The sequence below is a fragment of the Arachis hypogaea genome, chromosome 3 (genome assembly GCF_003086295.3).
Source record: "Arachis hypogaea cultivar Tifrunner chromosome 3, arahy.Tifrunner.gnm2.J5K5, whole genome shotgun sequence".
Taxonomy (NCBI): domain Eukaryota; kingdom Viridiplantae; phylum Streptophyta; class Magnoliopsida; order Fabales; family Fabaceae; genus Arachis; species Arachis hypogaea.
The window spans coordinates 122,818,178-122,887,110 of NC_092038.1; the positions used below are offsets into that span (position 1 = coordinate 122,818,178).

The window sequence follows — 68,933 nt, forward strand, 5'->3', positions numbered from 1 at the left end:
ATCGATGAATGAATTCATCTCTTGATCAACCTCTTCGTATTCTTCAATTTCGATATACACCATACCATTTTTGTTTTCCGTGGGGGGTTGTACACACTCTCCTATAGCTCCAACTTCATGTCCAATGGGGGAGGATTCGATTGTAGATAGGAATTCATCCATGATTGAATCCATCTCTCGATAAGCTTCTTTCAAGTCTTCAATGATGGTATGCCTTGGAGGTTGCGCACCCTCCTCAACATCGATTTCAAGCTTCTTGGGAGAGTGCTCCATGATGCTACATTCCCATGGGCTTTCAACATCCCCTAGATCTTCAACCACTTCTTCCCTTTCTTCAATGATCATTGGCTCCTCCAATTGTTCCAACACAAAATGGTATCCTCCATCCCCCACCGAATCTTCCAATGTCTCCTTCATGCTTTGTTCTTCTTTTGCCTTTTCACATGGGATCATGGGAGTACCTTGAGCATTCAAACATCGGTAGGCTAAGGTGGGCATTACCTTGGTCAAGTTGGTCACAAATTCAAGTGTATCCCGCTTCATGGTTTCTTGTCCTTGAAGTAACAAAGTGAGAGAATCGTTTATTGATGCTTGTGGTGGGTAAGAAGGATCATCATTTTGGAGAGAGGGTTCATAATAGGAAGGTGGTTCTTCTTGGTAAGGTTGTGGAGATGGTGTGCATTGAGGTGGTTCTTTGTGGTGATCTTGATATGCTTGTGGTGGTTCTAAAGGTTCGTGCTCATAACGGTCATAAAAATATGATGTGGATGATCGGTCATATGATGGATATGGATCATAGGAAGGTGCTTGGTATGGAGGGGCTTGTGAGAATGGTTGCGGCTCATGTTGAGGATATGGTTCATAGGCATATGTTGGTGGTTCTTGAAAATCACAAGGTGGTTCACCTTAGCCATTGGGTTGGTATGCATCATAGGATGGCTCTTCTTCATAGTGTATTGGTGGAGGTTGTTGCCATGAAGATTGATCATATGCGTATGGCTCCTCCCACCTTTGATTGTTCCATCCTTGATACACCTCCTCAGTGAAGCTCTCATTACCTATAACACAATTGGAACCATACTCATAGCCAAAGTGAGAATTCATGGTGGAAAGGGAAAATAAAATTCTACACTAGCAAATGAAGCAAAAAAAAAGCAAGATATTTACACTATTCACATATATACAACAACCAATAACATAACACCATTGCACATCCCCGGCAACGGCGCCATTTTGACGATTGAATTTTTGACGGTTTAGAATTTTACTAATGAAATCTCGTTGTAAAGTATAGTTTCTAAACCAAACAATAATCCTTTCATACAAAAATTTGTTTGTCACAAGTACAAACCCCTAAAATCTATAAACCGAAGTATTTAAACCTCGGGTCGTCTCTCAAAGGACTTGCAGGGTAGTGTTCTTGTTATTGGTTATGGATTTATTTATTTTGGGGTTTTAGATGAGAAAAATGAATAGTAAATGGTAAGAAAACTTTATTAACAAAACGGTCTTGGCAAGATTTGGTTGTCAAGGGTCTTCATCATTATCACTAGCCACAAGTATGGTAGTTGCAAGGATTAATCCCACTTAGTCATCCTTAAATCAATTAACAAAGGAAAGTCAAGTGAGTTATATCAATCCTAGTCCATAAGTCCTAGCTTTCCACTAATTGGATTAATGAAGGCTAGAGTTAATGGCTATCAACTAGCAATCAATTGGACACTAGTGACTCAAGGAATCCTAAGTTACCTTCTCAAGCCAAGAACATAAAATCCTACTCTAACATCCTCTCAAGCATTTCATCAAACACTTGGAAGGTAATGAAAGAAAGAATTTTTTATTTGTAAGAATAAAAGGAATCAACAACCAACAATTACAAAGAATTAACAAAACAACAATCAACAACATCACAATCTCATGAATCATCTCAAATTGCATTATTAAAAGAAAACAAAAGAACAAGAATATCTCAATTACAAAACCTAGAAACAAAATAAGAGAAATTACAACAAGAGGATAGGGATAGAAAGAAGAACCAAAGTGTAGCAATCACCACTTGAAGGTAGAAGTAGAAGGAGACTTGAATTAAACCTAGAACTATGAGATCCTAATCTAACCCTAATTCCTAATCCTAGAGAGAAGTGAGAGCTTCTCTCTCTAAAACTAACTCTAACTCCTAAAACTAAGCTAATGATCAAAAGTATCTAAAGTCTCTTGATTCCCCTTCAATACTTGACTTAAATAGCATCAGAAATGAGTTGGATTGGGCCCACATGGCTCCTAAAACCGCTGGGGACGATTTCATAATAGTGGGCCACGGACAGAATCGGCGCGCGCGCGCAAAGTGCGCGTGCGCGCCCCTGAACGCGAAGCAACATATGGCAAAATTTATATCATTTCGAAGCCCCGGATGTTAGCTTTCTAACCCAACTAGAACCGCATCATTTGGACCTCTGTAGCTCAAGTTATGGTCGTTTAAGTGCGAAGAGGTCGGCTTGACAGCTTTCCGGTTCTTTCATTTCTTCATGAGTTCTCCAACTTTTCATGCTTCTTTCTTCATTCCCTTGATCCAATCTTTGCCTCCTAAACCTTAAATCACTTAACAAACATATCAAGGCATCTAATGGAATCAAGAAGAATTAGATTTAGCTACTTTAAGTCCTAAAAAGCATGTTTTCACTCTTAAGCACAATTAAAGGAGAATATACAAAACCATGCTATTTCATTGAATAAATGTGGGTAGAAGGTTATAAAATCCCCTAAAATCAATACAAGATAAACCGTCACATTGGGGTTTGTCACTGGCCCACTTGTGCCTCTAGATTTCTGATGGAGGATCTTGTTTCACTCATGAAACTGAAAGTGGCTTTTGACAGATCAGAGACTAAATTTGCTAAATTAGAGGAGCTTTGTTCAGAATTCTCTATCTGTTGCTGAGAAGATGATGAAAAAGACTTGTTATTACTGAGCCTATTTCTTCCACCATTATTAAAGCCTTGTTGAGGCTTTTATTGATCCTTCCATGAAAAATTTGGGTGATTTCTCCATGATGAGTTATAGGTGTTTCCATAAGGTTCACCCATGTAATTAACCTCTGTCATTGCAGGGTTCTCAGGATCATAAGCTTCTTCAGAAGCTGCGTCTTTAGTACTGTTGGATGCATTTTGCCATTCATTCAGACTTTGAGAAATCATGTTAACTTGCTGAGTCAACACTTTATTCTGAGCCAATATGGTATTCCCTTCCTCTGAGGTGTCCCATTATTCACGGAATTCCTCTCAGAAGTGTACATGAATTGGTTATTTGCAACCATGTCAATGAGTTCTTGAGCTTCTGCAGGTGTTTTCTTTAGGTGGATGGATCCACCTGCAGAATGGTCCAGTGACATTTTCGAAAATTCAGATAGACCATAATAGAATATATATAATATGGTCCATTCTGAAAATATGTCAGATGGACACCTTTTGGTCAACTGATTGTATCTTTCCCAAGCTTCATAGAGGGATTCACCATCTTTTTGTTTGAAGGTTTGAACATCCACTCTAAGCTTGCTCAGCTTTTGAGGAGGAAAGAATTTATCCAAGAAGGCCGTGACCAGCTTCTCCTAGGAGTCCAGGCTGTCTTTAGGTTGTGAATCCAACCATATTCTAGCTCTGTCTCTTACAGTAAAAGGGAAAAGCATGAGTCTGTAGACTTCAGGATCAACTCCATTCGTCTTAACAGTCTCACAAATCTGCAAGAACTCAGTTAAAAACTGGTAAGGATCTTCAGATGGAAGTCCATAAAACTTGCAGTTCTGTTGCATTAAAGCAACTAGTTGAGGTTTAAGCTCAAAATTATTGGCTCCAATGGCAGGAATGGAGATGCTTCTTCCATCAAATTTGGACGTTGGCTTTGTGAAGTCACCAAGCATTCTCCTTGCATTATTGTTGTTGGGTTCAGCTGCCATCTCCTTCTCTTGTTCTAATGTTTCTGAAAGGTTACCTTTAGATTGTTGTAATTTAGCTTCTCTTAGTTTCCTCTTCAGAGTCCTTTCAGGTTCAGGATCAATTTCAACAAGAGTGCCTTTTTCCTTGTTCCTGCTCATATGAAAGAGAAGAAAACAAGAAAAGAAGAGGAATCCTCTATGTCACAGTATAGAGATTCCTTTATGTTAGTAGAAAAAGAAAGGGGAAAAGAGTGAAGAAGAATAGGTTCGGAGTTTTAGATGAAGAGAGGTGAAGAGAAGTGTTAGTAAATAAATAATTAAATAGAATAAGAAAAGAGTGGGAGAATTTCGAAAATAATTTTGAAAAAGGGGTTAGTAATTTCGAAAATTAAAGATAAGATATAATTAAAATTAAAATTTAAAACAATTAAAGAGAATTTTTAAAAAAGAGAGAGGTATTTTCGAAAATTAGAGAGGGAAAAGTAGTTAGATGGTTTTGAAAAAGATAATAAACAAACACAAAGTCAAATAGTTAGTTGAAAAAGATATTAAAATCAAATTTGAAAAGATAAGAAGATAAGTTAGATAAGATATTTTGAAATCAGATTTTGAAAAAGATAAGATAAAAAGATAAGAAGATAAGATAAAAAGATAATATTTTTAAGAAAAAGATATTTTGAAAAAGATTTAATTTTTAAAATTAAAATTAATTACTTAACTAACAAGAAACTAAAAGATAAGATTCTAGAATGTAAAGATTGAACCTTTCTTAACAAGAAAGTAACAAACTTCAAATTTTTGAATCAATCACATTAATTGTTAGCATAATTTCGAAAATATGATATAAAGATAAGAAAAAGATTTTGAAAACAAATTGAAAAAGAATTTTTTTTGAATTTTTCGAAAAAGAGGAAAAATTGGAAAAGATATGATTTTTGAAAAAGATTTTGAAAAGATAAGATTTTTAAATTTTTGAAAATTTGACTTGACTTGTAAGAAACAACTAATTTTGAAAATTTTTGACTAAGTCAACTCAAATTTTCGAAAATTATGAGAAAAACAAGGAAAAGATATTTTTTGATTTTTGAAATTTTAATTATGAGAGAGAAAAATAATTAAAATTAAAACGTCATAATTGTGTTTTTCTCTTTTCTTTTTGGATCAAAACAAGGAATGCATGCAAGAACACTATGAATGTCAAGATGAACACCAAGAACACTTTGAAGATCATGATGAACATCAAGAATATATTTTTGAAAAATTTTTGATGCAAAGAAGACATGCAAAACACCAAACTTAGAAATCTTTAATGCATGGACTCTAACAAACAAAAAATGCATATGAAAAACAACAAACAACAAAAAACAAGAAAACATCAAGATCAAACAAGAAGACTTGTCAAGAACAACTTGAAGATCATGAAGAACACTATGAATGCATGGAATTTTCGAAAATAATGCATAAATTTTAAAAACATGCAATTGACACCAAACTTAAAAATTGACTCAAGACTCAAACAAGAAACACAAAATATTTTTGATTTTTATGATTTTATGATTTTTTTGTATTTTTATTATATTTTTCGAAAATAAAGTTTGGAAAAACGAAAAAGAAAAGAAAAATTTTGAAAAAGATTTTTGAAAAATTTTTGAAAAGAAAATTACCTAATCTGAGCAACTAGATGAACCGTCAGTTGTCCATACTCGAACAATCCCCGGCAACGGCGCCAAAAATTTGGTGGACGAAATTGTGATTCATATGTTATTGCATTTTGTAAAATTCATTGCTTTTTCTTTCCTTGGCAATGGCGCCAAAAACATGATGCCAATACCATGGTTTACAACTATGTGTGGTCACAACTCCGTTCAACTTAACCAGCAAGTGTACTGGGTCATCCAAGTAATACCTTACGTGAGTAAGGGTCGATCCCACAGAAATTGTTGGTATGAAGCAAGCTATGGTCACCTTGTAAATCTCAGTCAGGCGGATAATAATTGATTATGGATAAGTTCGAAAATTAATATTAAACAGAAAATAAAATAGGATAGAAATACTTATGTAGATCAATAGTGGGAATTTCAGATAGGCGTATGGAGATGCTGTGCTCCTCTTGAATCTCTACTTTCATATTACATTCATCCAATTCTTCTTACTCATTTCCATGGCAAGCTGTATGTAGGGCATCACCGTTGTCAATGGCTACATCCCATCCTCTCAGTGAAAATGGTCCTATGCTCTGTCACAGCACGACTAATCATCTGTCGATTCTCAATCAGGTTGGAATAGAATCCCTTGATTCTTTTGCGTCTGTCACTAACGCCCAGCCTTCAGGAGTTTGAAGCTCGTCGCAGTCATTCAATACCGGAATCCTACTCGGAATACCACAGAAAAGGTTAGACTTTCCGGATTTCCATGAATGCCGCCATCTATCTAGCTTATACCATGAAGATTCTGTTGGGGAATGTAAGAGATATGCGCCCGGCCTAAGGTAGAACGGAAGTGGTTGTCAGTCACGCGCGTTCATAGGTGAGAATGATTATGAGTGTCACGGATCATCACATTCATCAAGTTGAAGTGCAACGAATATCTTAGAATAGGAATAAAGATAATTAAATAGAAAGTAATAGTAATTGTATTGAAACTTGAGGTACAGCAGAGCTCCACACCCTTAATCTATGGTGTGTAGAAACTCCACCGTTGAAAATACATAAATGAAAGGTCCAGGCATGGCAAAATGGCCAGCCCCCATGATCTGAGAACTAATCGTCCCAAGATGATCCTAAGATCTAAAGTGATCAAAAGATGTCCAATACAATAGTAAATTATCCTATTTATACTAGACTAGCTACTAGGGTTTACATGAGTAAGTAATTGATGCATAAATCCACTTCCGGGGCCCACTTGGCGTGTGTTTGGGCTGAGCTTGATCTATCCACGAGCTGAGGCTTCTCTTGGAGTTGAACGCCAAGTTGTAACGTGTTTTGAGCGTTCAACTCCGGGTCGTGACGTGTTTCTGGCGTTTTACTCCAGACAGCAACATGGAACTAGCGTTGAGCGCCAGTTTACGTCGTCAATTCCCGAATAAAGTATGGACTATTATATATTTCTGGAAAGCTCTGGATGTCTACTTTCCAACGCCGTTAAGAGCGAGCCATTTGGAGTTCTGTAGCTCCAGAAAACTCATTTTGAGTGCAGGGAGGTCAGATTCCAACAGCATCAGCAGTCCTTTTGTCAGCCTTTTTCAGAGTTTTGCTCAAGTCCCTCAATTTCAGCCAAAAATTACCTGAAATTACAGAAAAACACACAAACTCATAGTAAAGTCCAGAAATGTTAATTTAACATAAAAACTAATGAAAACATCCCTAAAAGTAGCTTGAACTTACTAAAAACTACCTAAAAACAATGCCAAAAAGCGTATAAATTATCCGCTCATCACAACACCAAACTTAAATTGTTGCTTGTCCCCAAGCAACTGAAAACCAAATAGGATAAAAAGAAGAGAATATACTATAAATTCCAAAATATCAATGAATATTAATTCTAATTAGATGAGCGGGACTTGTAGCTTTTTGCTTCTAAACAGTTTTGGCATATCACTTTTTCCTTTGAAGTTTAGAATGATTGGCATCTCTAGGAACTTAGAATTTCAGATAGTGTTATTGATTCTCCTAGTTAAGTATGTTGACTCTTGAACACAGCTACTTTTATGAGTCTTGGCCGTGGCTCTAAGCACTTTGTTTTCCAGTATTACCACCGGATACATAAATGCCACAGACACATGACTGGGTGAACCTTTTCAGATTGTGACTCAGCTTTGCTAGAGTCCCCAGTTAGAGGTGTCCAGAGCTCTTAAGCACACTCTTTTGCTTTGGATCACGACTTTAACCACTTAGTCTCAAGCTTTTCACTTGGACCTGCATGACACAAGCACATGGTTAGGGACAGCTTGATTTAGCCGCTTAGGCCTGGATTTTATTTCCTTGGGCCCTCCTATCCATTGATGCTCAAAGCCTTGGATCCTTTTTACCCATGCCTTTTGGTTTTAAGGGCTATTGGCTTTTTCTGCTTGCTTTTTCTTTTTCTTTCTATTTTTTTCTGCCATTTTTTTTCGCAAGCTTTTTACTTTTCACTGCTTTTTCTTGCTTCAAGAATCAATTTTCATGATTTTTCAGATTGTCAATAACATTTCTCTTTGTTCATTATTCTTTCAAGAGCCAATAGTTTTAACATTCATAAACAACAAGATAAAAAATATGCACTGTTCAAGCATTCATTCAGAAAACAAAAAGTATTGTCACCACATTAATATAATTGAACTAAATTCAAGGATAAATTTGAAATTCATGTACTTCTTGTTCTTTTGATTAAAAACATTTTTCATTTAAGAGAGGTGAAGGATTAATGGAATTATTCATAACTTGAAGACATAGTTACTAAACACTAATGATCATGAAGTAGAGACACAAAACATAAATGAACACAACATAAAAAACGAAAAGCAGAAAGAAATAAGAACAAGGAATGAGTCCACCTTAGTGGTGTCTTCTTCTTGAAGGACCAACAATGTCCTTAAGCTCTTCTATATCCCTTCCTTGCCTTTGTTGCTCCTCCCTCATTGCTCTTTGATCTTCTCTTATTTCATTGAGAATGATGGAGTGCTCATGATGTTCCACCCTTAATTGTTCCACATTGTAGCTCAAATCTTCTAAGGAAGTGTTGAGTTGTTCCCAATAGTTGTTGGGAGAAAAGTGCGTCCCTTGAGGCATCTCAGGGATTTCTTGATGATGAGCTTCCTCATGCATCTCTTGAGATCCGTGGAGGGTCTCTCTTGCTTGCTCTATCCTCTTCTTGGTGATGGGCTTATCCTCCTCAATGGAGATGTCTCCTTCTATGATAACTCCAGCTGAGTAACATAGATGGCAAATAAGGTGAGGAAAAGCTAGCCTTGCCATGGTGGAGGGCTTTTCGGCTATTTTGTAGATTTCATTGGAGATGACTTCATGAACTTCTACTTCTTCTCCAATCATGATGCTATGAATCATGATGGCCCGATCCACAGTAACTTCAAATCGGTTGCTAGTGGGAATGATGGAGCGTTGAATGAACTCCAACCATCCTCTAGCCACAGGCTTGAGGTCCAGTCTTCTTAGTTGAACTGGCTTGCCTTTGGATTCTCTTTTCCATTGAGCTCCTTCCACACATATGTCTATTAGGACTTGGTCCAACCTTTGATTAAAGTTGACCCTTCTAGTGTAGGGGCGTACATCTCCTTGCATCATGGGCAAGTGGAACGCCAACCTCACATTCTCCGGACTAAAATCTAAGTATTTCCCCCGAAACATTGTGAGATAATTCTTTTGGACTCGAGTTCATACTTTGAACATGGTTCCTAATGATCCATGCATTGGCATAGAACTCTTGAACCATTAAGATTCCGACTTGTTGCATGGGGTTGGTTAGGACTTCCCAACCTCTCCTTCGGATCTCATGTCAGATCTCCGGATACTCATTTTTCTTGAGCTTGAAAGGGACCTCAGGGATCACCTTCTTCTTTGCCACAACATCATAGAAGTGGTCTTGATGGCTTTTGGAGATGAATCTTTCCATCTCCCATGACTCGGAGGTGGAAGCTTTTGTCTTCCCTTTTCCTTTTCTAGAGGATTCTCCGGCCTTATGTGCCATTGATGGTAATGGAAAAACAAAAAGCTTATGCTTTTACCACACCAAACTTAAAATATTGCTCGCCCTCGAGCAAGAGAAGAAAGAAGAGAAGAAGAAGAAGAAGAAGAAAAAAAAATATGGATGAGAGTGAGGGATGGTGTTTCGGCCAAGGTGTAGAAGAGGGGGTTTGTGTTGTGTGAAAATGAAGTAGAATGGAAGGGTATATATAGGGAAAGGGGAGAGGGTAGGTTTGGCCATGTAGGGTGGGTTTGGGTGGGAAAGTGTTTTTGAATTTTGAAGGTAGGTGGGGTTTATAGGGAAGAGTGGATGGATGTGAGTGGTGAAGGGGGTAATTGGGAAGAGAGATTGAAGTTGTTGGGAAGTGTGACATGGGGAAGAGTGTTATAGGATTAGGAGGTAAGGTGGGAATATGTTAGGTGGGGATCCTGTGGGGTCCACAGATCCTGAGATGATCCTGTGGGGTCCACAGATCCTGAGGTGATCCTGTGGGGTCCACAGATCCTGAGGTGTCAAGGATTTACATCCCTGCACCAATTAGGCATGTAGAATGCCTTTGCACACCATTCTGGCATTTAAACGCCGAGATGATGCACACTCTGGGCGTTCAACGCCCATGTGTAGCATGTTTCTGGCGTTGAACGCCAGTTCCATACTTGTTACTGGCGTTCAACGCCAGCTTTCCTCAAGGCACATTCCTGGCATTCAAACGCCAGAATGTTGCTTGTTTCTGGCGTTCAGCACCAAATTCATGCTCTGTTCTGGCGTTGAACGCCAGCCAGATGCTTCTTACTGGCGTTGAACGCCAGTATGTCCTCCCTCTAGGGTGTGATTTTTCTTCTGCTGTTTTTGATTCTGTTTTTAATTTTTATATTTTTTCATGACTCCACATGATCATGTACCTAATAAAACACAAAATAACAATAAAATAAAATAAAAATTAGATAAATAAAAATTGGGTTGCCTCCCAACAAGCACTCTTTTAATGTCATTAGCTTGACAGTGGGCTCTCATGGAGCCTCACAGGTGATCAGGTCAATGTTGTATAGTCCCAACACCAAACTTAGAGTTTGGATATGGGGTCTTAACACCAAACTTAGAGTTTGGTTGTGGCCTCCCAACACCAAACTTAGAGTTTGACTGTGGGGGCTCTTCTTGACTCTGAACTGAGAGAAGCTCTTCATGCTTACTCTCTTGTGTCACAGAGGGACGGCCATGTGCCTTAAACACAAGGTAATCCCCATTCAATTGAAGGACTAATTCACCTCTGTTGACATCTATCACAGCTCCTGCTATGGCTAGGAAAGGTCTTCCAAGGATGATGCACTCATCCTCTTCCTTCCTAGTGTCTAAGATTATAAAATCAGTAGGGATGTAAAGGCCTTCAACCTTTACTAACACGTCCTCTACTACTCCATAAGCTTGTCTTAATGACTTGTCTGCCAATTGTAATGAGAACAAGGCAGGTTGTACCTTAATGATCCCCAGCTTCTCCATTACAGAGAGTGGCATAAGATTTATCCCTGACCCCAGATCACATAGAGCATTTTCAAAGGTCATGGTGCCTATGGTACAAGGTATTAAGAACTTGCCAGGATCTTGTCTCTTTTGAGGTAAAATTTGCTGAATCCAGGTGTCTAGTTCACCAATGAGCAAGGGAGGTTCATTTTCCCAAGTCTCATTACCAAACAACTTGGCATTCAGCTTCATGATAGCTCCTAAATATTGAGCAACTTGCTCTCCAGTCACATCTTCATCCTCTTCAGAGGAGGAATAGTCTTCAGAGCTCATGAATGGCAGAAGGAGATTTAATGGAATCTCTATGGTCTCTATATGAGCCTCAGATTCCTTTGGATCCTTAATAGGAAACTCCCTCTTGCTTGAGAGACGTCCCAGGAGGTCTTCCTCACTAGGATTTTTGTCCTTCTCCTCCCTTGTGCATTCGGCCATATTGATCACATCAATGGCCTTGCACTCTCCTTTTGGATTCTCTTCTGAATTGCTTGGGAGAATACTGGGAGGAGTTTCAATGACTTTCTTACTCAGCTGGCCCACTTGTGCCTCTAGATTTCTGATGGAGGATCTTGTTTCACTCATGAAACTGAAAGTGGCTTTTGACAGATCAGAGACTAAATTTGCTAAATTAGAGGAGCTTTGTTCAGAATTCTCTATCTGTTGCTGAGAAGATGATGAAAAAGGCTTGTTATTATTGAGCCTATTTCTTCCACCATTATTAAAGCCTTGTTGAGGCTTTTATTGATCCTTCCATGAAAAATTTGGGTGATTTCTCCATGATGAGTTATAGGTGTTTCCATAAGGTTCACCCATATAATTAACCTCTGTCATTGCAGGGTTCTCAGAATCATAAGCTTCTTCAGAAGCTGCCTCTTTAGTACTGTTGGATGCATTTTGCCATTCATTCAGACTTTGAGAAATCATGTTAACTTGCTGAGTCAACACTTTATTCTGAGCCAATATGGTATTCCCTTCCTCTGAGGTGTCCCATTATTCACGGAATTCCTCTCAGAAGTGTACATGAATTGGTTATTTGCAACCATGTCAATGAGTTCTTGAGCTTCTGCAGGTGTTTTCTTTAGGTGGATGGATCCACCTGCAGAATGGTCCAGTGACATTTTCGAAAATTCAGATAGACCATAATAGAATATATCTAATATGGTCCATTCTGAAAATATGTCAGATGGACACCTTTTGGTCAACTGATTGTATCTTTCCCAAGCTTCATAGAGGGATTCACCATCTTTTTGTTTGAAGGTTTGAACATCCACTCTAAGCTTGCTCAGCTTTTGAGGAGGAAAGAATTTATCCAAGAAGGCCGTGACCAGCTTCTCCTAGGAGTCCAGGCTGTCTTTAGGTTGTGAATCCAACCATATTCTAGCTCTGTCTCTTACAGTAAAAGGGAAAAGCATGAGTCTGTAGACTTCAGGATCAACTCCATTCGTCTTAACAGTCTCACAAATCTGCAAGAACTCAGTTAAAAACTGGTAAGGATCTTCAGATGGAAGTCCATAAAACTTGCAGTTCTGTTGCATTAAAGCAACTAGTTGAGGCTTAAGCTCAAAATTATTGGCTCCAATGGCAGGAATGGAGATGCTTCTTCCATCAAATTTGGACGTTGGCTTTGTGAAGTCACCAAGCATTCTCCTTGCATTATTGTTGTTGGGTTCAGCTGCCATCTCCTTCTCTTGTTCTAATGTTTCTGAAAGGTTACCTTTAGATTGTTGTAATTTAGCTTCTCTTAGTTTCCTCTTCAGAGTCCTTTCAGGTTCAGGATCAATTTCAACAAGAGTGCCTTTTTCCTTGTTCCTGCTCATATGAAAGAGAAGAAAACAAGAAAAGAAGAGGAATCCTCTATGTCACAGTATAGAGATTCCTTTATGTTAGTAGAAAAAGAAAGGGGAAAAGAGTGAAGAAGAATAGGTTCGGAGTTTTAGATGAAGAGAGGTGAAGAGAAGTGTTAGTAAATAAATAATTAAATAGAATAAGAAAAGAGTGGGAGAATTTCGAAAATAATTTTGAAAAAGGGGTTAGTAATTTCGAAAATTAAAGATAAGATATGATTAAAATTAAAATTTAAAACAATTAAAGAGAATTTTTGAAAAAGAGAGAGGTATTTTCGAAAATTAGAGAGGGAAAAGTAGTTAGATGGTTTTGAAAAAGATAATAAACAAACACAAAGTCAAATAGTTAGTTGAAAAAGATATTAAAATCAAATTTGAAAAGATAAGAAGATAAGTTAGATAAGATATTTTGAAATCAGATTTTGAAAAAGATAAGATAAAAAGATAAGAAGATAAGATAAAAAGATAATATTTTTAAGAAAAAGATATTTTGAAAAAGATTTAATTTTTAAAATTAAAATTAATTACTTAACTAACAAGAAACTAAAAGATAAGATTCTAGAATGTAAAGATTGAACCTTTCTTAACAAGAAAGTAACAAACTTCAAATTTTTGAATCAATCACATTAATTGTTAGCATAATTTCGAAAATATGATATAAAGATAAGAAAAAGATTTTGAAAACAAATTGAAAAAGAATTTTTTTTGAATTTTTCGAAAAAGAGGAAAAATTGGAAAAGATATGATTTTTGAAAAAGATTTTGAAAAGATAAGATTTTTAAATTTTTGAAAATTTGACTTGACTTGTAAGAAACAACTAATTTTGAAAATTTTTGACTAAGTCAACTCAAATTTTCGAAAATTATGAGAAAAACAAGGAAAAGATATTTTTTTGATTTTTGAAATTTTAATTATGAGAGAGAAAAATAATTAAAATTAAAACGTCATAATTGTGTTTTTCTCTTTTCTTTTTGGATCAAAACAAGGAATGCATGCAAGAACACTATGAATGTCAAGATGAACACCAAGAACACTTTGAAGATCATGATGAACATCAAGAATATATTTTTGAAAAATTTTTGATGCAAAGAAGACATGCAAAACACCAAACTTAGAAATCTTTAATGCATGGACTCTAACAAACAAAAAATGCATATGAAAAACAACAAACAACAAAAAACAAGAAAACATCAAGATCAAACAAGAAGACTTGTCAAGAACAACTTGAAGATCATGAAGAACACTATGAATGCATGGAATTTTCGAAAATAATGCATAAATTTTAAAAACATGCAATTGACACCAAACTTAAAAATTGACTCAAGACTCAAACAAGAAACACAAAATATTTTTGATTTTTATGATTTTATGATTTTTTTGTATTTTTATTATATTTTTCGAAAATAAAGTTTGGAAAAACGAAAAAGAAAAGAAAAATTTTGAAAAAGATTTTTGAAAAATTTTTGAAAAGAAAATTACCTAATCTGAGCAACAAGATGAACCGTCAGTTGTCCATACTCGAACAATCCCCGGCAACGGCGCCAAAAATTTGGTGGACGAAATTGTGATTCATATGTTATTGCATTTTGTAAAATTCATTGCTTTTTCTTTCCTTGGCAATGGCGCCAAAAACATGATGCCAATACCATGGTTTACAACTATGTGTGGTCACAACTCCGTTCAACTTAACCAGCAAGTGTACTGGGTCATCCAAGTAATACCTTACGTGAGTAAGGGTCGATCCCACAGAGATTGTTGGTATGAAGCAAGCTATGGTCACCTTGTAAATCTCGGTCAGGCAGATAATAATTGATTATGGATAAGTTCGAAAATTAATAATAAACAGAAAATAAAATAGGATAGAAATACTTATGTAGACCAATAGTGGGAATTTCAGATAGGCGTATGGAGATGCTGTGCTCCTCTTGAATCTCTACTTTCATATTACATTCATCCAATTCTTCTTACTCCTTTCCATGGCAAGCTGTATGTAGGGCATCACCGTTGTCAATAGCTACATCCCATCCTCTCAGTGAAAATGGTCCTATGCTCTGTCACAGCACGGCTAATCATCTGTCGGTTCTCAATCAGGTTGGAATAGAATCCCTTGATTCTTTTGCGTCTGTCACTAACGCCCAGCCTTTAGGAGTTTGAAGCTCGTCACAGTCATTCAATACCGGAATCCTACTCGGAATACCACAGACAAGGTTAGACTTTCCAGATTCCCGAAATCCTACTCGGAATACCACATACAAGGTTAGACTTTCCGGATTCCCATGAATTTTGCCATCTATCTAGCTTATACCACGAAGATTCTGTTGGGGAATCTAAGAGATATGCGCCCGGCCTAAGGTAGAACGGAAGTGGTTGTCAGTCACGCGCGTTCATAGGTGAGAATGATGATGAGTGTCACGGATCATCACATTCATCAAGTTGAAGTGCAATGAATATCTTAGAATAGGAATAAAGAGAATTGAATAGAAAGTAATAGTAATTGTATTGAAACTTGAGGTACAGCAGAGCTCCACACCCTTAATCTATGGTGTGTAGAAACTCCACCGTTGAAAATACATAAATGAAAGGTCCAGGCATGGCCGAATGGCCAGCCCCCATGATCTGAGAACTAATCGTCCCAAGATGATCCTAAGATCTAAAGTGATCAAAAGATGTCCAATACAATAGTAAATTATCCTATTTATACTAGACTAGCTACTAGGATTTACATGAGTAAGTAATTGATGCATAAATCCACTTCCGGGGCCCACTTGGCGTGTGTTTGGGCTGAGCTTGATCTATCCACGAGCTGAGGCTTCTCTTGAAGTTGAATGCCAAGTTGTAACGTGTTTTGGGCGTTCAACTCCGGGTCGTGACGTGTTTCTGGCGTTTTACTCCAGACAGCAACATGGAACTGGTGTTGAGCGCCAGTTTACGTCATCAATTCCCGAATAAAGTATGGATTATTATATATTTCTGGAAAGCTCTAGATGTCTACTTTCCAACGCCGTTGAGAGCGCGCCATTTGGAGTTCTGTAGCTCCAGAAAATCTATTTTGAGTGCAGGGAGGTCAGATTCCAACAGCATCAGCATTCCTTTTGTCAGCCTTTTTCAGAGTTTTGCTCAAGTCCCTCAATTTCAGCCAGAAATTACCTGAAATTATAGAAAAACACACAAACTCATAGTAAAGTACAGAAATGTGAATTTAACATAAAAACTAATGAAAACATCCCTAAAAGTAGCTTGAACTTACTAAAAACTACCTAAAAATAATGCCAAAAAGCGTATAAATTATCCGCTCATCACCTTATAACATACACACCAAGAAAAATGCTGATTTATCGTCAGTTTAATTAAATAAATTTGTCGCTAAAAAGATTACCGTTATCCTTGGATTAATGGTACAAATGTCGTCAGAAACTATTTACCGGCAGATTTATTATGTCCGACACTAATTACTGACTAATTTTTCATCAATCTTTTCAATGAATTTGGCGAGATTGTATTGATGGTTATTGACAGATACATCCGACGGTAATTTTGGTGCCGTATCATGTGTTTAGGTGCCAAGTTAAATCCGACGATAAATCCTATGGTAATATTAATTTTATTTTTTAATTTTTTGGTATAGTTAAGCCACAATTAATAGACTCTTGTTAACAAAATTGTTAGCAAAATATTAGAGTTGCGAGAAATCAACAAATTATTTTATTAAACAATAAAGGCTCTGAATAAAATAAAATGTCACAAATGTAGAATATAATAAAGTAGACAAACAAAATGCATAAAACCCTAAATCCTACAGACCCCGGTAGTCTTCGTCGTCGGCGACGGCGACGTCGTGGTCCCCCTACTGAGGTGGAGGAGTAGGTGTTGCTGTTCGTGCCCCACCAACAGCTTTGCTACTGGAACCAACAGCCCTGCTACCTCCAACGTGCATCTGTTGGTTATACTTCTCCATTTGCTGTTGCAATCGATTGAGCTGCTCCAGCTTCTCTGTCAGGTCTGAGCTGACAGCAACGCGTGCAAGAATCTCTTGATACCTCTGCTCAGACTGCTCTGCCTACTGGTGAAGCTCTTATGTTAGCTTCTGCACCACCTCCCTCAAGTAGACAACTTCTTGGGATCAACTGGTGACAGTGGTAGAGGCAAAAAAATTTCTCAACGCGAGGAGTGAAGGCCATTGGCAAAGAACGACCCCAACCTGAAGCGGCGATTCTTGTGGGGTTCGAAGGCGGTCCACGCCAAATCCTATCAGGATCCACCACTGAGGTCTCGAAGCTGACTTCGTCGACCCCACTAGGCAGCTGAGATTGCTGGGTCGCAGCTTCCAATGCAATCTCTGAGTGCACTCCTCCTGCGTCACACACGTTAGTTATAATTAGGATAATAGTTAAATAATTAACTTAAATCAAATAAAATTGAAAATTACACTACAAGAAATTACCAGAATAACGACTGATTTTGGTGGTTGCTAAAACCTTGGTCGCTAATTAAAAAATAGCGACCAATTTTTTAACAAGGACACCAAACCTTCATCATAGAGTATCGATCGCTAAATGGTGACCAAATTTTTCTATCGCTAAATTGATTGCTGAGTATATTGGTCGCTAAATAGCGACCAATTTTTTGGTCGCTAAATCAGTCGCTAGTTTGCAATCAGTATTTCAGTCTCTAATTTGTTTACCAATGTTTCAGTTTCTAATTCAGTTACTAAATGGAGACCTGTATTTTAGTAACCAATATTTCAATCACTAAATCGATTGCTAATTAGGCAATCAAGCATTATTAGTAACAAAAAATATTTTTGTTATCCCAAATAAAATGAGCTATCTTACTTTGCATTGAATTGAAACAAAAGACTTGACAGCATAAATATTTCCAAATAACCATATTAATTGAAAAGCTTATTTTATGCATGGTATACCATATCCTGGATAGTAAGAGCTTTTTTATTCTTATTCAATTCTAATAAAATTTTATTTATTTTAGAAACATTAACACCTAACATGAAAATCGAGCAATTGACTAAAAATCTTCATAAATATTCTTTTTTAGTCAAGTTCACCCTTTCTATCCAGGCATAATGAATAAACAAAATATATTCTAGATTTCAAATGTCATTAAACGAGTGAGTAATATAGGAGCAGAAACAGAAAATTATTACACAATTTAGTCATAAAAAGATTACAATCCAAGAAACATATAAGTGAATAGAAAAACAAGTGTTATTAATTGTTCACGCAATTGACACTTGTTATCACCAACAAGCTTGGTGTAGTCTTTTTTACTGAGATGTAAATTGAAATTGGCAGTTGCTGTTAATTCTTCTTGTTGTAAATGTTGGCACTAACTTTTTTAACCCCTGGGTAAGAATAAAAGAAAGGAAGGGGTAAGAATCGCCTTTATCCTTGTCTCGATTTATGAAAGTTGATGCTATGAATGTCACCATATTACATAATTGATGATCCCTCCCCTCTATTAACATTTCATTAATGATTAATCATTCAGTCTTCAATTCTATTGATGATTAATTATTTTCACTTTTCATAGAGTTGGTTTGATTTGATAAATTGTGATCCATTCATAGTTTGAGTTTTCAAAAATACCCGTCAACATCAGACATGTATTTTTCATAGTGCTTCCACCCAATAATCAGTCATGCAGTAAATAAAAAATAAATAAAACAAAATCAACTAGATATTATGAAAATGATTTTGGACAAGTACTTTTACCTGAATTTCAGTATCCATACAGCTTAAGTGTGAGTTTGTGGTTGTATTCCGGAAACGAATACATTTATCTGCAGTTCCTCCTCCAAATGCAAGGAGTCCACGCTATTGCGTTACTTCAGGACCGGCTGAGTTGAGTGTTGATTCTAAACAAGTAACTGCAAACATATAAAGGAAATTACTAGTGTACCAATGCATGAAAATCAAAGGAGTAACACAGTATAAAGGGGAGCTAGAAAGTTGATGAAGTTTGCAAATACATACTCTGTTATCATTTCCTCCAGATGCTAACTTACGGTTATCTAAGACCACTTCAGTCCACAAACCTTTGAAACCCCAAAAAAAAAAAGGGAAAGAACAAAAAAAAGTCTCCTGGAATCAAATAATAAATCATTACCAAAGTCATATATAAGTTCTAAAAACAAAAATCAAACCTATACAACAATTGAAGTCTCTTGTAAGACAAGACATGGAGAACATGTCAGAAAGATGTGAGGAATAGGAATTGTGCCTGTACCTGGAAAACAAGGGGCTTATTCAAATCAACTATATACAAAGAAAAGGTAAGGAAGAGAATTTGTCAATTAGGTTTGAAAAAAAAAGTTGTCAGGTCATAAATTACAAGTTCCAAATTTTGCATATAAAAAACAAGGTGGAAATGCAACAAAATAATTAAAAATCAATGGACTTGAAATAAGATTATTAAAAGATGATGGAAATACCAGATACTCCCAAAATAGACTTGAAATTCATGGCAGAAGAAGCATGGACAATAGTTGTTTGAATATGTGCCTCAGAAGAAGAAGATGATGCTTGAGAAGTTGTTGCTTCTGATTTTTTCTTGCTCTTTCTCTTTGATGGTGTTGAAATGGTTGATCCGATGTCCCTGGACTTAACTTCCATCTCTTCTTTAGGTTCAACACCCTCAGTGTTGATTGGAGATTTGCAGTAGGAGAAATTGGTTTCGCAAGAGAGAAATTAGGTTTCTCGTTTTTACGCAGAGCAGAAATTTTGGAACGGCAGTTTCTCATTCTTTCACCGTTGGATCGACGTGAAATTTGAACTGTAGATTCTTCACATCTTGTTCTTCATTCTGAACGGTGGAGATTTTAATTGGAGATCTGTAGATGGAGAAATTGGCTTCGATATCAGCTCTATTTTTTGGGTATATTTCATCTTCTTACCTATTATTTGTGAGCTTTGGTGCATTGATGTTTTGGCTGGACGACCCGTGGTTTTTACCTCTCACATTGAGGGGGTTTTTCACGTTAAAATCTTGGTGTGTTCTTGTTATTGCTTTACTTGCTATATTTGCTTGTTATAGTTGTTGCCATATTGTGTTGTGAGTGCTTCTATATTGTTCTTGTGTTGGATATTGTTGTCGTTTCCACTGCTAGGCTCTTTCACTCAGCACCCTATAACATAATAGCAAACATTACATTTTCGAAATTTTTATAGCACATTTGAATAACAAATTCATTCATTTTTTGTATATTTCTACAGACATTCAATTATATATTCTTCTGCCAATATGAGACACATAAAACTATTCATTCTAATCATACTATAAACATTAATCTCTTGTACTTAAATACTATGTTACAATGGCATTACTTTGACTAGTTACAATAGTCAACACACGAGCTCAAAATGGCTAAATCTTTCCAAAACATCAACTCAGAAAATCATACTTTGGCCTTATGAGGAGTTTGAATTATGATATTATTCATTTTATGCGACTTGCGAAGTTGAAATGGATGCAAATATTGTTATTTCAGTTTTTTGTCTTCCTTTAAAATTGGTTGGAAATAAAGGTAAGATTAGGAGGATAATTACTTTGGCTGATAATTTATCAGTAGCCACTTGCAATTTCTGTTCTAAATCTGTCACTTGGTTCTGTAGAAGAAATACTTCCTTTTCTTACTTTCAAGTTCTTCATAAGAACTCTTCAGGGTTACCTAATTCCAACCTTTGAGATTCTACTCCTTTCTGCTTGAAATTTCAAGAAAAAAAATAATACAAGAAAAATACTCAATAGTTTGAAATATTTTAAAGGAATAGCTCAAAGAAAATGATATTTTTAATGATTAAATGTCATCAAATAGATTGATGCTTAAATAAATAATATAAAATTTAGCGTGGATCGCGAAAAGTATATCGCAAGTAAAAAAATGCATGGTCATACTCACCTGGTTAGCAATGAAATACAAATTTGCAATGGTGGAGCAATACTCGAAGCTTAGATCTATAGAATTTAAAGTGAATCTCAGAGGAACAAACCTAATAGAAGACAACGCAATGTAGTTACGATTGAAGTGAAGTGAGAGGCGTAAGGAGTCTCCCCTGAGCGAAGAAGAGCCACGCCATGAAGAAACTCACGTTTCACTTGAGCGTAGCTTCTACTTCCAAATTCAACTTATTATTGAGCTATTTTGTATTTTGTGTTAATTTAACAAAAATAATTAATATCCTAATAGATAAAACCAAATCAAAATAAAAATACAGAGACATTCTCTAGAATTATAGTGAGAAATTAAAATCAGAGATACAAAGTTGAACTACTTTGACAGGAGAAAATCAGCATAACTGGAAGATTGTTATTATGGACTTGTTTGGGTGAGCTTCTAAAAAAAGATCTTTTTTGAGTTATATTTTTTAAAAGATTTTATGAAAAAACAAAAGTAATTTTATGTTTGGATATTTCATCTAAAAAGATCTTTTTATCTATCAATTATGTTTGGATATAACAATATAAAAGTATTTTTTATTTATTTATTACATGAAAAATATCTTTTTTTTTTAAGAAAAAAAGATCTTTTAAAAAAAGATGTAAATTACAGTTTCTCAAAAAAGATATTTTTTTATTTTTCTAGTGCTTTTATTTTTACTACTAAAAATTTATCAAACACACAAAAAATAAAAAAAGATCTTTTTTCATTAAAAAAAATCTTTTTTTATTAAAATAATGATGCCCAAACAAACACTAAGACCTATAAATTTTAGAAGATCTTATTAAGAGCTAATTTAGATTTATTTAACATTAAGTATTTTAATCCCTGAAATTATTTTATTAAAAATAATTAAAATAAATTTTGATTAATTGAGTTTAAAATAATTTAAGATTTTATCTGATTTTATAATTATTGAATTATTTTCTATATTCAAATTATAAAGTTTAGCAAATGTAAAATAATAAGAATTTTATATGATTTGGTTTAAATAATTTAAATTTTGGGATTTAATACTTTAATTTTTATAAACAAAGAAAATTAATTAGATTATCTTATATTTTAAATTAGAATACTTAATTAAAAGTCAATTATTGAATTGATAAATAAATAATATTTTTAATATAATTTTAAGGGATTAAATTAAATTTTTAATTAATACCCTATACCCCTAATTTTATTAAAATCATCTAAACCACCTTATCGTGACCCTAATTCACCGACGCTGGTGGGACTCGTTGCCGCCGTCGCCATGCTTGCCAAGTCACCATCGCGTAGCAGCCGCCGCAACTGCTACTGTTCGCGCCGCCGTCGTCGCCGAAGGGAGCCAACGTCGCCGTCGTCCATGGGTGAGGCAGAGGAGAGAGTCCGCAAGGAGAGAGAGAGGTTGTTCATTTTCTACCACCGCTGTTGGAAGGATGGCCACCCTCGTCGATCTGTCCGCCGCCGTTTATGCTTGCTGCTGCGTCGCCGGAGCTCCATGCCGCCGCCGCTGCCACCATAAACCGCCACTGAAGCTTAGGTTTGCTTGGTAAGCTCTAATTTTGTCTCAGATCTTCTTTTCTGTTAAGTTGGTTCTACCGTGAGTTGTTGCTAAGGTTTTATGCGTCAGGTTATACAATCACCGCGAGTTTCTCTGTTGTACGCTGTCGTCGGAGCCACTATCCCGCTACCGCCGCCTTTGCTCTTAGCCGTTGTTACAGCGAGTATTGTTGTCGTTGCGGCTACTCGGTTTAGTCGTTCCTCTTTAGTACGGTAAGCTATTCCTTGTTTCAAATTCGAACTCTTTTAGTTGCTGTTCTGTTGTATGTTGTTAAGATTCTTGCGACGTTAATGTTTTAGGATTTAATCTTCGGGGCCACATGTTGCGATTAAGGTTGCTTCTATTGTGGTGGAAGTGAGTGGAGCTGAGGTCGCGGTTGTCGTTGTTTTTCAGGTCGAGAAAAAAGGTTTATGTGTTTCGACTTATCGAGGTATGGGTTTTCTTAAAACTTATTTTATCTTACAGAGTTGTTATAAATAGATATTAATGTGAGAAACATATGTCTGTGATTATGATTGTCTTATGAATGTGGTTGTTACTGGACTGAATGACTGATTGCTTGATTGCTTGAGTGGTGTGTGATTGTTGAAAAGAAATTAGTTTGAAAAGTTATTTAGTTGATTATTATGAAAAGTGGTTTTTCTTGGTTTTGAAGTTAATTTGATAATGTAAATGAATCGGCTTTGGAAATGATTTGAGGTATAAAAATGAATTAATTATGGAAGCGGTTTAATTTTGAATTAGTTTGATTTTATAAATGATTTATATTTGAGCTGGTTTAGTTTTGAAAAAGATTTATTATTGGAAATGGTTGGATTTGAAAATAATTTGATATCAGAACTGGTTGAATTTTGGAAAATGATTAAGATTTGGAAATGGTTGAAAAAGGGTTTGAGGAATGTTTGGATGGGATCCGAAAAGGGTGGAAGAGTCCGAGTTTTAGAAGAGATGTTGTCGAAATTTTGTAAAATTGGAAGTTTCATTTGAAGTAATTATTTAAAAAGATTTGGTTTTAAAAATTATATGTTTTAAGATTGATTTATTAGAAAAGAAAGAATTATGTTTTGAATTGGGATTGTTGATGAACAGAATGGAAAGGAGGATGATGAAGATTGACTTTGAAATATGATTTTTAAATGAATTTGAAAATGAGATATGGATTGACGAATGATGATGATATTGAGAATGACTTAGATATTGATGAATGTTGAACAAATTATTCATATGGCTTATGAATTTGAATTAAATGAGACATGAGTTTCCTTGGGTAGACGCAGTGGCTTGCCACCGCTTGCTCCAGGTTGAAACTCAATACTCTTTTGACCCTACGACATAAGGGTGACCAGGCACTTATAAAATTCCCGAGAATGGTAACCCCACTGAGCGATTTCATATATATATATATATATATATATATATATATATATATATATATATATATATATATATATGAAAAAAAGCTATGCATAGACTCTTCAGGATGCGCGTCGGGGGACAGTCCAAAGGTTTAGCAAACCGGACTTGTTGGGTTGGCTATATAACCGACAGATGAGCTCATTAGCCATAGGACAAGCATGCATCATATGCATTTGTATGCTTTGCTTGGGTTTGAATTTGTTTTGATTTGCCTAATTGTTAAATTGTTATTAATTGCTACCTAAACTATTTGTTGTAACTGCTACCTAAACATGTGCTTTCCTTGTCTGTTTTGCCTGTGTTTGTCCTGGTGTGCTACTTTTGAGAATGAGTTTTGGTACTGAATTGATGATTGTGTTGATTGTTTCTTATAAGAAAATAAAGATTTTGGATTTCTTGATATTTAAATATTGATTTTTGGAAAAAAAAAAGTATTTTGGATTGGTTTTTAAAAGATTCAAAGGACGAACAATAATCACTGAGCTTAAAAAATAGATTTCTCTTTAAATATCTTGTTATGACAATTCTGAAACTCTGTGGTGAGACCGTGTGGTTAGGCTTTCTCCCTCTACAGCTTTATCTTTTCAGGAAACGAATGAAAAAGCTCATGAAGGGTTGTATTGCGTTTCACTTAGTTGATAATGTTGTTTAGCTTTTATTTATTTACCCCTCGCCATCAATATTATATTATGTAAAAGGGATAGGAGTTTGTATGATTTGCATGTATATAATATGTATAAGTTACTTGAGTAAGAAGTTTTGTGCATGTATATGCTTGTTTTGTTTTATTTAAAAAGTATTCTTTTTCCGCTTTTAAAAAAGAACAGTGATACGATTTTGAGTCAAAGGCTCCTATTTTATTATTAAGTATATGAAGTCGTCGTAATACTTCTTGCTATCAGAGTAGCGTAGCTAGAAGCGTGACATTCTGATAGTGAGGGTGTTACAGTTGTTGTTGTTATCGGAGAAGAATTTACCATAGGAGGCGACGTTGAGAAAAGAACGACGCGATGCAAGCAACGATAGATTTGGACAAGGATTCGACGATCTGCGATAATGGCGGAACGAATAGAGAAAGTATGCGGTGAGGGGAAGACAGTAATAAAGACTCAAGGAGGAGAGATGGCACCGACGAGAATGGCTCCAATGAGAACGCCACCGACTAGGACTCAATGGAAAGTGACTTCTCTCTCCACTCCACCGGAGAGCGAGGGAGGCGACGAGAGGGACGCTGTATGGGAAGAGAGCTTTGGGTTAGGGTTGAAAAGTGATGGATTTTTTTAATTTATTTTGAAATCCAGTTTGTTCCTATTATTTAAAAAAGTGACCGATCTAGCAACTAATTAATTTGTATTTTTTATTTTTTAGTTGGTCGCAAATTCGGTCTCTATTTAAGAACCAATTGCTCTAATGCTAAGATTTTATAGTTGGTCGCAAAATTCTGTCGCTATATTAATCCTTAGCAACCGATTTAGTGCCCGCTACCTTAGCGACCGGATTAGCGACCAACTATTTATTAACATATTTTTAAGTCGGTTGCTATTTTGGTCGCTAAATTATAAAATAGCAACCAATTTAGCGATTGCTTCAAAACTAGTATTTTATAGTTGGTCACTAAATCGGTCGCTATCTTAACATTTAGCAACCGATTTAGTGACCAACTTCTTAGCGACCGATTTAGCGACCAACCACTATTAAGCTTGTTTTATATGAGTCGCAAAATCGGTCGCTAATAGTGGTTGGTCGCTAACATACCCTAAAAGCTTGTTTTTTGTTTTGGTTGCTAATTTGATCGCTAGGTTAAAAAATAGCGACCGATTTTAGCAACCAACTAGATTGGCTTTGTCATCGATAGCTAAATCGGTCACTAATTTTTATTTTACCGACCAATTTAGCAACTAAGAGTGGGTGGTCACTAAATTGGTCGCTAATTGAAATTTAGCGACCAATTTAGCAACTGATTTTTTTTAAATCCTAGAAAAGTTTGATTGGTCGCAAAATCGGTCGCTAATAGGGACCGATTTTGTTGGTCGCTATTATGAAAATTTCTTGTAGTGTTAGGATTAATTTAAACTCGTATAATGGGCCACAGACCGCTCGTCAACAAATCTCTCATTGTTTATCTTCAAAGTATGGGTATACTTGAAGGTTTCTGCCTGTGTCGCCTCACGATCCAACGACTTAGACTACAAATTAATATATATATCAACCAAGTAATAAAATAAACGAACAAATTAAACAATGACATGCAAATATATATGAACCAAAATACAAGAAATATTGATTCTAACTTTGAAAACATAATTTTAATTTTTTCAATTTCACTGAAAATCTTATAAAAATTTCAATAGAGTCTCCCCTAAAATTCGGATTTAGCCACTCTTGAAGGGTTCCATCCAAACTAAATATCCATCAATCCTTCTCAACTTATTAATTTTGTCAATCATTGTTAAGGTAATATACAAACAACTCAATTATTATTAATACAGTCAAGCATTTTTCAAATAATTTCAGTAGCAAGAATCAGCAAACAGCTCAATAATCCAACATTTTCAACAATCTCAGAGCCTAATTTAACCTATTCTAACATATCCTAACCACCTAAATTTACTAAAACAAAAAATTAAACTAACTAAACTCTATTAACTAATTAATTAACTTGATAATCAAAAAGGAAATTAAACCAACGAAGCATTTCTATATCAACTCAGCTCAGTTCAGTTCATACACTATATAATTATATATCAACAGAATAAGGCTAACAACAAATATCATATTCAAAACAAGAATGCTTATAAATCAATTACATTCTTATAAAGTAGATGAAAAAATTAAAAAACTAATTCAAGTAACTACTAAAATATTAAACAATGCCGACATTCTTACCATTCTGGTCTACATATTGATGAAGGTCGCCGAACCACCCACATACCTCGACAACCTGGGTGAAACTCTGCTAGTGACGTTCGTCAGGCAATGACGCTTGAACCCGTCGTTATCTCTAAAATAGGCCTATAGTTCACGCTTGATGTTTGGATGGATTCACGATGTCAGGTGGTCTTTTCCTTGACGAACGTCGCTCATCATTTGCTGATGTCGTTTGGCTGCCCAGTAGTCATAGATCTTCCTAATCATGACATTATATGTTCTGCATCCCATATGAATTTCAATTGCACAAAGTGATTCATCAAGATTAGTAAGTCGGAATAAAATACAGTTCAAATACAGTTAATTAATTCAAACCAAATTAGGTTCTTATCGCCCACTTCTGAAACCAACAATATCTGGTCTCAGCCGGGATCTGTGTGTAGGTCGACCACGGATGGTCGTAAATGGACTTAATGACCTGAGATATCTCCTATATGCAAGCATTGAGATTTGGTGCAAACCTGTCAGAAAAAAACCTCACATTAACAAACATATAAGATAAACTAACTTAATATTAAAAAATTAAACTCACGACTGCATGCCATTGGTTCAAACCCTTAGCCAGATGACAAACGATGGTGGAGGGGCATCCTGCTCAGGGGAATTAGACGAATCACCCACCGCGGGCTTTGTCGATATCGTCGTTGCATCTGCAGGGGACGTAGTAGAAGGAGGCACCCAGTTCGAGTTTGGGACCATGGTGAATTGCTGGTCCGATGGACCCGTCTTTGACGTTACATGGGTCGACGGGGTAGCCGGCGTAGAGGGCGACCTACCTGGACGACAGAGGAGAGACATAACTCTGGCGACAGAGAAAGTGGCAGCGACAGCTCTTTCAACGGTGGTAGAGACAGAGAAAGCAATTTCGTTTGATACAAAAAAACACGATACAGGCGATTTCACGCACACTTTGGAGGAGAACGGAGGTGGGCAACGCTGGTGGAAGGTGGCCAAAGGGGCTGCCGAAGGTAGTTGCAAGGGAGAAAGAAGAGAGATGAGAATGGGGAAAAGAGAAGAGTGTTCCTGAATGTGAGGGGAGAGGGCTGCACATTTTGAATTTAGATCAAATTTATCGTCGGATTTACTGGTGAATAAATCTGACGGTAATGCATTGCGTATGACCAAAATGTAGCGTTCAATTAATTATGAATTTTACCGGCGAAAAATCTAATCTAACAATAACTTTTTTACGCGACAAATTTATTGCCATATCCACCGATAAATCCACGAGTAAATCTGTGCTAACGTTTGACACTAATTTCGAGTATTATACTTACAATGAAGCCTAACTTAATTTGTACGAGTTTAATCTTTTCGTTATCCTAAAATCAAGTAGGTCTTAATCCCCAAAATTAACTTAGGAATCGATAGTTGTCAAGCACAATTATAACCAAAGTATTGCGACTATATTCTCACAAAATAATATGCGATTTCAGATGATTATTTTACCTATTTTAAAGTATTTACTTTTATTTTTTATAAATAAATATTGAATAACAAATATTTATTTTGATAAATAGTTATTTTTAAATTTTATTTTGTTTCTACGATTAAGAAAAATACAATAACATTAATATACTTTTTAATTTAAAAAATAAGAAAATAAGGCAGCAAATTACACTCAATTTCGTTTATATCAGTTTATCTTAAAATAATATATATGAAAAATCAATATATGCATGTAAATAATGAATTGTCTAAATAACATTAGATTTGGAATAATAATAATAATAAGGTTTAATTATTCTGCAGGTCTTTATAGTTTCACCGAATTTTCAATTAGGTCCCTATACTTTTTTTCCAATTAGGTCCCTATACGTAAAGTTTTTTCAATTAAATCCCTACCGTGTGTATAATGTTAAAGTTAGCAGAATATTCTTGGTAAAAAACGAATATTCTTATCATTTGATTAGAGTGGCTAGCTAAACAAACATGTATTATTCCAAAATACCCAAATCACCCCTTGCAGTTTATCCCAAGGAAAAAAAGAAACCCTAAGGTTCTCTGTGGAGAACGCGTAAGTCGTCTCCTGCTTCCCCTCTTTCGGGTCGTCGTCATCATCCGTCGTTGGGGTCTTCTGCAAGGAACGCTTGGTGGTTTGCCGTCCGTCGCCACCTTTTCTGTGCGCCGGTCTGCTCTACTCTGTTCCGTTCAGAGGTGGTCAGCACATTTTCCCGTCGCCGTCCGTCGCGGTGAAGCCCATCACGATTGCTGCGCCATACCGATGGGAGCCTCGTAGCTCCTGGCCTCCCATCCCCACATTGTGCGTCTGCTCCATCTCCCTGCACTCGAACAAAAACAGGTGAGGAAAAAAGGCTTTTTTTTCAGTTTTAAAAGTTGATGTGTATGCTAATTTTATTTTTTTATAAAAATTACATTGGTTGAATATCTATTTTTGGAATTGATTTCTGGATTGTTTTGATAATGGTTGATTTAGGGTTTATAATATGGATATCTCTGTGCATGGATTTTGTTAAAGAGTAAATTAAAATATACATTAATTTTGCTAATGATAAATTTTGTTTATTGTTGATTGTTAGTTGTTGTTGCTGTGATGATGTTGTTTTATTAGGATTCTATTTCTCTTTTTTTAATGTAGTGATAGGGATTCAGATTTTACCATAGACATATATCATGGTCGCAAGTTTCATGATATAGGGCATGGGCTATATTATTTGGGGAAGGGAAGTGGAAGAATATTCTCAAAGATCCCCAATTCTCACCCTTTCTCACTTCACATTACAAAATTCTCTTAAGTAGCCTTTTCAATTTCGTGTCTTTAGAGTTTTAAATTTCACTGCAATGTGCCTAATTCTCCTTCGTGTATTCCATTTTCTGGATAAATGGTGAAATTTGAGCGTGAGAAAACTGAATCAAGGGTTTAAGATTTTTAATTTTTGTTCTTTTGTGGTAATTCTCCTGCTGGTGCTACCCCAGTTGTTGTTGGTAATGCCATGGTTATTTTTGGGGAAGATGCTACTCTTGTCACCACTATGATTCATCAACCTGATTTTTCTGTTGCTGTTGGTGATTCCTCTCAAAATGATGAAGATGTCAAGAATTCTCGTGGGTATGCAAATTAATGTCACTAATTTTATATAGATTATTACAATTAAATAATGTGGATTAGGATGCGAATTAATGTCACTAATTTTATATAGATTATTACAATTAAATAATGTGGATTAGGATTATAGTTGTGGTTAAAATTGTTGTATGCCTCAATAAGATAAAAAAGATATTTTATTACTTTTGAATTGTTCTAAGACTTAGTTGCTTTTGTTTATCTTCTCCTCAGGTTCAATGTAATGGTTTTAGAGGCGCTATCAGCTTTGGGATCTAACTTGAATGTCATTGTTAATTTCATTGAGGTAAGATTATTCATTGTTTTTTATCATAATGGTTTCAATACATCCATGGTTGATTGAAATGTTGTATATCTAAGATTATATGTTATATAGGTGTTGCATATAAAAGCTGCGAATAGAAATGTGTTAAATATAATTATGTATTTCTTATTTTTAGTGATGGGTATATAGAGATGTATATGGAAGTGTCCGAAGAATCCCAAAGAGATGAATGGATCTCACAAAGATGATTTTACGCTGACTTCTTTTGTTTCGAAAGCAGGATACCATGCTTTGATTGAAGTTTTTGGTGAAAAGGAATATCTTATTGGAACACCTGATGAACTCAAGTCAATTCTTTCAGAATCTTTCTCGACTTGAAAATTAGCCGTTATCAATACTATTGTTAATCTTATACTAGTTCAGAGTGTGGGAGGTTGCAACACAAGAACTAATTTCTATATTATCTGTATTGCAATAAAAACTACGTTTTCTATAGTTTTCATTTTTAGATTTCAAATTTCAATAATACAAATTACATATTCTTGTGATTTTCTATGGTGTATCATGATATGATAAAGACACAAACGATATTCCATAAATCCACATAAATATAAAATGTTACATGATCATAATAAATACTTGAATGATGAAAACTGAAATTTACATATAAGATAAGGTATTTTGAAAGTAAAAAAAAAGAAGAAGGTATTTTTAATACAATTTGTATATAAATAAGCAAAAGAATGATAGTGACAAAATAAAAAGGACTATAGGAATATCTTTCATAACGTAAAATCATTAAATAGGGATTATAGAAATATCTTTCCTTGAATATTTATAGTTTCACTGAATTTTCAATTAGGTCCCTATATTTTTTTTCTTTTCAATTGAGTTCCAAGGGTATACAAGTAATTTCACAATTCACTAACATTTTTTTAACGTTTAACGTTAACAGGAACTTAATTGAAAAAAAATTAACGTACAGAGATCCAATTGAAAAGAAAAAAAGTACAAAGACTTGCAAAGTAATTAAACATAATAATAATGTATACCCTTTGTTTTTTGGTTTCTCATGATATATCCAATCTAGCATGTTAATGATTAATTTGTCCCCTTTTAACACTTATTTTAGGTTAATTAGTAAGACTAACTCACATTGGTAGGTCAAAAACTAATTCGTTGTGATACTGAATTTTATTTTAGGGTTTGTCGCTGGCCAATGAGTTGTTGCATCCGCATACACAAGGCAAAATTTCAACCCCCAATATTTACTTAAACGGACTAGTGAGCTAACCATTACACCAACCCAACTTGACCCAATTTGATTAGTTATAATAATGTATATACTATTGCAAAGGACACACAATTGAGAAGGCGAGAACATTTTTTGGGGTCATAACTCATGAGTACTTATAAAAAAGTAAAACGCACCACACTCACACACACACTGTAGAGTGTAGACTAAAGCGTTTCTTTTTGGTCATGTAGACTACCACAATTGAAATACCAACCAAGAGATATATAAGTATATAACAAACTAACAAAGGAACAATTAACGAGGGATCAAACCCCAGACCTACTAGTAGACTTCCAATAATCCTACCTTATTAAATGGGCTTTCTGTTTACCCAAAAGGAGAAGCGGGCTTCTTTGCCACAAAAGAAAAGTGACATAGCCGTGACGCTTCAATCTATCCCTCTCTTCTCAAGGAGGATATTGAGGTCCACCCAAAAAAAAAAAAACGGAGAAGAGGTTGGGATGTTGAGTAAGTTACATAAAAAATAATTTTTTAAAAATTCAGTTATTAAAGATATATTTGATACAAATATTTTTTTAAATAAAATAAAATTTAAATTTTTTGATAAACTTCAGGAGTAAAAAGATACTTTATCCAAAAAATAAACAAATAAAAATGGATTTTTTAAAAGGATTAAAATAATTAATCTTGTATTCTTGTTGACAAAGTCTCTAAAGATATTTTTATCTAAATGACATCAGACTTGAACAATTATAATATAATTTTTCGTATTGTATACTTCATGCAAAATAACATAGAAATGATGTGTTGTGTTCTGAATTGAGTTGTAAATATGTGATTAGTAAGTACATGAATCTGTATTTTATTACTGTTGTGGTTCTTCGGTTGTTTATGTATGACAGTCACAATATGATGATTTGATGACATTTATGTGGTTTACATAGTAAGACTTTCGTTTTCTCTTAATTAAAAGTATTGGATTTAGATATGCTTCAGGAAAAAGAAAGTTTAGACCTTAACAAGATTTTTCTTAATATCCTATGTTACGAAAAAACTTGATTTGTATTTTTATTTTTTATTTTTAATATTTTATATTTTTAAAATTTTGAGAAAAATAATAAATGAACAAATAAATTTATTATTTTAAAATTAAAATTTATATAAAGATAAAGTATTAAATTAATTATATGTATAAAATATATACTAAATACAAAATATACATTTAAATATATAAACTAATACATATATAAATAATAATTAATAGTTTATTTTTATAGTACACATGATACTTTTCATAAGCTAATTAAAAAATCAAAAGATCTTTGACATTTTATTTTTTCTACCAGAAAAAATCCTTATGTTTTATTTCCGGACAAACAATAAATGTTATTTTTAAGAGAAAAAATTTTAAACAGTTATTGACAATTATGACGAAATTTTTAATAAAAAAATATTTTTTGTTTCTAATTTTTATTTTTATGAGATTAATTAGTCTATCTGTTGATAACATTTTTTGTATGGGTTAATGTTCAAATTCGTCCCTGAAAGGTCATGCGATCTTCATTTTCGTCTCTGAATGATTTTTTTAATCAAATTAGTCCCTGAAAGATAAACTGTTAATCAAATTAGTCCTTCCATCAATTGGATGATGATGTGTCATGTTAAGTGCCACGTGGCATGATGACATGACACGCCATGTGGCAGGTCAGTAACACGTGGCACGTCACGTGACAGGTCAGTGACATGTGGCATGCCACGTGTCACTTGATATATAAAAAAGTTTTTATTAGTCAAAATAGTCCTTAAAAGTACAGACGTAAGTCATTTTCATCCCTCAAATTTTAAAAATTAGTCAAACTAGTTCATATATAATTTTTTTATAATATTAAATTTATAATATTTTTTTATACTACTAATTTTAATATTATTTTTTAAACCTTAATAAATAAAATTCTCTTTACATAAAATAATAAAAATAATTTAATTTTTATAAAGTTATTTTGTTATTTGTATTTTATAATTTTACATTTTCAAATTGTAATTTTTTATATGAATTTTTTTATTTAAATGAGTTTATCAAATTATTGTTGATTATATATTTAAAAATTTAATATTTTAAATTTTACTAAATAATATAGTAATTATTTTAAATTTTAAATCTTTTAAATTTTTTAAAATTATAATTTTTATTATTATTTAATTTATATAGTAAAATTCAATAATTGAAAAACTGGTCTATGGAATCACTTTTTGAACCTTAATATTCTAATATAATTTTTTAAATATTTCATTTAAAACAAAAGAAATTTTATTTTAATATGAAGTATATCTATTTATATAATGTATTAGTGCGGAGTAACCTGTGTTATGCATAGGTATAATGTTTCCTATTTCATTTTATCTCATTGATTTGTGAAATTAAAAGAAAAATTATATAATCTATTTCAAACATATGAAACACACAAAAATTTATTATGATGTTTGCACATATTACGCTTAATAAGTAATTCATTTATAATAATAATAATAATAATAATAATAATAATAATTAACCAACAAATTTTCAATATTTTGTAAAGTTTGGAATTGAAGTAAATTTTGTGGATCTTCTTAAATTTTGACTCTAAGTATCACTACTATTACTTCCTATATATAAGTAAAACCGTAATGGAAAAAAAAAGATGTAATAGAAAAAAATAGTGGTATAACTTTGTTTAGGTTAACATACATAAATTTTAATTTTGAGCATATAATTTTGTTTAGGTTAATAAATACATACATTTCAATTTTGAGTATATATATATATTCCAAGCAAAATGTAGTAATGTAACAAAAAACGGTTTTAGAATAGAAAAGAATAAGAGAGATTTTGAAAAGAATTAAAGTAGAGAGATAATTTTATGAAGAAAAAATAAAAAAATTATATAAGGACTAGTTTGACTAATTTTTAAAATTTGAGAGATGAAAATGATTTACGTCTGGACTTTCAAGGACTATTTTGACTAATGAAAAAAAATTTATATGTCAAGTGACACGTGTCACTGACCTGCCACGTGACGCGTCATGTCATCATGCAAGGACTAATTTGACTAATAGTTTATCTTTCGGGGACTAATTTGATTAAAAAAATCATTTGAGGACGAAAATGAAGATCGCGTGATCTTTTAGGGATGAATTTGAACATTAAAAATTAACTAAGATTAATACTTTTTTTATTAAAAATTTTGTTATCTTTAATAATAATTATCAAAACTGTTTAATTTTTATTTTTATTATATTTTTTAAATACATTATTCAAATATATTAACTAAATTTAGTCTATAAAACAAAAAAATTTAATATTTTTTTTGTTCGAGACCTCATATTGTTTCGTAAAAATTAGGCCGGCCGGATATTCACTCTATGTTTAATTAATTACAGTCAGTGAATTGAAAGAAAAAGGACAATAAAAGATTAAAAGTGAGAAAATTAATTAGAAAAAGGGAGAAAAAATGAAAATGGTGAAACGAAAAAGCTGTTAAGTGAGTGGGATCGAGCAGCGAAGGAAGAAAAAGAATAGCAGAGACAGAGAGAGAGAGAGAGAGAGCAAGAAGCCAAGAACGCACGCACCTCTTTTCTTGTTCTCAGTTACTCTTCTCTATCATCATCGTCGTCGTCAACCCTCTCTATCGGAGCGTGCACACACGCGCACTCACACGATACCTCTCACTCTGTATCCATGCATCCATCTTCTTAATCATCGCCCCAATCCAGGTTCTCTATCCATTCTTCTTATTTTCATTTCCTTTGTGCAAATTCGAATTTCACTGCTGCTCTTCAATTCTCATGTTCAGTTCTCTCTGATTATACTTTATTTTATATTTTCTTTTGGATTTTTTAAAGATTATAATCGTTTAGTTTCAATTGATTGAATCCTGACTGGTTTCGAGGTTCCGCATGTACCAGATTGCACTGCTCGATTCAACTTGCGATTTTGGTTATTTGCATGAATAAATTAAATAAAATTGAAAACAGACTTAGATAGTTAAGTCTTAACACCATCTTGCGTGTTATAGAGAATTGGAAAAAAATAACTTAATTTACGCTTATCGAAGTTTCTTGGCGTTGCAAGTCTTGTTAGATCATTATGATGGTCTTAGGAATACTGATGTTGACCGTGAAAACTGTTTGCAGTTTTATTTAGGTGTAGTTATCAGTTATCATTACTTCTTAACTTTTGTTTTTGTTTAATTGTGATTCTTTTCCCTTTTATTGAATCGTGTTTGGTTGAATCAGGAGCAGAATGGGTATGCCTATGGGCAGTGATGATCCTGCTATACTTAAGTTACATAAGTGGGAACCTTCCGATATTCCACTTGCGCTCTCGGAATTTCGTGAGGCTTTTCTTTCTCCCACAAGAGAGATACTGCTTTTGCATTCTTATGAAAAAGAAGCTCTTTTGCTTCCGCTGATAAAAGGTGATTGCTATTTTCGTTTTTGTTGATTTAAGTTCTGTAGTGGTCACACAGATGTTTCTGATTTGTGTTGTTAAGCTGTTGCGGTATATGCATTTGCTTTCCTTTTTATGCAGGAGAATTACATTCTAGTGCTCCGGAAAGCTGCCATGACAATGATAATCACAGTCCAGGTTCATCGACTCTTTCCTCCCAGGCATTCACTAGGCCTAGTATATCAGATATGGTGAATGATTTACCTTGCACTTCAGGATCAGAAATCAACATTGATACTGATCCTGCTCAACTTAAGTGTCCAAGGTCCAAAAGTTACCCATTTATTAGTGATGTGAGCTCGTTGGCATGGGCACGTTGTGGGGACAGCTATGATCAGCACAGTGATGCTTCATTTAGAGAATTTCTATTTGTGTCCGGAAGACGTGGGGTGTCCATCCATGCTTTTCCCAAATTGAACAAAACCAGAGGAATTGCTCAAGCTGCAGTAGAGGGGAACTTTAGCCAAGGCAGGTGGGTGGAATGGGGGCCTGTTGCTACATTAGCTCAAAACATAGAAGTAGGAGAGTCTTCCAGCCTGAGTGATGAAGGTCAGACTATAAATGGTATTGTTGGAGATAGTGGAGTTGAACTACCGAGAGGTCCTGCTGCTAAGAGATACTTGGAGTCGTTTTTCACTAAAATTGATACTACTGTATTAGATGGTAGTATCTGGAGCAAGTTCCCTAAGAATACAGAATTTCCTTGCTCTGCAGAAGTGGTTTCATTTAACATATTTGATGGAGGTGATGTGTCTAACCAGTCAAGCTTGAGCTTGTGTGGAGATGCTTCTAATTCTGATTGTTTTTCTAGTGTATTTGGTATTGAGGTTAATGGTTTCTATGAATGCCCAAGAGTGTTCTCAAGTGCTTCATATTGCTTGGTTGGGCTCTTTTTTATGTTACCGCATGATTTGTCTGGAAATATTAATGATGCAATTCAAGGAGGCAGGATAAGAAATTTACTTCTTGTAGCTAGGTTAGACTATTGGGGTATTCAGTGGGTTTCAATAGTGAAGCTAGATGAAAGAATAAACATAAGTCTAGCAAATAAGTGGATGGATTTTCAGTTTTCTGATGATCTCCTTGTTTGTCTTAATTCTTCTGGCTTGATTGCTCTCTATGGTGCATTGTCTGGTGAACTTGTGACACATTTAAATGTTTCACATGCTTGTGGACTTAACCCTCATTTTGATATGAAAGGGTCAGAAAAGTTTTCCTTGAGTGATGGTACAGATATTAAGCAAGAGTGTGACATTAAGGCTAAGTTGTCTGATCAGCATAGTGGTTCTTTTAGGAGGTCATTCAAAAGGTTCGTTGTTGCTTCACATACCTCCCTTTTAGCTGTGGTTGATGAATGCGGTGTGATCTATGTGATTTCCTTGGGTGATTATGTGCCTGACAAGAACTATTCATATGAGAAGTTGCTTCCATATGGTCAGCAATTTGGGCTTGGAATGTTGGTTGGTTGGGGAGTTGGTGGGTATGATATAAATCACAAAGTGGTATACTCTAATTCTTCTGGCAATGCTCGTTCTAGTGATTTGAACATGGAAAGTGAAGTGGTTTCTTTCCCAGACAAAGCTGTGGCGGCCAATGTGCTTCAGCAAATTCATGACTGCACATTTAAAGAAAAGACAGACTTGTTTGGCTCCTATTCAAGTGGATTTTCTGCTGCTGCTAAAAATGATAACAAGTTTCATGGTTCTGATTTGAATTCACTTGTTATGAGAACAATATTTCTTCCTGGTTTTAGAGTCTCTGGGGATGATTCCATTTGTTTTTCTCCTCTGGGATTTACTATTCTCTCTAGAAATAATTATGCACAAAATCAAAGAGGTTCTCTGCTTGTCCATTTTAATCTGCAAGTGAAGTTAGATGTTCATGATGACAACTTCATAGGTAGTAAATATGATGTGTGCCACTTTAATGGAAAAGAAGAAGCTATTATTGGAGAAGCACTTGGATGCATTTTCCAAGGTTGTTTATATATAGTGAAGGAAGCTGGTCTATCAGTGTATCTTCCCTCCATTTCAATTTCAACAAATTTTCTTCCTACTGAGCACATTGGTTATTGCCCACCAACTAAGGGTTTAGGGATTTCAGACATAATAAAGGACAATGTGGAAATAAAAGAAACAATGAAAAGGTTTTCTCCTTGGAAAGTTGAAATTTTGGACAGAGTTCTTCTGTATGAAGGCACTGAAGAGGCACATCGATTGTGTTCAGAAAATGGTGAGTGTTACGAAAACCAAAAAGAAAAGGAAAATTCATTTTAACCTCCCATGATGCTTTGCATGTAAAAGAGAGAGAGAGTAAGGGGGGATGTATCTGTGTGTTCTTTTACTGTTGAAACCATGTGGTTTTCTGTTAAATTAGAATAACCCTGATTAGAGTAAAATAAACTTTGGATGGGATATTTATTTCTTTTATTTTTCGAAGTTTGGATAAGGTTTGTATAATAGGGTGGTGGTTAGAATTTCTTAAACATAGTTTTAGCTTCATTATTATTTATTTCCTTCTTTTTCAGGATGGGATGTCAAAGTTTCTCGCATTCGTCAGTTACAAATAGCACTGGACTACTTGAAATTTGATGAAATAGAAAGGTAAGTAGGCCAAAGTTTAGACATTGATCTAATAGGCATCGTATATTTTGAATTTGTAGTTTTGAGTTATGATATGTTGCATGTGTTCATGGATGCTTTGCGCAGCACTATTTCAAGGTGGGATAGTGCTTTGCAGAAATGTAGGAAATATTCTAGGGTGGACATTTATGCTATTTCAGTCTCTGCATTATAATTTAGTATTTTATCTGTGGTGGCAATTCACATGGACAGATGATGGGTCAAAAGGTTGGTCAGGTGCGGGGTGGCACAGTGGATTAGATGTCATTTTGTTTTTCAGGTGGTTTGACGTTGACCAAAGGCATGAAGGTTGTGTTACTTGGGAATGTAGTGTGCATAAACTTGGTCTGGGAAGCTAAATGGCTATGGAGCTTTCCTCTAGAGAGGACTTAATTATAGCACTGGGTTTTTTCAGACTTTAGAATTAGTATGGATAACCAAACGGGTGGGGTACAATGGTGTGACCACTGCTGTTTGAAAATATGATTTGTTTTTTTGTTTTAGGGTACAATATAATATGTATTTTTAACTCGTACATAAACACAGAATATAAAGTCCTCTCTCGGTAAGGAGCTAGCTTACTTATAATAAATATCTACATGTTCTTGAAGCATTTTTTGAATCTTTCAACATCTTGAATCTCACTTTTTGTTACACTAAGAGGGTTTGGACTATAGACAAGGCTATCTGGAAATTTAGAAGTCCAAGGATGGTCAGGTCTGCTGCCTGGACAGAAGTACTGAGTAGGATGAATTATAAGTAATATGCTGGATATTTGTAGGCTTCTTGGTGCAGCTATTTCTTGTAATTGTGCTATATGCAGCTTGGGTTCAGAAATATAATGCTTTTTGGTGCAAAATATAATTTTCATCGACAAGCAAGGTTTGTAGGATAAGATTAGGTGTTTGACTTCTTTTGGTGTAAAGCACATGATCTTTACAAAGGAATTTTCTCCTCCAATATGTTGAGAGATTTAAAAGCTTTGCTTCATTGGTATACTCTTGTTTGGTCTCATTTAGTCTCGTTTCTTATCGTTATGTATACTTCTTTTCATGTTGATAAAATTCCTCTTTATCATAAAAGAAAACTTTGTTGTTGGAGTACATTGGTTTACATTGAATTATATTGTCGTGCATTAAATTGTTTCAGTAATAGTGAAGTTCGAGTTGAGATGGATTACATCGCTGTGCTTATGTAATATTTAGCATTTTTTAACAGCAAAAATTATCTAATGAAATTCACTTTCCAGTTTTATTGATGAACAGATCTTTGGAAATGCTTGTGGATGTGAATCTAGCAGAAGAGGGGATTTTGAGGTTGCTCTTTGCTGCAGTTTTTCTCATTGTTAACAAAAATGGAAATGATAGCGAAACTTCTGCTGCTTCAAGGTAAATTTATTTGCATGTTGCAACTCTTAGCTTTGTTATTAATCATTCATACTTTATTATATAAACCTATTTGCTAATTGTAAGACATGATGTCATCTGTGTTAAATATATAGAGTAGAGGTCTATTCTGGCATTCTAATTATATATGTGACATCACATTGGTCTTTTAGCTTTTGTTTAGTTTCCTTCAGATGGCTATCTTTACGGATTTTTTGTATAAAAAAGTTGTTAGTAAGAGTGTTTCAGAATTTTGGAAATACTTGAATTTTCTTATGGCTAGTTTGTTTAGGACAGCTACATTGGATGAGAAAACTGAAATTAGGTGAGTTTTGAATGTCCCTTTAGGAACTAACCAAGTTCTTTTTCTTATTCATATTCTTTCAGATTTGTTGTGCCTTCTCCTTTAGTACAGTGCATTTGAAAGGAGAAAATAAATTGTTAGAAAAATTTGTGGATATTACTCAACCTTTTTGAGTTATAGGTTTTTTCATCTGATTTATGATATCTTGTTTCTTGTGGTGAACATTTAGGCTTCTTGCACTGGCTACTTCCTTTGCAACCAGGATGCTTCGTAAATATGGAATGATACAACATAAAAGAGATATGATCATTGCAGAGGGCTTTAACAAAACAGAATTACTCTCTCTTCCCCCTATTGAACCAGTTAAACTGCAAGCAGAAGTGGATTTTGCTCGAAAACTTCGTGAGATGGCTCATTTCTTGGAGATCATACGCAACCTGCAATGTAGGCTTAGATCGAAATTCCAAAGGGCCAGTCAAGGATTGGTATGGTTCTGAATGATTCTGTTTCTTGGATTACTATTTAAATTGATTGCATTGTTTCTCCTGAAAATTAGTACTATCTTGTTGCTAATTACAGGCTACTATCGGAGAAGAGTCATCTTTAATTTGTACTGATATGTTGCAGGAAGAATCCCAACTTTCAGTTCATGCTTCAGATTTAGTGTCACTGGACATGTTGAACCAAAATGAGCTTTCCTTACCTCTACCTGCTCCTGGTAGTGACAACAACGAAAACCTTGCACTAGTGCCTGTTGATTCAAAATCTCCTTTGGTCTCGGAAGAGTTTGGTGAAGTATCCCCTTTAGGAGGAAATTCTGAAAAGAAAGTTTTGCCTGTGGAAAATCCGAAAGAGATGATGGCACGCTGGAATGTAGATAATCTGGACCTTAAAAATGTGGTTAAAGATGCGCTGCTCTCTGGTCGTCTGCCTTTGGCAGTACTTAAACTGCATCTTCATCAATCGGAAAATTTTGTTGCTGGCAAAGAGCCTCATGATACTTTCACTGAAGTCCGTGATATTGGCAGAGCTGTTGCTTATGACTTATTTTTGAAGGTAGTTATTTTACTCTCATTAGCTTTCATAAAGAAAATAATGTGACTAATACTATGATTACACAGGGTGAAACTGAGCTTGCTGTTTCAACACTTCAAAGACTTGGAGAGAACATCGAATCCTGTCTCAAGCAACTTTTATTTGGCACTGTAAGGAGATCTTTGCGGGCCCAGATTGCTGAGGAATTGAAAAGATATGGTTATCTAGGACCATATGAGTGGAAGATATTGGAAGATATGTCATTGATTGAGGTATGTGGAATTTATGCCTTATTTTGTGCTCAAGTGCAGTTAACTAATCGATAGAGGAATTTGCATTATCTAAGACTTGCAATCTTATTCGTTCCTTCCTGTGCATGTGTGTGAGAAGAGTCTTTATCCTAGCAGCAGCTTCTGGAAAACATATCATGGGAGGCTAAGAGAGAATGGTACTTCATCAGACTCTGTTTTGCCGATGGAAAATAGACTACAGCTCTTGCATAACCATTCATTTGATAGCCTTGTCATTGAATGTGGGGAGATTGATGGAATTGTCTTGGATTCATGGATGAATATCAATGGAAGTACATCTTCTGTAGAAGTTGATGAAGATGAGGCTCATGTTGGATATTGGGCTGCTGCTGCTATCTGGTTTGATACCTGGGAGCAAAGAACCATTGATCGTGTAAGTTGATTCTGTGTGTTCATGTCTGTATTGATGATATCTATTTTTACACTGAATTTTGATGACACCAAAGATGAGGGTCACATGTTCCCCCTTGAATACACTTTTTGTTGGGTTCTAAACCAATTTTCTTGTCAATTTACATTTACTTATTGAAAGAAAGACTGGGGTGAATGTCTCATACAAGTTCTTAGAAATTGGACTCTTATGCCTAGTTGGAAGTTTGCTATGGTATACTGCATCACATAGAACTTCTCATTTGTGCATTTGTCTCTTCAAGTCTGAGTACTCAACTCCAACCTGTACATTGTAAGATTTGCTTTTGAATTCTTGAAAGTTGCTTTGGTTTGAACTTCTCATATAAAATATTTCTTGATCCATTACTAGCTTTGCCCTAGGTATTTTGGGTTATTAACCTAATGTTGGGCCTATTGCCTTTGGTTTGTAGCTTAGCTAATGGCTGTTGAAGGGGATTGCTGTTACTGATTTACAGAGGGACTAGGCTGCTATTGCTCACTGCTTGCTGCTAGTCTTTCTTAATATTTTGTTTTTTCGTTAGAAGTGAAATAAATCTGTATACCTTCTAAACACGAAAACTCTTCCTTTTCAGTTACTCATGCATTTTTTATTCATCTTTGTGTTTACAGATGATATTGAATCAATCATCTCCTTCGGGAATATCTTTACTGTGGGAATCACAACTTGAATATCATGGGGGTCGCAATAATTGGAAAGAAGTATCTGAACTGTTGGACATGATACCGGCATATGCCATATCTGCTGGAAGCCTTCAACTCAATTTGGATGTTTTGCAAACTACTTCGTCTTTAGGATGCAATATGAAGGCTTCTAATTACGGAAGTTTCTTAGGCTCTCTTGAAGAATTGGATTCTGTATGCATGGAAGTTCCAGATATCCAAATATATCAGTTTTCACCTGATATTTGCTCTGGGTGGTTGAGAATGCTCATGCAGGAAAAGCTTGCAAAAAGATTTATATTTTTGAAAGAATATTGGGAAGGAACAATGGAGATGGTTGCTCTTTTGGCTCGGGCAGGTTTCGTATCTGATCAAGATAAGATTTTGTTGGACAATGATCTTATTGAGACCTTATCAGATAGAGATGGAACTGTACATGCTATGCATAAAATATTTGTGCATCACTGTGCACAATATAATTTGCCAAGTCTTTTGGACCTTTACCTTGATTGTCATAGTTTGGTCCTTGATCGTGATTCCCTTCTTGCATTACAGGAAACTGCAGTAAGTTTTGTAGTTTCCATTGAGTGTTATTGTAATTTGGTTTGATCAATTCTAATTGTTTGTTCTCTCATTCTTTCTTCAAATTACTACGCTAGTATGAGCTATATGATTCCCTGAAATTTGTAGGTTCTGTTGTTTTACACTATAGTGATCTCATTCAGATGTGGTGTAAAATGTTTACAAGGAATATGGAGGATAAGGCATGCTTAGTAACAGAAAAGTAAAATAAAACCCAAGACAATGTCTCTATCTCAATTAATATCCTTACATTTAAGAGGCTTTATTATGGAGATTTCTGTGAAGTTTTCTGCAATATCCCTATTCACTATTATTTTCTTCATTAAGTTAAGCATCTTTAAAACTTCTAGAAGTATGTAATTCTGTTCCATGTTTACTCTTTTCTTCCTATTCATGAGAGGTAAGCTCTAGTGTGTGCAATGCCAAGAGATCTCTTGCTAGCACTACCTCTCAAATCCTTATACTTTTCTTCATTTGCCGAGCTGTTATTTGCATTTCAAGCTTTTTGTAGCATCTGTTATTCTTTTTATCAATATGCCTTTCATGTAATTATGCTTCTTGTTTCCCCCTTGTGGCTACGATGCATACATTGTTCTTATACTTAAAGGTTTGTCCTTTGTGGTCAAGTGTCTTATAACATTCTTTTATCTATTGCTTGTTGATGCTTAATACATTGCATATAAAAACAGGTTGATTGTCAATGGGCAAAATGGCTGCTCTTATCAAGAGTTAAGGGGTGTGAGTACGAGGCTTCACTTGCTAATGCTCGCTCAATTATGTCACAAAATTTGGTTCCTGGAAGTGGCCTCAGTGTTATGGATTTAGATGAAATAATTCGAACTGTTGATGACATTGCTGAAGGAGGGGGAGAAATGGCAGCTCTAGCAACCCTGATGCATGCTGCTTTGCCAATTCAAAGCTGTTTGAATAGTGGTAGTGTAAATATGCATATCAATTCCTCTGCCCAGTGCACATTGGAGAACCTTAGGCCAACTTTGCTACGGTTCCCAACATTGTGGCGCACGCTTGTAGGAGCATGTCTTGGACAAGATACAATGAGCTTGTTGGTTCCTAAAGCAAAAACTGGTTAGCCATTAACCTCATTTGTTGGGTAACTCCTGCCCCAACCCCTTATCCTCAGTTTCATTGGCACTTAAGCTAACTTTTTTCTCTTTTGCATCAATTTGCCTATCACAATTTTGTAATACAGCTTTATCAGATTATCTTAGTTGGCGTGATGACAATTTTTTCTCTACTGGACGTGATACTTCACTTCTACAAATGCTTCCATGCTGGTTTCCTAAGCCCATTCGGAGATTAATACAACTTTACGTGCAGGTAAATTTTGCTTTCCTTTTTGAATGACTGAATTCCTTTGCAATCTTCTCTACAATATTGTCTTAATTCAATTCATGTTATACCTGTCTGGTGTTGTTTCCTTTAAGAATACCGTTTGTTTTACATGTACTTTCAGTGATTGGCAGACAGCTTCATTATTGATCTTCTGTTCTCTCTTTAGTTTTTTTATTCATGTGTCGTATGGTGAAAGAGAAAAACAAAGAACTATATTTATTTGAGGAGTAAATTTTCACTGTCGAACCATGTATAGACAGTCAATATTAGAAGTTATTAAATTAAAGGTCGCATGATGTGGGAAAAAATCTCATGGCTCTATATTTTAAATATTAATTTTGAACATTCATGTCAAGTCTAATAGTCAAGATTTACTCCTTTGACGGTCAGTTAACTCCTCTTCATGTAGTTTGAATGTTCTTGTATACAAACACAGTTATGGAACCCAAGTTATCTAGGTTTGGTTATATTACAGGGTCCTATTGGATGCCAATCCTTTTCAGGGTTTCCTACTGGGGAAACTTTGCTACACAGAGACATTGATTTATTCATAAATGCTGATGTACATGCTGAGATAAGTGCAATTTCTTGGGAGGCAACTATCCAAAGACACATTGAGGAAGAACTACATGGCCCTTTACTCGAGGTATGTACATTGATTGCTTCTTTTTCTACTTTGTATATCTTCTAGTTGTTCTTTTTCTCGAATTACCTTTCCCAATATTATGTGTTATTATCCTCCTATTTCTTGCTACAAGAATGTTAACAGCTTCCAACAACGCTCCTCTTCACCATTATCATTCAGTAATTGGATAATGTTGTTTTGTATATCAAGAATTCTGATCAAATTTTCAGGAAAATGGCCTTGGACTTGAGCACCATTTGCACCGTGGACGTGCTTTGGCAGCTTTCAACCAGATCCTTGGCCATAGAGTTCAAAATATGAAGTCTAAAGAGGAGGCCGGTGCTTCAGCTCATGGACAAGCAAGCATTCAATTAGATGTCCAGACTATTCTTTCACCACTTGAGCAAAGTGAAGAGACTCTGCTTTCATCTGTATGTTTTTCTCCTTGCTTTCTTCTTTTGAAAAAAACAAATCGGGTTATGTACTTTACCTGAGGGAAAATTGAAATAAATCAGTGCATTGAGCAATGTTGAAAAAAAAATTAATACAAAAAACTTCACTTGATAAGTAGAAATTTGATTGACGTCACTCCGAAGTCATGCTTCAAATGAATCTATTTGTCTAAATCCAGTTCAATCTAAAAGCTTAAAGCTATTACATGAAAAACATCCTTCTGCAAGTGTCCTTTGAGCTTTAAGCATGGGTAGGATAATCCACTTTACCTTGTGCCAACATTTGATTTGATTATGAAGAATGGGGATTGGAAAGATTTTTCACCTCAGAGTTTTCTCGTGATTTATGTTTGACAACCTGCGAAACAGTCTTAATATATTTTGCACTAGATCATATAAACTGGTTTTTATATGATTTTACCAAAAAGATGGTTCTCATAGAAATTTTAAATGATAAACATAAAATTGTGCTGCTTGAATTGTCAGGTTTTGCCAATTGCTATTATGCATTTTGAGGATTCTATGCTTGTTGCCTCATGCACTTTTCTTCTGGAGCTATGTGGTCTGTCAGCCAGCATGTTGCGCACTGATATTGCTGTGCTAAAGCGAATTTCTTCTTTCTACACATTAAGTGAAGATAATGAAAATCTCAGGCAATTATCACCCAAGGGATCTATGTTTCATGCAAGATCCCATGAAGGTGACTTGACCGAGTCTCTTGCTCGAGCCTTAGCTGATGAATATTTGCACAAGGATTCTGCAGTAAATTCTACTGGGAATGGAGCTTCAGGTAGACAACCTTCTCGGGCTCTTGTGCTTGTCTTGAACCATTTGGAAAAAGCAAGCCTTCCGCTGATTATAGATGGAAATACATATGGGTCTTGGCTGCTAACTGGAAATGGTGATGGAGCACAGTTAAGGTCTGAACGAAAGGCTGCTAGCCAGCGCTGGAGTTTGGTAACAAATTTTTGTAGGATGCATCAGCTTCCCCTAAGTACAAAGTATCTTGCTTTATTAGCTAGAGATAATGACTGGGTATGTAGCTACTTCTCTTTCCCCCCACCCTGAAAATACATTTTTCCTTTTTTTTTCTTTTACTTGAACTGTAATGGTATGATTTATATTTTGCTCCTGTCAGGTTGAATTTTTGTCTGAAGGTCAGATTGGGGGATATTCTTTTGATACAGTGGTCCAAGTGGTGAGTCTTGCTTCCTACTCTAGTTCATGTCAAAAAGTTTGAATGGATAAGTTATGTTATAGCGAAGATTTCAACCTCTAATGTTCTTGTTTCAATGCTAGGCATCAAAGGAGTTTAGTGATCCACGTCTGAGACTTCATATGATGACAGTTTTGAGAGCAATGCAATCAAAGAAAAAGGCAACCTCACCAGAGAAAGGTGATGAAACAACCTTTCCTAATGAAAACATGTGTGTTCCAGTTGAACTCTTCCAGATATTAGCAGAATGTGAAAAACACAAAGGTCCTGGAGAAGCTCTCTTGACAAAAGCAAAAGAGTTGTCCTGGTCAATTTTGGCAATGGTGGCTTCATGTTTCCCTGATGTCTCACCATTGTCATGCCTGACAGTTTGGTTGGAAATTACTGCAGCAAGGTGACTGGAATTGTCTTTTAAGTAATTAAAGTTTTCACGTTCATAATTATATTCATGTGATTTTCATCATGATGTATTTTTATAATGTTCTGCATTTCTTCTGTGAGTAGGTTGCAGTCCTGCACTATTTAGTCCTACTCTGACTAATCTGAAATTGTTTATTTTGAATACATATATGATGAAATCAATGCTCTATATGTTTTTGATCTTTAAAGAGAAAAATCATGCCGATGCTTATTGACATTGTGTCCCTTTTTTGAAATACCTGATAAAGCAATATCATTTTTTAGCCAGCTCCACCTAGTGGAATATCCATGTGCCGCACATGCATACTCAAACATGTGCTGAAACTAGAAACTAATTCAGTGATTCAAACTCATTATCTATATCTATGGACAGAGAAACTTCATCGATCAAGGTGCATAATATTGCTTCCCAGATTGCAGATAATGTTGGAGCAGCTGTAAATGCAACCAATTCCTTGCCTGTAGGTGATAGAGTGCTTACATTTCATTACAATAGGCAGAGTCCCAAGCGTCGACGGTTATTAACACCCATTACAGTCGACTCATCTACTTCTGTAATATCTGAGATCTCAAGTACTTCTATGGGTCCAAAAATATTTGATTCCCAAGGTAAGTCTATCGAGAATGAAAGAGATGTAGGACAGACGGGAGGTATAATTGTTGCAAGTGAATCCAATGAAAGGCCAGCTTCTCTTTCCAAGATGGTTGCAGTGCTTTGTGAACAACAATTGTTCTTGCCTTTGCTAAGGGCATTTGAGATGTTCCTTCCATCATGTCCATTGCTGCCATTCATTCGTGCCCTTCAGGTAAGCTAGCTAATCCAAAATGCTTCTGATTCATGTAGTGATGTATAGTGGAGACTGGAGAATTCTATTCTGTCTGTGTGTGCTATCATTGGGCAAGTGCCATCAAAATTCTTGGTAATGATGATGCAGTTCTTTATACTTGTGGCTTGACCCTCTTTCTCTCATGTTGTTCCTTTTGCCATATTTAATTTAAAAAAAAAATGATTAAAGAGAAAGACTATCATACAAAGAAAGAGGGCAAGAAATCCTGTCTAGAAAGCATTGGATGCTTTGACTGGCATTTTGCATCTTAATTGGATTTGTGCATTGAATTAGGCCTTTTGTGTATCCAGCATCAGTTTTTCTTTTTTTTTTTGGATATCTTCCGTGCAATACTGATATACCCTCTTTGGTCAGGCACTTTCACAAATGCGCCTCTCAGAAGCTTCTGCTCATTTGGGTTCCTTTTCAGCACGAATTAAGGAGGAACCGATGTACTCACAGGCAAATGTGGGACGAGAAGGACAGATTGGAACATCATGGATTAGTTCTACAGCTTCAAAAGCTGCTGATGCAGTGCTTTCAACTTGCCCCTCTCCGTATGAGAAAAGATGCTTAATGCAACTTCTTGCCTCCACTGACTTTGGTGATGGTGGACTTGCTGCGGCACACTACCGAAGGGCTTATTGGAAAATTAATTTAGCAGAACCTATGCTTCGTAAAGATAATGTGTTGCATTTTGATAATGAAACTGCAGATGATGCTTCACTGTTGTCTGCACTAGAAAATAATAGGCAGTGGGAGCAAGCAAGGAACTGGGCCAAGCAGTTGGAGGCCAGTGGAACCCCCTGGAAATCTTCATTGCATCATGTCACTGAGTCTCAGGTAGTATTTATAATTGAAAACCTGCTTGTGACATTCTACAGTTCTTACAAACTGTAACCTCAATTTTGGGGAAGTCTTCAACCAATTTTAAAATCTTCATGTTTATGTTTACAAATTTCACTATTTAATGACTACTTGAACAGCTATTTGGGTTCATAGATAATTTGTAGGCTGAATTAACTTAACTTTTGCTCTAAGTATGAGCTCCAATGAAGCTTTATTATTATTATTATTATTGTTGTTGTTGTTGTTGTTGTTGTTGTTGTTGTTGTTGTTGTTACCGTGATGAATAGTGGCAATTTGTGTCATATTTTGCAAATATTTCTCACCTCCTCTTTTCCTCAACTTTCTTTGCCCCTTATACAAATTCTAGGCCGAATCTATGGTAGCCGAGTGGAAGGAGTTTCTTTGGGACGTACCAGAAGAGAGGGTTGCTTTATGGAGCCACTGTCACACATTATTCATCAGATACTCCTTCCCTTCTCTTCAAGTGTGTTTGGTTTCTAGTACCTGTTGTAAAGTTCAATTAAACATATATGCTACGTTTTTTCTTAATGTTTATATCCATTTAATGATTGTAGGCTGGGTTATTTTTCCTTAAACATGCTGAAGCTGTTGAGAAAGATCTGCCTGCAAGGGAGCTTCATGAAATTTTATTGCTTTCTCTGCAATGGTTGAGTGGGATGATAAGCCTTTCCAGCCCGTATGGAACATATCAGATTTACTTTTTGAACTTCTGTTAATATCTTTACTTATCTTGTTGCTCAATTTTTCAGTGTCTGCCCATTGCATCTTCTGCGTGAAATTGAAACCAAAGTATGGCTTTTAGCGGTTGAATCTGAGAGCCAGGTAAAGAGTGAAGGAGACTTCAATTTTACCTTTTCTATCAGGGAGAATGCTATCAAGAATGAATCCAGTATTATTGACCGAACTGCAACCATAATAGCAAAGATGGACAACCATATAAATTCAATGAGGAATAGAATTGATAACCAAATCCCTTACAAGAATCAAGTAGTGGATGCTGGCCTCTCAACTACTTTTGGTGGTGGTTCAAAGACAAAAAGAAGGGGCAAAGGATACATGCAATCAAGACGCCCACCTCTTGAAACAGCAGATAAAAGTGCTGATAGTGATGATGGATCTAGTGCCCACTGTTTCAAAAATGAGTTGCAGTTGAATGAAGAGAACCTAAAACTGGAAATGTCATTTTCTAGGTGGGACGAAAGGGTTGGCGCAGCAGAGCTGGAAAGGGCTGTACTATCTTTATTGGAATTTGGGCAAATTGCTGCAGCCAAGCAACTGCAATCTAAGTTCTCTCCTGAAGAAATACCATCTGAATTTAAACTTGTAGATGCGGCCTTGAAGCTTGCTGCTATTTCAACTCCTCCCAGCAATGTATCTTTGTCAATGCTTGACGAAGAAGTGCGTTCAGTTATACAAACACATGGTCTACTGAAGGGCAAGCACCATGTGGACCCACTGCAGGTTCTTATCTAACCACCCTCCTCTACCTAAAAATACACACATACGTGTACGCGCACACGCGTGCACTATTTTTCCTGCTGTATTTTGCCAATTAGTTTCCTTTGAAAAATTTTTAAAGATGTTGACATGATATGTGTATTGATAAAATATTGTGGACATACAATGATGCTAGGTTCTGGAGTCTTTGGTGGCCATTTTTACAGAAGGCAGTGGGCGCGGGTTATGTAAGAGAATAATAGCAGTTATAAAAGCTGCAAACACCTTGGGACTCTCATTTTTTGAGGCGTTCAACAAGCAACCAATTGAACTGCTACAGCTCCTTTCTCTTAAAGCACAGGAGTCATTTGAGGAGGCAAACATGCTGGTGCAGACTCATCCAATGCCAGCGGCAAGCATTGCTCAAATACTTGCAGAATCTTTCCTAAAGGTTTGGTTCTTTATTATCTTCAATTGTGTGTGTGCATTTCCCCTTTTATGGGTATATTGTCAATGTTGAATATGTTAAAATCTGCTTATTGCCTGTCCCAATGAAGTAAAGAAATTAACCAGGATTTTTGAACTGGCATCATTTTTGGTTGTAGGTTTATTCATATGTCAATGTTGGGTTAAAAAACTGTTTATATATACAATTGTGTAGATTCTAAGAGTTCATAATACAATATTTCTGTATACAATTTATATTGTTCAGGGTGTGTTGGCTGCACATCGTGGAGGGTATATGGATTCACAAAAGGAAGAAGGACCTGCTCCATTGCTGTGGAGATTTTCAGATTTCTTGAAGTGGGCAGAGCTTTGTCCCTCTGAACCAGAAATTGGGCATGCTTTAATGCGTTTGGTGATTACTGGACAGGAGATACCACATGCTTGTGAGGTATCACAATGATAGTTGTCAGTTGTACATATTTTTACCAGAAACTTGGTACCGTTATCAGATGATCCTGTTTTCAACTTTCTGTCCTCTTTCTCCAATAAAATTGTAATTTCCATTAATATCTTTTCAATACCCCCTTCTTTTACATTGCTATTGTGCTCAGCCTTATTCTTTAAGCAGATAATCATTTTGAAGCTGTAACATGAAGGGAAAATAAAGATTCATTGTTGCAAAGTCACTCCATTATTTTGAAGCTGGCTAACTCGTTCTGCCTGATGAACTTGACATTTTTCAGGTTGAGCTTCTTATTCTGTCCCACCATTTCTACAAGTCATCTGCATGCCTTGATGGAGTTGATGTCCTTGTAGCTCTTGCTGCAACTAGGGTTGATGCTTATGTATTGGAGGGTGATTTTTCATGTTTGGCTCGATTAATAACCGGGGTTGGAAACTTTTATGCTCTCAATTTCATTCTTGGCATTCTCATAGAAAATGGTCAGTTGGATCTTCTGCTCCAGAAGTATTCTGCTGCTGCAGACACCAACACAGGCACTGCTGAGGCTGTCAGAGGATTTCGAATGGCTGTTCTTACATCTTTGAAGCATTTCAACCCTAATGACCTTGATGCATTTGCTATGGTCAGTATTTCCTTCTGTTGGTAAAATGGCAACTGTTACAATGTTGTCAGTGTAGCATATAAATATATATTAATTAATGATTGTATGCTGTGAAGTGCTAACATATAAACTTATATAAAAAGTTGTATAATTGATAACCTTTTGCCTTAGAGGATATTTCCTCTAATGCCTGCCACTTGTATGTCCATGATCAAATTATAAAGCTGGAATACCCTTCTTTTTCTTTTGGTATTCGTCCTGCTATGTAAGATATGAATACATTTTTGGTCTTGGCATATTCTATTTCTATAGGTTTAATTACTCTGTTGGTCCTTATAGTTTCGCAAAATTTTCAATTAGGTTCCCATACTTTTTTTCCTTTTAATTGGGTTCCTGCACCAATTTTTTTTTCAATTAGGTCTCTCTTGGTAGTAATTGGCTTAATTATATAGGGATCCAATTATAAAAAAAAAAAAAATTGGTGCAGGGACTCAAATAAAAGAAAAAAAAGTGTAGGGACTTGATTAAAAAAAAAAATTGGTGCAAGGACTCGATTAAAATGAAAAAAAAAGTATAGGGACCTAATTAAAAATTTCGCGAAACTATAGGGACCAACAGAGTAATTAAACATATTCTATATTAAAATGTTGATAGCTTTTCAAGCATCGACTTGAAAGGTGGACAAGTTGCTTTTTTGCAGTTGCTCAAATTCTTTTCTTGTTTCTCTCTTTCTCAAAGTCTGATTTAATATCTTTCAAAGCTCAGGCTAACTTTAGATTAAAGTATGTGTTAATTTATTGATTATGGTTTTGTGCTCTTTATAGGTCTACAGTCATTTTGATATGAAACATGAGACAGCTGCTCTTTTAGAGTCACGAGCACAGCAATCGTGTGAACAGTGGTTCCGCCGCTATGACATGGACCAGAATGAGGATTTATTGGATTCCATGCGCTACTTCATTGAAGCTGCTGAAGTTCACTCTTCCATTGATGCTGGCAACAAAACACGAAGCAATTGTGCACAGGCTTCCCTTCTGTCCTTGCAAATTCGAATGCCTGATTTCCAGTGGCTTAATCTATCAGAAACCAATGCTAGACGAGCTTTGGTTGAGCAATCTCGTTTTCAAGAGGCTTTAATTGTAGCTGAAGCTTATAACCTAAACCAACCAAGTGAGTGGGCTTTAGTACTCTGGAACCAGATGCTCAAACCTGAAGTGATGGAGGAGTTTGTGGCAGAGTTCGTTGCAGTTCTACCTCTTCAGCCGTCAATGCTGATTGATTTAGCTAGATTCTATAGAGCTGAAGTGGCTGCTCGAGGGGACCAATCTCATTTCTCTGTCTGGCTTACAGGTGGAGGCTTGCCAGCCGAGTGGGCTAAATATTTAGGAAGATCATTCAGGTGCCTATTGAAACGAACAAGGGACTTGAAGTTGCGGATGCAATTGGCTACACTGGCAACTGGATTTGGTGATGTTATTGATGCATGCAAGGAGGAATTGGATAACGTCCCTGACAATGCGGCACCACTAGTGTTGAGGAAGGGTCATGGGGGAGCTTACCTCCCTTTAATGTAAAACTTTATACTGTTTGGACAAACCACATTGAGCAGGAAGGTGGTTCGACCATGGGCTTCTGCTGATATGAAGTCAGTTAGTGTATTGCTGAAAACATTGAAGGATGCTGAACAGAACAAACCAGAAAAAGCAAAAAAGGCTGGACAAAATGGAAATTGGATGGTTAGTTGATTGATCAAGCTGAGGTCCTTATACATATCTTTTGGGGTTGAGAATATGATTGATGGTTGTATATTAGGCCAACTGTATCTGTAGCTCATTCTTGTAAGAACCATTCTAGTTTTGTTTTCTCCATTTTTTTAAAAAGTTGGTTGGGGTCTTAGGGCCCAGGGGGTTTGCAGGGTGGAGAGGTAGTTTATTGTCTGTTTTGAGGCCTGTAGAATAGAATGTTCCATTGGTTCCCATTTCTCTTCTTTTTTGGCTCTAAAAGTGTATAGTTGTTATTCTTGTACATCGATATAGAATTCCAGTTAGTGGTTTATTTGGAAAGGAATATTTCGAATTTTCGATCCAGCAACCCGATGGACAAAATTTGTTGGTGAACAGAGCACTGTTTCTTTGTCTTCCCTATCACGACAAAGATACCACCTCTAGGGGATCACTGCACCGCCTGATTAGTGGTTGGTTACTCATTAAAGTGCCGTATAGTACTAGAAAAACTTAAAACACTAGATTATGAATTAGATAACCACTATAAAGATATTTTTATATGGAAAAAAAATTAATTTTGAAGCACTGTCCGTCTAAAAAAGTTTTACATGTGTGTTTAAAAACAGATGTGATTGCAGTGTAAAATAATATTTTACAGTCAGGGCATTAAAATTAAACTTTTTAACTGAAGTACTTAATATAATTTATGTCAACGTCTTTATTTGTAAACAGTGACAATTGCCACTTGCATCCAGCAGGGTAGCAACTAGCACCAAACAAATGGCGACCCACACCGTGTTGCCACCTTAACGTTTTCCCAAGTTTTGAAACCCTTCATCTCCCTCCTTTCCCTGCCCCAAAGCCCTATCCCTTCCAAATCATTGTCTACCCATTCCTTCCAGAGACATCTACCTCTTCGGTGACTAGCATTGATGACACGTGACTAAGGTTTACGGTTTGGTTGGTACTAGTGGCTGGTTTGAGTATGATCCAAGAACTGGGGGGTAGGAAAAAGATGAGAATGAATTGAGGCTGGTAATGATGCAGTATTTGTTGGGTGGGCTTTTGTATTCTCCGAATGATGGGAAAGCCGGAAAGGTGACAAAGGGAGGCAAGGGTGAGTGGAAGCAAGTTAAATGATTGGACAAGATTTCGTTTTGGGAAATGGCGGTCACCCCCATAGCTTGTAGTTACAGCGATGCGAAGTTGTTTCTAGTTCTGAGAGAAGGCACACCTGAGAATGAGAGAGAGGCGATCACGTTCCCAAGAACAATGAAGATGGTGAATTTTAGGGTACGCTTTGTTGGTCATACACCAGATCCTCACCTTCCCACAGGATATTTTTCAGTTAAATTGTGTTGTTTACTCCTAGGCTGTACATAGTGCGGGTAAAATTGGGTTTGACTTAACTCAGTGTCGGTACTAACTATATACTGGGTTTATTTTTTAGGTCCTAATTCGATTCTAAACTCGATAAAACCTAAATATTTTTGGATCATAATTATATTGGGTTCATCCGAGTCTTTAATGCTTTAATAATAATTTATAAAAAAAATTATTTATAATGCATTTAGTTATAAAAAAAATTTGTTATTGAGATGTTGATATCTATATTTGAACTTGAATTTATTTATAAATTCTAATTTGATGCTTTTTGATCTATTTTTTAATTCAACAAATGTGATTAAAAATAAAACAATAAATTTATAATTAATATAACATAATATTAAAATTAATTTAAAATATATATACTTTTTTTAATTTTCTAGTACACTTGAACTGAGTGAAGCCGAATTCGTCTTAACTCAAACTCGACTTTAAATAATGACCAAATCTATTTTTGAAATTCATACCCGATCTTAGACCCAATAAAATTACACCAAACTAGCTTCTAAAATGTTTGGTTCGGATCATGTACACCCCTATTCACTCCTTCCTCCTGCTTAAGATTGAAAAACACCTAAATCTGTTTGGAACGATATCATATTGTAGTATTGTACCTCGTTGGCTAGTTTTCTTAATCTTGATACTCCCGTAAACAAGTTACTTGTTACACAAGACTTTGTTATAAGTTTCTTTCACTGGAGGCCTTACATTAACTATCCAAACGAAACTGTAATCTTATTCCTATCGCTTAAAATTGAGAGGGAATATAACAAAAATATATCAAATTACACATAAAAAATGGCACCAAGAAAAGTGGAGCTGCGGCAATCTCTTATTTAACCTTTTCTGGCTGAGACTCTGAAGGTGTAGGACGCCTCTCAGCCAGAAAACGTTTTGTACCCTCAAGAACACCAAAGAATATCGAACCACCGATCCCTATCCATAGTACTCGAGGCCCAACACCCTGTAGTGAATCAGGTTACAATTAATAAGAAAAAAAACAACTTGAAAGCACATTCCAAAGATTGAAAATTGAAGATTAAAACCATTGCAATATGGCAATAGCTTTCTGAACCTGCTCTGAGCGTTTAAGGTACAGTTCATAATTTGGTGAGAATTTGGACCATGCTAAAGGTTACCACTCAAGCTGGTGTGTCCAAGAAAGCAAAAAACCCATACCTTCAAAAGTGCACTAGGTCCTTCTTCCTTGATAATTGTTTGAACACAATCTACGATTCCATTATATTGGTTTGCAGATCCCTTTAGGAGGAAAATGAGAACTTTGTTAATGGATTGATAATTGAAACTGGATATTCTTACTGATTTGCATGCGGATTACAGTACATAACATGGAATCATCTGCATATGGCGTTATACGAGTTTCACGTGAACACGAGATTGAAAAGGAAGAATACAGCAAAAGAAAAGTAGTAGGAAACAGGATTATTTAACCTGAACCATTAATCTTGTCTTGATGACATCAAGGGGAGTTGTTATAGCTCCAGTTAGTGCACCTAGAAAAACAAGATTGTTAATCACATTTTAACACTGACATAATGCTTTAAGTGCTACTGTGCTAGCAGCAATCACACACCTTAAGAGGTTAATTAAGAGAGTGGGGATCTATGTTGTGCTACAAGCCTACAACTTAGTATGTGTACACGTGTGTGTGTGTGTGTGTGTATATATATATATATATATATAGGAGTAGTCTTCTGATGTCATTTAAATATTTAATTACCTGCAAATGCACCAATAATTGCATTTTCTGGATCATTCAAATTTCTTCGGGCCTAAAAATGGAATGGCAGTCACATCCTCCATCAAGAAATACAGTGCAACAAAACATATAATTATAGAGCTTGAGAAATTTACCGCAGCCATATAACCTATCCTAATCTGCTCATAGATGCAAAACTGAATAGCATCAAAGGGCAAATCCCGCAATAAAAAAGATCCATACCCCTGGGTTTCAAAGATCAATGTCAAAGAAACATTTTAGCATACAATCACACATGGAAAATAGGATTGTCAAATGTTTCTCAAAAGGAAGACATAGTGAGGAGTTTCATACAGCATAAAGTCCTTTAAAACCTTCCTTAGCAGCAATAAAGCGGACAGCACCAGCAGCTGAAGTAAACTGTCCAGTTTGCATTCGTTGCTTAACAACCTGAGAAGCATTAAAGAAGATGAAGCCGTTCAGATAAAAAGTTTTACAAGTTGTCCAGCGAAACAGTTTTCAACCGTGAAATATCATTCTAACAAATTAGAACTAATTTACCTCTGTTGGAACGCGAATCAGTGAAGCAGCAATGCCCCCTATGGCACCTGCAGTCTAATAAAATTTAAAAGCCCTGTGAGAGTTTTGTTTTACCTCGACAAAAGAAACATATCACAAAGAACTTATCATCAAGAAATGCATGTTCCAGCAATATTGCCACTAATGGAACCTGCAGTCTAATGAAATTTACGAGTATCTTGAAAGATTTTTTACCCCCTATCCAAGGACTTTACATCAAGAAAAGTATGTCCCCAACTGGCCAAACTTCAAACTTGAAGTTAATGTACTTGGTACATGGCTTGTTTTAAAGCTAGCTTAACATATTTATTGAAACATTTTGAGCATGATACTTAAAAAATTGGTAACAGGTGTTTAAACAACGTAAATCCTCATATGCCTATATTTTCAGATCAAGGTTTATGTAAGTAATATCTTACCAGATGAGCAAAAGCACTCAGGTTTTCAGGAAACATCCTCAACAGTTTCTGCTTCAGAGGTTCATAAACTCCAACAAATAAAGCTGATGCCCTTAACATTTAAAAGCAACACCAAGGTGTTAAAGAAAAAAATTTATGAATTCATACCTTGATAAGTAGACAACAAAAAATCTTGAAAGCTAAGTGAAAAATTGAATGATATCACAGTTTACTGGCAATCCTTATTTGAATCCATGTCTCTACTAAAAGGACTCTTATATGCAACTGAGTCAAAAAGAATTGTAGAGAAAGACATAACTGAAAATGAGCTTCTGCAGTTAGAATTTAGAATTTACAAACTTCCCTTGTTTTTGTAGATTATATAGAAAGCACCTTCGTGAAAAATGCCAGCGTATTAAGCTAGGCCACTAAGCACTAATTGGATGAATCATCATCAATGGAAATGAACATAAGCACCCAATGACTATCCAAGTGTTTTCAAAGATGATTAGAATTCTAAGATTGTCTAGTCAACATAGAAAACCTATAATGTTTGAAACATCATGCTATCCATGAGGTTCTCACGGTAAGACACCAGCAAGGTTCCCTGCCAATCCAGAATAAAGTCCCTTCAGTATTAGTTTTTCTCCTCCCCGAGCAGCCTGGATTGGAGGAGAGCATCATCAGTATGGTAAATGTCAAATGGGAATATTCTGTTTGCTATTAAAAAAAGAATCATTATTTGTTGGCAATATATTTCTGTGGCCACTAACTTAAAGGATCACATTATAAAAAGAAACATAAAAATGGAATCAGGAGCATACATAGGTCACACATATTAAGAATAGATGATTCGATATCGATCATTGCGACTAGATCAATTGCATCCTAGGAAAAACTTATTTCAGCTTTGCCTTTTTCTTTTTTTCTATCTTTAATAAATAGATAAATAATTGCAATGCTTTACCGAAGAATCTAGCGTAGCTGGTACTATAGGGATATTTTATGGTTGGATCAGTATTGCACATTGTAAAAATCAACACACAAGCCACGATCTTTGTTGTAAATTGTTTCACCATGGAAACCTACCTGCAAACGTGTTTTTATAGTGTCAATTGGGTATAAAGCTGTTTCAACTACGACTCCGGCTGTACCTCCTGCTATAACGCCCTCTGCAAAATATATTAGGCTCATCAAATAGATTCAATTTTAATAAACTCACCTGGATCATACATTGCCTGCCAACTTAAAAGATAAAACACTACTCCTTACTCCAGTCCTTCACGTCATATATAGATCAGGGGATATCATATCAACCTTCTATGTAAAGTCGGTCTAATGGTAATCAACAATTGTGAAGTTTTGGCACTCCCTTAACAAGTATTTGTTAATAATGCTCCCTCACTCGTACGAACAAGAAGCGGCAGTGTTTATCAATGCAATAAAATCATTTTTGTTCTCCAGTTGTCTATGTTTCACACTCTTTTTATAATATGTGGCATCTATGGTGCTAAATTAATTTTTTCTATCCAAATCACCCAAATATGTGAATAAAACTTAACTATTGGAAGTTTAACTTCTCAGAGTTCAAGCCACCATGTATAAATGGTGGACAATAAATAAAGTTGACGTATCCATTTTTTGCAAACTTACAGTTGCACTTACACATAAAATTAGGACATGAAATACCAGTAGTGTTGCAAAAAATGACCAATTATACTTTGCTAAAATCAAACGATAAAACGGATATGATTTATTTGCTAGGAACAACAAAGGAGGCCTTCATTTATTAACTCTTTCTGATAATACCAAAGGAGGTATTGTAGTTACCAAATAAAGTGCGTAAGAAATCAAATGGCTTCTCCTCTCCCATGCTAACTGAAGCAAAAGGATTTCTCAGCTGCACGTTCTGTTTTCTCTTTGTGCAACCACCTGCAAAACCAAATTAGCGGTTCAAACAAGAAAGCAGAGCGAACTATGCAACACAACTATATAAGCAGAGCGCACTATGCAACACAACTATGTCAATATTGCATCACATTTTTCTTTTCTAAAGAAAGAACCCTTCTATACCAAGTGACCAAGCATAAGAAATATGAATTTCAATCAGCATGAACCTATAATCGCATAAGCGCAATTAGGCATACCCCTTGTTAGATTCACATCCAGAGAGATACAAAATTGTAAATTACGGAAAAATGTGCTGTTGTTACCTGATGATGATGTGGAAGAGTGTTGCACCATAACAAGAGAGAGGGTAGAAGGACCCATCATCAAGGTCCAACGACTAAAAGCAATTAGCAAAACTAAACGTAATTAGCTTACCAAACAAATTAGCGATTGTGTAAACTGTTTGAATAGTAAATTGAAAGAAATTATACACTCCAATTATGCAGAGAGAGAGAGAGAGAGAGAGAGAGAGAGAGAGAGAGAGAGGTTTACCAGTGCAATAGAATGCAGGTGAAGTGAAGTGATGAAGGTAACGGATAAACGGAGGAAGAAGCGTGGAAAATAGGAGGTTTATGAGTTTTTACCAAGTTGCCCTCGTAAACTTAGAGCTGTCATGCCGAATTTGTTTTAAGTAACGTGCTGTGGCATGAAATATTAGGTACACAAATTTTAAGATTTGTAAGTTGCTAATCTTGGTTGCTTTTGGAGGGTGCTAGTTAGGCGGCACAGGATTCGGTGGTTCAGGAATTTTTGGACCACTTAGTGGTCCAAGTAAAAAATATGTTTTTAGAGTTTTTTATCAATTGCTACGTAGTTCTTGAACTAATTTTAATTACAAATCAACTCCATATATTTTATTTAATTATAAAAATAGTTTTTTATTTTATAAATTATTATTTTATCAATTATCTATTATATTTATTAACAATCAAATAAATAACACCTAATTATATCCTCCATTCATCCTAATAATTCCAATTGATTAAAAAATTAACTTTGATCTCGTTACGTTCGTCCATGGCTTCCAAACCGTGTTTCCTTAAAATTCAATCGATTGGTTTTTCAAAATAATCGATTGAATGATAACTCAATCGATTGGTTTACACTATATCACAAAACAATCGATTGAAAGTTGTAAGGCAGAATGGTAAAAAACTTATACCAATCGATTGTTTATACTTTCCAATCGAATGAATGCCTCAAAACAATCGATTGAATTCACGAAAATAACATGGATTTGCCAAATACAATCGATTGGAAAGTGATGACATTGAAGTTTTAGCCAAATTCAATCGATTGTTAATATAATCCAATCGATTGGAAGGTGATGAAGTTGAATGTTTTGCCAATTTCAATCGATTGGTAATGGTACATAAAATTAATTTATAGATTGGTAATTTATAAAATTAATTTTGCCGATCAATAGTACATTTTGCTTTTATTCAAGTAAGGCAGAGTAAAAAATACAAAAAGTATATGATATTGACAAGGTAGCAGCGTATCAAGTAGTAAGTATGCTTAATTTATTTATTTGTGTTATGCACAAATTTAATTTCGTTAAAATATTAGTAACCAGTGCTCTAATTTTTGTAAATATGTTTTGGGATAAGTGTTTGCAATTAGTTAAATGTTAGAATATATTGAGTAAATTCTTTTAATATATTTAGAGTTAATATAAAACTAAGGGTAAAAAACGTATTTAAGCCAAGGAGAGAAGTTTATTACGCATATAAGCCAAACAAGAATCTGATACAAGAATTCACCAAAGCACACTTTAATGTAATTCGAAACAACTTTATTCGAATTACATTCCTTAATAATTCGAATCAATACAGCTCTAATTATTCCCAACCATTGCATACAAGTAATTTGAATCAACTTAGAACGAATTATAAAAGCATAATTTGAATTGTATCAATTTGAATTAGTAGGAACACGTGAGTAGGAGGAAGTTCGAATCAAATTGATTCGAATTACTCACATTTCGAATCAAATGGTAATTCGAATTACACATTGTACAATAAGATACTAGAAAAAATACTATATAATATAAAAAATATATACTAAAAGAAGTATAAAATAAAATCATAGTAAATTAATTTTAATATAAAATTATTAAATATAAATTAATTTTAACTCCTATTAGTACATTAAATTAAAAATAACATATAAAAATGTACTTGTATTTATTAAATTTTAATAACATATAAAAATTTAATGACTTTTTAAATATTTTTTTTATAATAGGAGTACATTTTTATATACTTTAAATACTTTATATAAAAATGTACTTATATTTATCATACAAAAATAAAGTGTTGTGCCAATATAATAACATTATAATATTTTAAATCAATTTTTTTCTAGGATTTTAGATTAAAAGCAGCACATGAAAAAGCATTATTGGTATTTTAAAGCTAACTTAATTAAAAAAGATAGAACTGTATTTTTTAGGATTTTATGTACATAATTAGGCTAATTTTTTTTTTAATATTGATCAAAGATGTGTGTTACACTATGTTATTTGATTTCAGCTAAGTTTTACTCTACTATAATTTTTTTTTTACTTTTCATAAGACACAAATCTAAAAAATTTTATAAATTAATTTAAAAGAAAATATCATTGACGTTTTATAAATTTTATGTACCATTACCAATCGATTGAAATTGGCAAAACATTCAACTTCATCACCTTCCAATCGACCAATCGATTGAATTTGGCTAAAACTTCAATGTCATTACTTTCCAATCGATTGTATTTGGCAAATCCATGTTGTTTTCGTGAATTCAATCGATTGTTTTGAGGCATTCATTCGATTGGAAAGTATAAACAATCGATTGGTATAAGCTTTTTACCATTCTACCTTACAACTTTCAATCGATTGTTTTGTGATATAGTGTAAACCAATCGATTGAGTTATCATTCAATCGATTGTTTTGAAAAACCAATCGATTGAATTTCAAGGATTTGGAAGCCATGGACGAACGTAACGAGATCAAAGTTAATTTTTTAATCAATTGGAATTATTAGGATGAATGGAGGATATAATTGGTTGTTATTTTTGTATTTGATTGTTAATAAATATAATAGATAATTGATAAAATAATAATTTATAAAATAAAAAACTATTTTTATAATTAAATAAAATATATGGAGTTGATTTGTAATTAAAATTAGTTCAAGGACTACGTAGCAATTGATAAAAAAACTCTAAAAACATGTTTTCTACTTGGACCACTAAGTGGTCCAAAGATTCCTGGACCACCGAATCCTGTGCCTAGTTAGGCTGCCATCGGTTGAGACTTGAGAGATTGAGATTGAGATATAAGATTGCATGAAAATTTAGGTGCAATCGACTTCACGTGAAATTGATAGGTGAGAGTAGTTAGATGAAAATTTAGTCAAATCAGTTAAATCATTTAACAACTTTAAGTTATCAACTTCCGATTATATCTAAATTTTCAGTTAAAGATTAAGAGTTGGTGTAAAATGTATAGAATTAAGTTGTGTCTCAATATTTTATTTTATTTAAAATAGAGACTCAAATAAATAAAATAATTAAATTATCCTCTCAATTAAAAAAGAAAAAATTAAAATAAAATTTTAATTTCTAACTCAATCCAATTCAGATATCCTTTTTTCAAGGATTTGGATCATCTAAAGTTTTAATTTTATTTTAGACAGTAAAATGTGATTTTTTTGCCCTTAAATGATTTTTTTTATATTTATTCTTGATCCCATATATAAAATAAATTGTAAGAGATCACATTTTATTCTCTAAAGTAAAATTCAAACTTTAGATGATCCAAATTTTTTTCCAAAATTAGTCTCTGCTTGCTTTTTGTTTAAATTTATACTGAGCACAAAATTTCAAATCACAACCAATTTTATTAATTTCATCTTGAAAATTTAACATAGAAACACTAAATATTCAACATTGACAGCAACGCTTGTGCTAAAGTTTTAGACTTGTGTTAGAAATCATAATTATTAATTAGACCTTTTGAATATATTATTATGCATTTCCGAAAACAAAAATGCTCCAATGGAGGAAGAGTCAATCACCGACCTTTACGTTTAGCCTCATTTTTTTCTATACCTCCACTAAGCTTGAATCTTCTACGGTAGATTTGTTGAAAATTGATTTCGCAAGGTCGAAGAGAGAAAGCAAGTGTACTGTTCGTGTGATGGCAGGAAAAGAGGGCGTCGTCGCAAGCAGAGAGGGAGAGGTAGTCGCGGCTGGAGGAAGGAGGAGAAAAGGGAGGTGACGATGTCGCCGGTGAGAAAAAGAGGAGTCATGCTCACCACCGTCGTTGCTGTGCTCGCCGGAAAGAACGATGCTAGAAGAGAAGAAGGCTGCAAGCCTGCAACTAGGGGTGCACAGACCCGGCCCGGCCCGAAGGTCCGGCCCGGTCCCGAACACTTTAGGAACTAATTTGAAGTGATTTCATCGGGTTTAGGGTCGGGTACGGGTCTCAAAAATAGACCCGGTCATTATTTCGGGTCGGGTCCGGGTCATAGCTCGGGTCACCCGAAGTCGGCCCGGTGGCCCGGTCATCATACACAATTAATATTTTGTGTTATTAGTGATGAATCATGATTATTCTTACGTAGAATTTAAGTATTGTAAACCTTAATATTTTGTGTTATTAGTCATTATAAGACTATAAGTTAATGTTTTATGTTTAGAATGCATAAGATTTTAGACTAATACATAAGATTGTGTTATTTGTATTGATTTAAATATTTGGTATTATTAGACAATATTAGTATTGATTGTGGTTATGCTTTAATATTGATTGTGGTTATGCTTTAATTTTGAAAAATGGTCGGTTCTTGTTATATTTTTCTAAGTGAATTTTACCATGTTAACTAATGGTTGGAGCCTTGGAAATTTGGATATTTTTATATGCTAGTTTACAAGAAGGTATCAACGATGTAATGTTAACGGCCCGGTTTTCACCCGGTTTTCACCCGATATAATTGTGGCCCGAAAGTGTATTGGTTTCATCGGGTCTAGGGCCGGGTTCGGGTCTAATAAATAGACCCGGTGTTTATTTCGGGTCGGGTCTAGGTCACATCAAACCCGGTTTCACCCAACCCATGTGCACTCCTACCTGCAATAGATAACATGAAGGGAGTAGGTGCAGGATGAGGTGAGGAAAGGTTAGAGATGTGAAAATGGTGGAAGGGGTAGATTAGGAATTATAAAAATTGAATGAGGATATTTCAAAAATAAAATATTAAAATTTTAGTTTCCTTCTAAAAAATTTCAGTATTGTATTCTCATTTTTTAAAAATATTAAAGGAAATAAAATTTTGAGGAGAGAAAATTAAAATTTTAATTTTAATTTTTAATCATCAAATATAATACTAAATTTTAATCGCTAATTTTAATTTGGGTATTCTTTACCAAACGATACATAGATATTATAGATATTATTTAGATTAGACTGTGATAATGTAATTTATACTACTAGAAGTTATTGTTTTTTTAGTCTCATGCAACCAAAAGTAAATAAAATATTACAAAATTACAACAATGTAACCAACAAATTCTGCACAATTAACAGGTAAAATGATTTCTTAATCACTTGGTCAAGGTCTAATTGATAACTTGTGACGAGTTTTTGTTTTTGATGAACGTAGTTTTATTTTCTGCATTAGTATTTGAATAAACATTCAACTTGATGCTATTTATTTTTCGAAGAAGAATGTGATTCTGGTTAAAAAAAAGCATTTCGATTCCTAATAAAGTTATTTTGGAATAATATAATTTTTTTAAAATTTATTAAATAATAACAAAAATTAATATTGTGGAGTTTTTATTTATAATTTGTAGAGATCTTAAATTTTTACAAAATAAAATTTTATAATAAAAATAACTATTATCATGTTATTAATGTCTTTTTGGTCATTATCATTATAATTTTTACTTTTACTATGTCAATTATAAAATCATATATTGCCATTATTATTATCTCTACTATCACCATAAACATTAACACTAACACCGTTAGCAATTCGACTTTTTATATTTTTTGTGTTGGGACTTTGGGGGTATTTTTATATAATGTGGAGAGTTAGTGTGTTTTTATTTTGTGTGGATGTCACAAATCTGAGGATAAAATTTGTGTTTTTTATTTTTTTTAAAAAAATACAAATTCGAAGATCATATTTGTATTTTATGAATGGAAAAAAAAATAGTATACAAATTAAACCTTTCAATTTGTTTAAAATAAAAAAAATTTAGCTCACCACAAATCGAATCTTTCAATTTATGTACTATAGAAATCTAATTTTTCGATTTGTATACTATAAAAAATTTTAAATACATATAAAAAAGGGAAAATTATTATAAAGTACTGTTAGAAAGATTTAATTATTAAAAAGGACCTTTAATATTAAAATTATTTAGAAGTATTAGTTTTATAATATTTAAAAAAAAAAAGACCAAATTTTTTTGTGAAGAGACAAATATATCCTTAGATTATTTTTTTATTTATTTCTTTTTTTTGTAAACATATTTTTTTTTAATTATCTATCGTACTCAAATCCTTATTCTTTCATCTATAACTCAGAGACATTTGTTACTGTCAATCACAAAACATAAGACATGTGAGTACCTGAGAGTATACTAATGTCTTACTATTATCGTATATAGAGTAGTCAACAATGAACATCAAATAAATCATTTAAAACATGTGAAATTTGTCTCGAGAGATCTCTTTCTTCAACTGTTCAAGGCTTAGTCCTTGAATCAAATGCAATAATCGGTGCTGATCTAATTGGTCTCTGACATGAAAAAACCTTTGTGATTGACACCCGACTCTAGCAAGTAAGTTGATTTTCCAATGCTGCATTTGGTATACCCTTGCAGAAACAAGCAAATCCTGAGGGGTAATAGAGGTTTACTCAATAGCAATGTTTCTGTAAGGATATACCAAATGCAGCATTGAAAAATCAGCTTATCTACCAGGAGTCGGGTGTCTATCACAAAGGTATATAAATATTTCATGCCAGAGACTGTAACACCCTACCACAATAAGCTTTACGCTTAAGCCATAAAATAGAGGTAGTGTGGTATTACGACCTCTAAAATAAAATGAGTACATTTAATAGCAGAAGAATTATATTATGCTAGGAGCCTTGAAAAATAGGAAAAATAAAAATTGCGAAATAAAAGCGCAACGCTCAAGGAACGAGTTATCTTGCGTGCTAAGAAAACCATAACTATTAAACATAAGATAACAAAAGTATGAATAAAGTGCCAAAAATACAAAATAACAAGCTCCTAACTCAGCCTGCGAAGTCAAGACTGGCCGGAGAACACACACACACACACACACACACACATATATATATATATATATCAAAAACTCAAAAGTACATATACATAATCCTGTCTCTCCATAAATCTCTAAGAGGATCAAAAAGAACAAGTTGTGCGGAGAGAAAGCTAAGTGTGTATATATATATATATATCACTGTACAACAAAACTATCCAATAACCCCTCCGCTTTAAGAGTCCAGACGCCTAATGAGATGGCTCCCGACCTACATCTGTAAAACAACAACATAGTATGGAATGAGAACTGGAGGTTCTCAGTATGGTAAAAGTGTCACACACATAATACATAAGGTCCTGGAAATGCCAGAGGCAATCCTAGAATGCCGACACTTAGATTATAGAGCTTAAAGTATTAAACAGAAGTCATAAAAGGTGGTTTTCTAAGAATATTTAAACCTAACTTAACTTAACCTTAAATCTAAGTCTCATACTGTCATCTCTCCATACCTCCAACTCCATCATGCATTTTCACAGACAAATAGACAGATAAAGGCAAACACAAGAAGGTTACAATTACTGCAGGTAACAAATACACATTTAGCATGGCAAGTACATATAGGCCAATTAAAGCACAAGCAAGTAGTTCAAGTAATATGCATATGATGCATGCCTGCCCTATGGCTGATGAGGCTCATCTGTCGGTTATCCAGCCAACCCGACAAGTCTGAATTGTACTTAGACTGTCCCCTGACGTGCATCCCCAAGAGTCTATGCATAGCTTTATCTCAAATAATCAATATTGCTCAGTGGGGGTAACATTCCCGGGAATTTATATAGTGCCCGGTCACATTTATGTCGTAGGGTCAACAGAGTATCGAGTTTTCAACATGGTACACGTGGTGGCAAGCCACGGCACTTTATCCAGGGAACCTCGTATCTCAGATCATTAAATCATTCAAGCCAAATTTCATACATAAACTTTTATCAGAACATCCAATCAAGTATCATATATGACTCATCCATAACATCTCATCATCAATTCATCACTTTTCAACTTTACTTCACCTCCAAGTTATCCTTATTTCCTAGCTTCATCTCATTATCAAGTTTAACACTAATATTCATGACCAAAGGAATGAAATTAGAGGTTTTGTAATTTGAAATAGGGTTTAAAAACCTTAAAATCATGTTTGCTGGAAAGATGCCACGCGTATACGTGACTCACGCGCACGCGTGGAATTGTAAAAATGTGGCTCGCGCGCGCGTCCCTTATCATGCATACGTGTAGGTGAATCCGTCATGTCACGCGTACGCGTGAACATGCTGTTTACCCCTTACGCACACGCATGAGCTCGGCATGTACGCATACCCAAAAGTCCACTCCACGCATACGCGTGGGTGGGCGTTCTTCAAAAAAAAACCCAGAAGCAGATGCAGTAGCAGAGTTGGGAAAACAAAGCTGAAAAATCCTGTTCTAAGGCAGTTTATAAACCTAGTTTTCCAACCAGCATAACTTATTCGATTTGCAACATTTTTTAACCATTCTTCGAGTGGCATAAACATCGCGAACCCAATTTTCATTTTAAAATAAGTTAGAAACAAATCGATGGTCCGAAGGTTATGTTATACTTCACCGAAGTTTGGTCAAAAACCAACTTTGATAAACTTTCCAAAACCTCATTTTTCATTCAAAATTTCTATTCCAATCATTTTTAAACCTATTAATACCAACTCAAATTGCCAACAAAAATTCTCAACAAGCTCCATATCTCTTCATCAACCACCATTCAACCAAACCAAAATATCGCCATATAATCAACAATTCAATCACATATCCTTTCAAAGATTCACCTATTAACCAATATCATCTTACAAACAAATTACCAAACCAAACCAAGCATATTTATCAACCAATTACTAAACATTAATATACACCTGCATTCCAACTTATCCTATGGTC

General features: G+C 34.8%; 2 protein-coding genes across 7 annotated transcripts; one reads left to right on the plus strand and one right to left on the minus strand.

The window, feature by feature from the left end:
* The first annotated feature begins 34,896 nt into the window (after positions 1–34,896).
* LOC112791207 (uncharacterized) lies at positions 34,897–53,987 on the plus strand. 4 transcript variants are annotated; one of them, XM_025833942.3, is made up of 26 exons: positions 34,897–35,168; positions 35,691–35,872; positions 35,986–38,136; positions 38,432–38,507; positions 39,775–39,913; positions 40,444–40,699; positions 40,794–41,270; positions 41,336–41,521; positions 41,640–41,933; positions 42,581–43,195; positions 43,903–44,299; positions 44,424–44,551; positions 45,042–45,212; positions 45,422–45,622; positions 46,130–46,678; positions 46,782–46,841; positions 46,943–47,253; positions 47,653–48,085; positions 48,482–48,949; positions 49,323–49,439; positions 49,531–49,652; positions 49,726–50,437; positions 50,610–50,864; positions 51,126–51,308; positions 51,604–51,945; positions 52,749–53,987. In XM_025833942.3, the coding sequence occupies exons 5-26, from the start codon at positions 39,783–39,785 to the stop codon at positions 53,496–53,498; spliced, it is 7,158 nt and encodes a 2,385-aa protein (XP_025689727.1). In that variant the 5' UTR covers positions 34,897–35,168; positions 35,691–35,872; positions 35,986–38,136; positions 38,432–38,507; positions 39,775–39,782; the 3' UTR covers positions 53,499–53,987. The 4 variants fall into 4 exon arrangements, with proteins under 4 accessions (XP_025689727.1, XP_072089528.1, XP_025689724.1 ...); XM_072233427.1 differs by having other exon boundaries at positions 40,842–41,270; XM_025833939.3 differs by having other exon boundaries at positions 39,791–39,913.
* A 1,628-nt stretch (positions 53,988–55,615) lies between these two features.
* On the minus strand, positions 55,616–60,345 carry LOC112791208 (S-adenosylmethionine carrier 1, chloroplastic/mitochondrial). Of its 3 annotated transcripts, XM_072233428.1 has the most exons (14): positions 60,174–60,345; positions 59,945–60,018; positions 59,562–59,663; positions 58,821–58,903; positions 58,317–58,393; positions 57,753–57,843; positions 57,316–57,369; positions 57,109–57,204; positions 56,910–56,999; positions 56,776–56,827; positions 56,487–56,548; positions 56,379–56,393; positions 56,214–56,294; positions 55,616–55,998 (listed from the first exon to the last, which is right to left on the minus strand). In XM_072233428.1, exons 2-14 carry the CDS (start codon positions 60,003–60,005, stop codon positions 55,867–55,869), a joined length of 996 nt encoding a protein of 331 aa, XP_072089529.1. In that variant the 5' UTR covers positions 60,006–60,018; positions 60,174–60,345; the 3' UTR covers positions 55,616–55,866. The 3 variants fall into 3 exon arrangements, with proteins under 3 accessions (XP_072089529.1, XP_025689728.1, XP_025689730.1); XM_025833943.3 differs by lacking the exon at positions 56,379–56,393; XM_025833945.3 differs by lacking the exon at positions 55,616–55,998 and having other exon boundaries at positions 56,245–56,393.
* Positions 60,346–68,933: the final 8,588 nt, after the last annotated feature.

Bases quoted from the DNA above. Each gene is read 5' to 3' on its own strand.
- LOC112791207 (XM_025833939.3), top strand. From the start codon at position 35,698: ATGGGTATGCCTATGGGCAGTGATGATCCTGCTATACTTAAGTTACAT. The intron at 44,552-45,041 runs GTAAATTTTGCT...GTTATATTACAG, and splicing joins TAATACAACTTTACGTGCAG to GGTCCTATTGGATGCCAATC. The intron at 49,653-49,725 runs GTATGGAACATA...TCAATTTTTCAG, and splicing joins ATGATAAGCCTTTCCAGCCC to TGTCTGCCCATTGCATCTTC.
- LOC112791208 (XM_072233428.1), bottom strand. From the start codon at position 60,005: ATGATGGGTCCTTCTACCCTCTCTCTTGTTATGGTGCAACACTCTTCC. The intron at 58,394-58,820 runs GTAGGTTTCCAT...CCTCCAATCCAG, and splicing joins CTATAAAAACACGTTTGCAG to GCTGCTCGGGGAGGAGAAAA. The intron at 56,549-56,775 runs GTAATTAAATAT...TTGTTTTTCTAG, and splicing joins AATTATTGGTGCATTTGCAG to GTGCACTAACTGGAGCTATA.